This window comes from Ipomoea nil, unplaced genomic scaffold (genome assembly GCF_001879475.1).
Source record: "Ipomoea nil cultivar Tokyo-kokei standard unplaced genomic scaffold, Asagao_1.1 scaffold2705, whole genome shotgun sequence".
NCBI lineage: Eukaryota > Viridiplantae > Streptophyta > Magnoliopsida > Solanales > Convolvulaceae > Ipomoea > Ipomoea nil.
The window spans coordinates 1,162,784-1,234,872 of NW_017619133.1; the positions used below are offsets into that span (position 1 = coordinate 1,162,784).

General features: G+C 37.6%; 7 protein-coding genes across 10 annotated transcripts in view; 3 read left to right on the plus strand and 4 right to left on the minus strand.

Annotated features, from left to right (window-relative positions):
* Positions 1–24,452: 24,452 nt before the first annotated feature.
* On the plus strand, positions 24,453–27,662 carry LOC109156434 (protein kinase APK1A, chloroplastic-like). 4 transcript variants are annotated; one of them, XM_019304303.1, is made up of 7 exons: positions 24,453–24,790; positions 25,051–25,135; positions 25,391–25,683; positions 25,761–25,896; positions 25,995–26,137; positions 26,242–26,365; positions 26,906–27,662. In XM_019304303.1, the coding sequence occupies exons 2-7, from the start codon at positions 25,084–25,086 to the stop codon at positions 27,367–27,369; spliced, it is 1,212 nt and encodes a 403-aa protein (XP_019159848.1). In that variant the 5' UTR covers positions 24,453–24,790; positions 25,051–25,083; the 3' UTR covers positions 27,370–27,662. The 4 variants fall into 4 exon arrangements, with proteins under 4 accessions (XP_019159848.1, XP_019159849.1, XP_019159847.1 ...); XM_019304304.1 differs by having other exon boundaries at positions 25,055–25,135; XM_019304302.1 differs by having other exon boundaries at positions 24,457–24,790; positions 25,055–25,135; positions 25,364–25,683.
* Positions 27,663–31,616: 3,954 nt separating this feature from the next.
* On the minus strand, positions 31,617–32,225 carry LOC109156271 (uncharacterized mitochondrial protein AtMg00310-like). The gene has a single exon (XM_019304125.1). It carries the CDS (start codon positions 32,223–32,225, stop codon positions 31,617–31,619), a length of 609 nt encoding a protein of 202 aa, XP_019159670.1.
* A 1,423-nt stretch (positions 32,226–33,648) lies between these two features.
* On the minus strand, positions 33,649–37,519 carry LOC109156272. Its single transcript, XM_019304126.1, has 6 exons — positions 36,483–37,519; positions 35,943–36,415; positions 35,515–35,743; positions 35,204–35,450; positions 34,837–35,094; positions 33,649–34,722 (listed from the first exon to the last, which is right to left on the minus strand). The coding sequence occupies exons 1-6, from the start codon at positions 37,517–37,519 to the stop codon at positions 33,649–33,651; spliced, it is 3,318 nt and encodes a 1,105-aa protein (XP_019159671.1).
* Positions 37,520–40,692: 3,173 nt separating this feature from the next.
* LOC109156273 lies at positions 40,693–41,903 on the minus strand. The gene is made up of 2 exons (XM_019304127.1): positions 41,250–41,903; positions 40,693–41,154 (listed from the first exon to the last, which is right to left on the minus strand). The coding sequence occupies exons 1-2, from the start codon at positions 41,901–41,903 to the stop codon at positions 40,693–40,695; spliced, it is 1,116 nt and encodes a 371-aa protein (XP_019159672.1).
* A 13,029-nt stretch (positions 41,904–54,932) lies between these two features.
* Positions 54,933–56,084, minus strand: LOC109156274. The gene has a single exon (XM_019304128.1). It carries the CDS (start codon positions 56,082–56,084, stop codon positions 54,933–54,935), a length of 1,152 nt encoding a protein of 383 aa, XP_019159673.1.
* A 473-nt stretch (positions 56,085–56,557) lies between these two features.
* On the plus strand, positions 56,558–57,240 carry LOC109156223 (copper transporter 6-like). Its single transcript, XM_019304082.1, has one exon. It carries the CDS (start codon positions 56,561–56,563, stop codon positions 57,173–57,175), a length of 615 nt encoding a protein of 204 aa, XP_019159627.1. The 5' UTR covers positions 56,558–56,560; the 3' UTR covers positions 57,176–57,240.
* Positions 57,241–71,473: 14,233 nt separating this feature from the next.
* LOC109156275 overlaps positions 71,474–72,089 on the plus strand; it is a 1,539-nt gene continuing 923 nt past the window's right edge. The window contains exon 1 of the mRNA XM_019304129.1: positions 71,474–71,706. Within this exon, the coding sequence (XP_019159674.1) occupies positions 71,474–71,706 (233 nt within the window). The remainder of the gene's footprint in view (positions 71,707–72,089) is intronic.

Sequence of the window (72,089 nt, forward strand, 5' to 3'; positions counted from 1 at the left end):
GACATGGAGAACTCTGACATTGTGGCAGCGGTGATAACCGAGGCAAATACAGTTGAAGATCCAGACGAGTGGGTTGTGGACACAGGTGCCTCCCGTCACTTCTGCAACAACAAGTATCTGTTCAAAGATTTTGAGCCAATCACTGGAGAAGAACAAGTGTTCATGGGAAACTCCAGCGTATCCCAGGTAAGTGGTAGGGGAAAAGTACAAATAATGTTTGGGTCTGGGAAATAGATAATTTTACAAAATGTGCTCTTTGTTTCCTCCCTTCGTAGAAACCTGATTTCTGCAAGCCTGCTTAATAACACCGGAATTAAAATGGTTCTTGAGTCTAACCGAATGGTCATGACTCGACGTGGGATGTTTTTGGGAAAGGGATATCTGCATGGAGGGCATTTTGTGTTAGATGTCAAAGTAGTTAAAAAGCATTCTGATGTAGTTCGTACTGAAAACCACACCCCAACTTGGCATGTTCAAACCAATAATAACAATGCTTCTTCTTCTGCTTACATTACTGTTTCTTTAGATATCTGGCATGGTAGATTAGGACATATTGGCATAAAATGTTTAAATAGATTGAAAAGCATGAATTTGTTGCCAAATCTGTCTAATGATGCATGCACACAATATGAAATCTGCGCTGAAGCAAAATTTGCTAGAAAATCCTTTTCAATTGTGAATGCTCATACTATATCTGTATTAGAACTGATTCACACCGATTTAGCTGATTTTAAAACTACTGAAAGTAGAGGTGGAAAACACTACTATATTACATTCATTGACGATTTCTCCCGGTTTTCTAAAGTATACTTACTAAGAGAGTCCCGCACAAAGGGTTTGAAAAATAGAGTCCACATCTTAAGGGGGGGGGGGGAGCTGTTTTGTCAGCAAACCACATCTTAAATAGAGTCCCGCACAAAGGGTTTGAAAAAACCCCCTATGAGCTATGGAAAGGGCATGCTCCAAATCTCAAGTACCTAAAGGATGGGGCTGCCTGGCTAAGGTGGGACTACCATCTTTCAAAAGGCTCAATTTGGGACCTAAAACCTTAGATGTCGTATTTGTTGGGTATGCCGAAAACAGCGCAGCATACAGATTTATGTGTTTGGAAAACCGTGCAATGTGTTAATCTAGAGATGTTATATTCTTTGAACACATTTTTTCATTAAAGAATGCTTGTGATACACCTGTTGATAAACTTCAACAAAATTCACATGATGTTTTTTCCAGTTTTTCAATCAACTCTGAAGAGCCCCGAAGGAGCAAAATGCCTAGAGTTGAAAAGAATTTTGGTTCTGATTTTTTAACATATGTAACTGAGTTGAAAGATTTAAATGAACTTTGTGATCAGCTCATATGTCAACTAGTCCTATAAGAGGAACAAAAAAGCTTCGAAGAAGCCATGCACTCGGTAGATTCCATTTTGTGGAAAGAAGCAGTCAAAAGTGAGTTAGACTCAATATAGTCTAACCACACTTGGAATTGGTCAACAGACCGAAAGGTTGCAAACCAATCGGCTGTAAATGGATCTTCAAAAGGAAATTGAGGCCAGATGAGTCAATTGAAAGATTCAAGGCCAGACTAGTAGCTAAATGCTACACACAAAAAATTCGGTGAGGACTATTTTTATACCTATTCACCGGTAACAAAAATTGCAACCATTTGTGTTTTGTTTACACTGGCTTCTTCACACAGGTTTATAGTTCACCAATGGATGTAAAGACAACAGTTTTAAATGGTGAACTAGAAGAAGAAATCTACATGGAGCAACCTCCCGGATGCGTTGATCCAGGGCAGGAAGGGAAAGTATGCAGACTCAAGAGGTCTCTATATGGCCTGAAACAAACCCCTAAACAATGGTATGAAAAATTTCATAAAACTTTGTTAGATCTGGGTTATTCTACTAATTGATCAGATGCATGCTTGTACACAAAAGAGATAGAGTCTAGCATTGTGATCATATGTCTCTATGTAGATGACATGTTGATTTTTAGCTCAAACCTTGAGGCTATAAATAAGATTAAAAAGACTCTATGTGATAAGTTTGAAATGAATGACCTAGGGGAAGCCGATTTAATACTGGGAATAAAAGTGACAAAGACTGGTTGTGGCTATCTGTTGTCACAAAGCCACTATACAGAGAAACTTCTAAAGAAGTTTGACAGTTATGAGGTGGCTCCGGCTAAAACCCCCTTTGATCCAAGTATCAAATTGTCAAAAAACGTAGAAGCTAGTGTGTCTCAAGAAGAGTATGCAAAGATAATTGGAAGTCTAATGTGTTTGATGAATTACACTAGACCTGATATTGCGTTTGCAGTGAATAAGCTCAGTCGCTATACTCACAACCCTAGCTCCCTGCATTGCGATGCGTGAAGAAGAGTATTGCGATACCTTAGAGGCACCGTGGACTAGGGCCTTAATTACAAAGGACACCCAGCAGTGCTAGAAGGGTTTTGTGATACGAACTGGGTAAATGACAGTCAAGATGTAAGCTCGACTAGTGGATGCGTGTTCACTATGTGTGGAGCAGCTATCTCGTGGAAGTTAACAAAACAATCATGTATTGCTAGATCAACTATAGAAGCCGAGTTCATAGCGCTTGATCTGGCAAGTCAGGAAGCCGAGTGGCTGAGAAACCTACTGGCAGACGTGCCATTTTGGGGTGCCCAGCCCCGGCTGTTCCTATAAATTGTGATTCACAAACTGCCATCTGTGTAGCGCAAAATAGTGTCTATAATGGAAAAAAAGACACATAAGAGTCAGACATGAGTCTGTAAGGCAGCTAATATTAAATGGGGTGATCACAATGGAGTTTGTGAGGTCTGAAAGGAATATTGCAGATCATTTCACGAAAGGCCTAAACCGGAAGGCCGTCCTTGATACGTCAAGGGAGATGGGTCTGAAACCCAATGAGTTTAGAAATTCGTGATGGATACCACTTCGGGGGTTAAATGAAATCACGGAAAGACTTAGACTAAGGAAAGCTGTAATAACAGTACTTTCTCTGTAACCCGTCATGGGTGGTCTGTATTGAGATAAACTTGACAGAGTTGATGTCTAGACTGAGCTAGACTATACAGGGATTCTTAAAGAGTTAATAAAGGGCGTTCAAGTTCAAAACTCAATAAACCGATGAGTTCAAGATTCAATTCACTCTCGAGGAACAAGTTAGTTGATGCCTTCATGACAGTTCAAGTTCTGTACACTAACATGGAAGTTAGCTCTTATGCTGGCTCAGGTAATATTGGGTATAGCCTTTGTCCTTTTAAATGTGTGGGGGATTGTTGGGAAACATTTACAAGGCAAAGGCTTTTGGGTGACTTTTGTCCTTATCTATGTGTCCCACATTGGCAAGCTAACCCACCTTTTATTCACCAACTCCTTTGAGAAATTTTGAAGTGTTATGGAGGGAAATAGGGGGAAACCACGTGTGCGCCGTCGCCCGGCTGGCTCGGCTCGTGTGGGGTCAACGTTTTGCGCTCCACTACACATTTCTACCCCTATTTTTGTGGGTTTTAGATCACCTTGTCCACACTTCATTATGATCAAAGGAATGTGCGCGCACTTAGCGTTGGTCTTTCCCACTCCCCATCTTTGTCGCTATTTCTTCATGGCTGAGATAGGACGGGCGGTTTTAGCTCTCAGTATATAAATCGCTCGTCCCAAACCCTGCAAAACACTCTTTGAAATCACGGTGAATAGACGTTGCCTGAGTTCTATTTTCCGTGCTAACCTGTCGAAAGCTTGCGAAACCCCTGTTCGTAAAATGCTTTTAAGGTAGTGTTTAGACACGACACAGAAACCTTTCTACTCTCAAATCACACAGCCAAAACAGAATACATCCAGCACGACATTGTTGTTCTACTGCGAATTCTCCAACAGTTGGTTCAGAAGAAGTCTACCGTATAGGGGAACATGTCCAAAAATAAGAATAAGAATGCGGGGGCTTCAAAAGGGAAGACGGTGAATCGTCTTTCCAACAACTTCGCGGTGCTGCAGGAGGATACCCAGGAGGTCATGGTTGATAATGGACTATAGATGCTAGCAAGAAAAAGATCGCAGAGCATAGTGCAAATTTCAAAGTGAGTTCTTTACGCATCTGGATATTTCTACTACTGACTTAAATTTTCCCATAGAGGCTTCTAATGGTGACCAGAGTTATCCCATTCGGCTGGATGCTATCGGAAAAAAAAAAAAAAAAAAAAAAAAAAAAAAAAAAAACAAGGGTGCAAAATGGGGGAAAACAAAGGGCCAATCATGATCTTATGCTCTTTGAAGAGGCTTCTAAACAACAATTACGGGTCATTCTTGACGTGGTTGATGAGTTTTCCAAGCGCTCAGGTTTGTCCATTAATTTTAATAAATCTTTGATTTACTGTTCCCCTAACACTTGTGACATGATGAAAAGGAGAATTAGGGAAATGGTTGGTATCCCCGTCATTGACAAGGTGGGAAGATATTTGGGGATCCCTATCCTCCAAAAAGGGCTACCAAACAATCCTTTGGCTACATTCTAGGGGAAAAAAAGGGAAAAAGAACCATTTTGGGTGGAAGATGGAGTCTCTAAGTCTTGCGGGCCCAAGGGTCTTAACCAATCGACTTTAGCAACTGTTCTAGTCTATTCTATGCAAGCATTGGCACTTCCAAAAGGGATCTTGGAGGAGATTGACAAGATTTTTAGGAATTTACTTTAGGGGGACTCACTTGATAAGGATCCCCATCGTTTGAGCCATAATCTTTCCCTTTGCTATCTTCTTCTCTAATGGTTAGGTGGCTTGTACATAAATTTTTATAAGTTGTTGGTTGTGGATGCGCCTTTCCTGCTTCTTTCCCTTGCAAGTCATGCCCTTTCTCAGTTTCTACAATCTCCATCATACCCAAGAGGGTTTCCAGCACACATTCCACTAAGGAAAGCCCTCTTTCCATACTAGTCTTGGCTTTCTTGGTGTTCCGTGTAAGTATTTTCCCTAAATACAATATATTATAATATATTGTATTATTGGGTGGTTGTGGTGCAAGTGGAAGATTAAGTCAGTTAGTGACTTAATCTGTTAGGCAATTCAGGATATTCAGTTAAGCTTTAACTGAATATCTGCCTACGTTGATGACATGTAGGCTTCTAAGCAAAACAATCCTCACACAGCTTCCGTGTTCAGAATACACGCACCATCAAGTATTCGGGAGAGAAGTGGTAGACAAAATTATTTTGCAGGTTTACCGTCCCATGGCAACAACAACAACTATGGCAAGGGATATTAGAATGATCCTGAAGCTTCCGCTACTACGAGACAGGTTACTCGTTACTACAGTTTATGTTAGTTAATTTATTATTGTCTAACATTTGGTATCAGAGCCCTGATAATTTCTGCCTAGTTTGTTGTATTGCTTTGGATACAAAATTATTTCGAAAATTAATATTAAGTTTGTGATATTGAATTTTCTGTACATGATTTATTTTCGAAATTTTTCATGGTAATACCTACTGCCTGGAATTTGTCGTCGGTGATTTTGACTCCGGTCGTCGTTGACGAGGGCGGCAACTACGATCATACATGGACAACGACGAAGGGAGCACCAATCTAGCGATACGAAGAACGCGGTGTGACGCTATTGAGGATGCGACTTGGAGTCGCGGATGGTGGACAACGGCGGCGTCCGTTTTCGCTGTTCCTCAAGCTTTGGGCTGTGATCATGAGAGTCCACGGAGGTTGGCTAATTCCCGTCTCCCACTGCTGCTCCATTTGCGGCGGCGGCCCGGCTCTTGTCTCGCAAGTTGAGGAAGGCGTCGCGAGTATTGCAGGCGGCGGTTGTCGACGAGTTGCGGCGAGGAGGGATGGCGGAGGCGGGCTCGATTTTCGGCGACGTCGTTGTCCCTCTCCTCTTTCAGGCAATGCTGGATGACACGACTTGGGATCGCGGGCGGCGACGGCTGGCGGTGTCTCTTTTCTCCCATCGGTGCCGCATCAGAGGGACGATGGATTCTCTCCAGTCGCCGGTTGCCATGCGCAACGACAGTGAGCTTTACATGGGCGACGTCGTGGTGTCGAAGGTGGCCTATTGTTTCACTTCACGCGATAAAGATGACGGCGGCCTGGTTCTCTGTCGGTAGTGGCGCTGGTTTTCCAGCTACATTGGTACGCTAGATGGTGCGCTGTTGGAAGAAGAAGGACGACTCGTCGCTTCTCCTCAAATTTCGGCGGAGTCTTCTTCTGTAGATGGTTGCGATCGTTCCTGGTACGTCCCCTATTTAGTGCAATTATCTATTATTTTCCATATATTAATATTTGCCTCATTTAAGAATTACATATTAATTTTGATAAATGGTAATTATATTAGGATTTAATATTACCATAGTAATATTATCTTAATTAATATTGTAAATTAGTTTGGCAAATGGTAAATATTAGTAATTGCTTAATTTTGAAAATAATAACGCCCTTTAGTTATTCTTTAAATTTTGACATTAAAATTTTCAAATTGAGATTAATTATGACATTATTTGTAATTGCATTATTTTCATTATTAGCACCATTACAATAATTCTTGTTACAATTAAATTATTATTCATTTTTGAGCAAATATTAAGTTTTAATTTGCAATTTAAATTTTAATTTAATATTAAGAGTGATATTAATGCCCTTTAATTTTTTTTCTTAATTTTGACATTAAATTCATAATTAAGGTGCATATTAAATTGCCTGAATTATTGCAATTTATTTAGGATTTATGAGTTAATATTATATTAATGTGTAAAATCCAAACATTCTTTGTATTTATTTCATTATAATTGTACATTTAGAAAAGCATATATTAAGATTGGATATAGCATATTATTAACTCATAGCCTTCATATTTAATATCGTTCAATTTTGGATCCTTAGGCTAATTTTGGATAATATAGCTTATTAAGTCAGCTTGTTGGTTTCTCACTTAATTTTGAGCATACTTTTAAACCTATTTTGAACAAGCTATTTAGGACCTATATGGGTCATTAAAGTATTCCACCTTCTTTGATTGATATTTTAATAATAATTGTAGCACTTTTTTTATTTTGATTATAACATGTTTATTAAGTTTCAATTGTTACTAACAACCGTATTTTGTTAACGGTATTTATCGTTGGTGGTAATATAATGTTTGGATCTATTTCCATATTAGAACATTTATCATTCATGTTATAATTAACTTGGGACATTAAGGTTTATGGGTCTGACTTAAGTAATTTTGTGCTATAATTATTATCAATGCGTGATTTTGAGTCATTAAGGGTTTAAGGATTACAATTACCATTTGAAGTCATTAAGAATTATAATTATTGCTTTGGCCATTAAGAATTATAACTATTATTTAAGTTGGTTATGTTTTAATCTATTAATAGTTTTCAGGGTCTTAACGATAATCTTAAGTATTTTTCATGGCAAGCAATGTAAATAGTTGATATATTGCCTTTCGAATGGTAATTTGGTTATACCTTAATTTTAGTTTCCTTATGACTCATTATAGTCATGGTTAACTATTATGTGATAAATTGAGATTAGTATTAGACATCCTTTAATTACAGTTTTACATTTATTGTAATTATTACTAGTATGATACCCATGCGATGCATGGGATGAATATTGTTCATCTTATTGTGTAATTGTGTGAAAAATTTAAGAGAAGATGTAATATATAAAAAGTTGGAACGGAAATATAAAAGGGAAAATAGAAACAATAAAGAAATTACTTTAACATACAATATAGAAAAATAAGAGTGACAAAATTACAAATTATTGAAAATTTTGTGGTATATACCATGTTGGTTGTTGATGTATAGATCTATTATGATTTTCTGTAATTTTTGTTCGATAAATGAATTAAGTTTAACGAACTAAATTTGAAAATATTGCAAGCTATTGTACCTAATAATTATTATATATTTTGTTTAATTTTGCAATGAAATTAGAGATATATATAGACTAAAAGATAATCTATATATATCTATACTTAAAGTGACGAATATACCTTAGAAACATGAAACACAAACTCCAAAGTATGAGAATTGTAGGTGTTATTGTTGAATGTTGACTCATACATTCGGATTAGGCGAACTTGTATCGCACAATTCGTGAAGGTAGCAGTGATTTGGTTATGTAGATTGAAGGTGGGAGCCATATTGAAAAGTTGAAAAGTTTAGCGTATGAAAATTGAAAAGTATAGGAAGAGGATTGAAAATGAATGAGAAGCATGACCAATGAGGTATTTATAACTATGAATTTGTGCAAATAAATTATAAATGAATAATTTGCGTTCCAAATTATGTAATCAAGGGTGCAAATTAAGGATGATTTAATTTAATTATGAAATACTAAATACTGATACTAATAGCTATTGCATGATTTTCGTGCATAGTAACAAATGAATAATAATTCCTGCATACTAAATACCATGAATTACACGTGCACACTAATTATAGTAATAATAATTCGTTAAGGCTAATAGGATGCATGATTTCGCGTTTCTGTATGTGAATAATTCGTTTTGTAAGGCTAATTCGTTATAGTAGTATTATATTATTATTATTATTATTATTATTATATAAATAAATAAATATTATGCCCTTTAATAAACTATTTTTATATATGGTAATTAATTTCATAATTACAAATACAAATTACTAAATGTAGGGAGACTTTTGCGATATTTCAATCTGCCAAATAACTTTAAAATAATTTATTATATCATTTCAAACCTTTTAATAAGTTATTTTTAAATTAATACATATAATTAAATTATTCTACCCAATTATATATATCATTCATAAATCTGATCCAGATAACTATATATGATGTACGATATATATATATATATATATATATATATATATATATATATATATATACACATTATTTTTCGTATGAATAAAACAAAAATATATATTTTTTATTTTTAAACAAATATATACAGTTTATATATAGTTGTACACTTATTTCTTGAATCTAAATGAAATCAATAATAATTTTTTTAAAGCAAAACATATTAACCGTATAATTCGTAAATACTTTTTTTTAAGTATAAAAATGTTTTTAAGTAATCAATTGAGTCATTTTATATGCCAAAACATGCAATCAAATAATTATCAACCAACATATCCATCAGTTTGGAAAATACTTTGGGTAAAGTAAAAAGAAAACAACCACTTACCGTGAAATCTTATTTTCCCAAATTTCTCTAAGTCTTAATTGTTCAAATCCTCCTCTTCTATCAACCATCATCATCATCAACAATAAAACAACACAAGATACACATAAGCACCCGTAAAATGTTAAGGTCCCTACTTGTATTCTACCCCTACAAAATCCTTATCCTTATCCTTAACTATAATAAAGCAGAACCAGTTTTCCCGCTCAATGAAAGAAAATTCTAGATACACAATATATTTATAAATCAGTCTTTTTATATCCTCTTTAAAATAATTAGGGAAAATGACACTTTTTCCCCCTATGTTATATATTTATAGCACTTTTTCCCCCTCAATTATTTATGTAAGCACATTAGCCCCCTCAATTATTTTAAAAGTGGTGGTTTTCTCCCCTAATATATTAAATTGACATTTCTACCCTTAAAGTAAACATTTTATTTATTTTACTTCTCCAACAAATTATTGCGTATATGTAGCGATTACCACGGTTCGGTTCGAACTGAACCAGACATTATAGCAATCGAATTAAAAGTTTTCAGTTATGATTCAGATCTAGAACCCAATATTTGGATTTCAATTTATTAAATTTAAGAATAAAAAAAAAAAAACTGGATCATGAACCGACGGTTTCGGATCCCGTTCGCGATTTTGAACCGTCTTTATTTTAAAATTTTATTTTTTATTTTAAAATAGTTTAAATTCAACAATAAATGTATTTTATTTTTTCAGTTTGGAACATGAACTGCCCATTCTAGTTCGTGATTTTAATAAACTCTAAATATCGCGTTTTGATTATAAATTGTAATTGGAATATTTTGGTTTGGTTACTATAGTATCTGGTTTGAACCAAATTATAGTAATAATTTATTGGAGAATAAAAATAAATGAAATATTTATTTTAAGGGTAAATATGTCCATTTAACATTTCAGGGGGAAAAAGAGCCACTTAAATAATTGAGGGGGAAAAAGTACTATAAGTATATAACATAGGGGGAAAAAGTGCCATTTTCCCAAATAATTATTACTGATAAGGAGTAATGATTCAAGGTGTCTTTTGAGTTCATGTGTCTGTTGAGTTCAGGTGTCTGTTGAGGACTAGAAAACACTGTTTGTATGCATTAAACTAGATAGCCATATATGTATATAGGAGTATATATATATATATAATTGGTTCTCATATTGCAGAGTACTTAGAGGTGATGCCCTGAGGCCGAAAGTGATGGTGGCGATGATGGGATTACCGCCGAGGTCAAGGAAGAAGGCGGCACAAGGAAACAAGGCAACGCCGATTCTAGCTTTGTGCGCGAAAGATGATGGATAAAACCTCGAGTTTTTTTAGAGATCTAGAAGAAGCGATGCTTTTGAGACCGTAGAACGAAGCATCGGAACTGAGTTTAGGGTTCCGTTTGGGGTTGTAGCAGCTGGTTAGAGTGGAGGAGAGATTGTGAACGCTTATCAAGGATGAAATGTAGGGACAAAGTTCCTGGAGTTTTGCTCGAATTACATCCCGCGGTGGCTTTTCCTCCATGAATTTTTCAATTATGGTAAGTTTTTTTCTGCCTCTTGCCAATTTTTGCCATTCCTATCATCGGATTCCCCTGCCGCAATCGCTGTTGATTAGAAGCATTTGTTGTTGCTTGGTTTTGATTTCGTTGCTCTCGATCAATTTGCGTTGTATCCTGTAAATGTTGTCTTCGATTCTGCATTTCACTTACAACTGGTTGTCATGTCCCATTCGAGAATGATTTCCAGAGTTTATGTTTGTAGGCTCTGATTTTACTTCTGGATTTTGATTTCTTGCCAATATTGCCGATTGACCAAATATTTCCGGAGATTATACATACTTGATCAGGTTTGTTATTTTACAATTTTGAACTCATCTTCTTTTTCTATTAAGTTTTTTTTTTTTTTTTCATTTTTTGACTTAACTGCCCAAGATTGTTAAGGAATGTGTTGAGAAGATTTTTCGTACATCAGAATTTTGTTCATTTCCTTACATTTGAGCGGGAGAGAGATAGCAGAGTGGATCAACAAAGGGAGAATTGGAGCAAAGAACTCTGGTTCTAGGGAGAATTAGAACAAAGAATTTTGCTCATTTCCTTACATTTGATTTACTTATTTCTACTGTATAGGTTTTGCTTACTCTTCATTTTTTTAAACATTACTATAGTTGTTTGTTGAGAACCACTTTAATTTTCTGCAGGGTTGTACGTTCCAAACACAAGTCAAGCTTAAAAAGTGCATTGCTTCTCATGCAGTCTTTCTTTGCATCAGAATTCAAAAGAATATGTTTGCTGAGTTGGTAGAATTGGATATAGCATTTTTTACAGTTTGTAATTGAAAAGATGTGGATTTTTAATTTCAATTTAGTAAATGTCGTGAGATTAATTTTTTAAGCTATGGATTTTTAAAAACTTGATTTTAGATTTTTAAGCTATGGGTTTTTTGTAATTGAAGCATTTTTTTACAGTTTGTAATTGAAAACTTGATTTTTAAGCTATGGATTTTTCAAGTTAGATGCTTGATTTTGGCTTTTTGATGACTGAACTGGATTTTCATTGTGAGTTTCTTTTGGAGTCTGCTTCCTATTCAAGATACCTATATTAATCTTAATAATTTTTTTTTTTTATAATTCAGAATGCTGTTGTGGAGCTCAAAATAAGCTGATTGTTCAAGATGAGTTGATAACTCTGCATGCAGATGAGATATATGTGTAAATTAATAGTGGAGATTTAAACAAACAAAAAAAAGTTTAATTAATGAAAGAAAGATTCTTTCTAAGTGTACTTGGACTAAAAAAATGTATGATCCAACGTTCAAGTTAGAGTTTTGGTTGCTGTGAAAGGTCATTGATTTAGCGAAGTGGAGAGAGGTATCATTGGTCTTATAACCAAACTGTCACAACATATCATTGAAGGAAAAATACTTTTTGATAGCAATGTAAGAATTATCGTATGAGTTCCTCATGAAAATGATGCCTTCTAATCGAAGACTACTATTCAAATTTTAAAGGAAGCAATTGTGACTTATGTTGTTATATGTAATGATTATTAATAAAAGTTAGAGACAAACTCTATTACATGTTGGGCTATTAATGAAGAAACTGGTGTATGGTCAGTGTTCGTGGCTGCATTTCGGATTAGCAATTGCAAAGGATTAAAAATATTGGTATGTAGTGGATTTATATAATGTTAGTACTTCAACTATTAATGGTTCTTATCATGAAATTTTTAATAATTTGTAATTTTTATTCTTCTTTTTTAATAAGTATCTTAAATCTTAAATATCTTAATATCTTAAGCTTAATCTTAATATCTTAATTTCATATTTTTTCTTTTATTTACAAATTTTATTTCAATATGTTAGATATATAATTGCATTCGTTATTCAAATTCAAATAATAATAATAATTTTAATGTAGCGGCTTAGTCGACATACTTTTTTATTCTTTTTTATTTTTACAGTTATTTTTCATTATTTTGTATTACCAATGCAAGTAAGTCGGCTAAGTAATGTCCTACTCATTTCTCAAGCAAAATACATTGATAGCAATAATATGAATAGCCACGTCAGCAGATATCAAGTTAAACGGTACGATGGTTTACCATAAAATGTTTAATTTTGTCATGTACATAATATACAATATAATATCAATTTATTATTCTCAAAAATTAAATTGTACGTAATTCATGTTTTCTTTGTTAGTACTTCAAATACCATTATTATAGTTGGCAATTAATAAATAAAAATATTTTTTTATCTATTATTATAACATTAAAAACAAATCTTTAATATTTAGCCGTGCATCGCACGGGACAATACTAGTAAAATAAAATAAAGGAATAACACTTACAAAGCACTTGTTGAAAGGAGAGTTCCAACCTTGAAGAAGAAGAAGAAAATATATAATTTTATATTGTATAAAAGTTCATGGCAATGGAGGAAAGAGGAGGAAGACAAATTTTTTTAATTCTCATCTACATAATTATATAGGTAGTAAACTAATCTTTATGAAATAATTTAATAGTCATTAATAGGGCATAGGAAGAGATTGGTAACTTCCAATCATAATAAATTTTGATTCCAAAATAATAAAGGAATATATATTATTCTTCCCACGTTACACACATTTATTTATATTATATATATACACATGCTAATTATTATTATTATTATTATTATTATTATTATTATTATTATTATTATTATTATTATTATTATTATTATTATTATTATGAGTTTGGTTTTACAGAAATGCCACTAAGTTTTTGGGGGAAAATTTTTGTGTCAATCATTTTACTTTAATATATATAGAGATTAATTTACATTATTAATTAATGTTATTAAGTTTAGGGGCTAATCTCATTTATTATCTTTCATAATAATTATTCATTCATGGTAATCTACTATATTTGGTACATTGGTAAGATTACCCATGTCACTTCATATTTCCATTATTATTAATAATGGTAATGACTTAATCTGTTAGGCAACTCAGGATATTCAGTTAAGCTTTAACAGAATATCTGCCTACGTTGATGGCATGTAGGCTTCTAAGCAAAATAGTCCTCCCACAGCTCCCGTGTTCAGAATACACGCACCATCAGATATTCGGGAGAGAAGGGGTAGACAAAACTATTTTGCAGGTTTACCGTCCTATGGCAACAACAACAACTATGGCAAGGGATTTTAGGATGATCCTAAAGCTTCTGCTACTACGAGACAGGTTACTCGTTACTACAGTTTATGTTAGTCAATTTATTATTGTCTGACGTTCCGTTCTAACAAATCTTGATGCTCCGAAGACTGTGGACCGGAGGGAGATGCTTGGGGTGTAGAGTTCAGGCGATGTTGCATGCTTCCTTTGAGATATTTGTCTTTTTTTTTTTTTATTATTAAAATTATTTTGAAAATTGGCCTTGTTTAGTTATTACAAATCATGCTCAGCTCTATCCCTACTAAACCCTTATAATGTTCTAATCCATGATGTCTTATTCTTACAAATTTCTTGTAATACACTAGCTCTAATTCATCTAATACTACTACTGTTATACTCAATTATCTTTTTTACCCTTATATATGTATATTTTATGTGAGCTAAGTTGAACCATTTAGAGTTCAAGTCAATTAGTTCTATCAATTAATTACTAAATTACTCCGTAATTATTTAATCAACTTTATTAACATGTCATCAATAATATAATTATATTATTGCTTTGTCATCGCCGTTCTCTCGAGCCTTCTCATGATGAACGAAATTGAAATGATCTTGTGGTCTAGTGGCACTAAGTTGCTCTCCCATATGAATGTTGTGAGTTCGAATCTCAGTGGAGGCGATATTAACTCTTTGTATTTCAGTAAGTTAAAAAAATAGTTATAAACAGATACTGCTTTGTAATAGGGTCAATAGTAAAAAAAAATAATAAATAATAAATAAAGCCGTGATGGGCAACAAAGAGTGACGCACCAGATAGTTTTAAGCCGAGCTGTAGTAGTGTTGCGGTTACACTTGGCAAGCCTGCCTCCTCCCTAGGACACTTTTGGATTTTTATTTTTTTATTTATTTAAAGAATATTTTTGAAGCTTGAAAAGATTGAAGATTCTTCTCCATTAGAGTCAACAGGGCCGTTCCAATAAAAATGGAGGTCCTGTACAATATCGTAATTTGGACCCCTTGTCAAATATTTCATATATATAAGTAATAGTTGTTCAATTGTATAAATACGTTGCACTACTCTAAAGGAATCCCTTGTTTTGCCACAACTATTTGCAATATCATGCACACAAAGTCAAGTTAAAACTGTGACTACCACTACAAGTATAAAATGCTCTACAATTTACATCCAAGAGTCTTTTTTTTTTTTTTTTTTTTTTTTTTTTTTTTTTTTTTTTTTTTTTTTACATCTTGAACCACTCCTCCAGACGCTGATTAAACTACTTAATGAAAAACTTCAGTCTTCGAAGTTCAGAACTTGTATACAGTATACTACCACCGACGACCTCCACTCAGACCACTTCTAGAAAATCAAAGAATCTAAGTCCCCACCACCGGGGTTCAAACCTATGAACATCCATTTGAAATGGTAACCGGGTTGACAATCCTCATATAATATATGTATATAAGTATATAATTTTATTATTATTTTTTTACAATTATGCCCCCAAATTTGGGGCCCAATTGCAAAAAAAATTATGGCCCTCTTTGGTAAATGGATGTTAGTTGATAGCTGATTGGGTTAGAAGGTATGACTAATTGATAACATATGATTGTAGAAAAATATTTGATAAATTAGTTGTTAGCTGTTTGGTATAATTTATTTTCTCAAAAAGCTAATTGAAAAAAATTGTTTTGAGCATCTTTTTAAATTTTAGCTTTTGGAGTTACAAAAAACTGATTAACCAAACACTTATATTAATTTTTTAACTATGTCAAATAGTTAAAAATAATCAAATAAGTCAAAATTAATAGATAAGCTAACTATCTTACCAAACATGACCAATGTATATAACTCATATAATATATTATATATGTATATAATTTTTTTTTAACAATTGGCCCACAAATTTGGGGGCCAATTGTTTAAAAAAGAAAATAAAATTAATATATACACATACTATACAGCAGGCAATGCGCTGCCCGTTGTATAGTATATGCATATACATGTTCTCTAATTGGGGCCTCCAAAATTTGGGGGCCTTGTGCAACTGCCCTGGACAGTCATGCCCAGGGACGGCCCTGAGAGTCAACAATAATAAACTTTATAAAATTTTCTATTGTGAATTATTTTTAGTTAAAAACTTTCAATTATTCAAATTAAGAAGTTACAATTGATCAAATAATTTGAAATAGATTCATTAACAGTTTCTTTTTATTTTCAAAGGAAAATTTGGTGATCTCTTTTTTTTTTTTTTTTTTTTTTTAATTTTTATTTTATTTTTTATATCCAAAGGAAAAGGAATACAGCTTTCAATTTCATTAAGCAAGAGTAGAGTTTTGATCTTAAACCTTTCAATTGCACGTAGAACGATCATTATCTCTTCATCTACAAGACTACAAGCAGGTCAAAATGAGTTTTTTTTTTTTTTTTTTTTTAATACTGTTATAATATGTTTACTCATAAATATCTATAAGACTTTAATTGTATTTAATCCTTTCTCCTGTATGTATAAGAAATAAATGGATAGCAAATAAACAGACATTAGTAAAAAATCGTAAATGTGAAAATCACATGCTTTTTTTTTGGAAGTCTCACGTCAAATTCACTATATTTCATAATTAAGATAGTTTTGTTACATTTGTAAAGCGTCTGAACTAGTTAGGAATCATTTTGGGAGAGTGGAGATATTTTTAGGTAGAGTTTGATCGATGATGAAGATGTCTTGTCTCGTCTTTTAACCATGGTTATTTATAGTGAAAATAGAGGTGATATTGTTAGAATATGGTTCAAATTATGTGGCTCTAATTAATGCATGAAGACTTTTTCCTCAACCTTCCGCATCGCACTGCATCGCATGCTGTCCACCTCTCTTGCACGTTATCCGCCTTCTGCTCTCCTTACTATTGCCGCATAGCTCTCACTTTTGTTGTATAAATAGTGTCATAGCTTTGTAATTAATGCATCATCAATATTGAATTCTTTCTTTCTTTCTCACGTATGCATTAATATATATATTCCTTTAATTCTCATTTGAGAGTGTATATATATATATATATATATATATATATATATATTATATTTTCCCTATTATTTAACTTCTATAATTCTCATTTTTTGATTCTTTGCTTCCGCTATATTCCTAACAAGTGGTATCAAAGCCAAGTTTAATTGAAAGTTATTTTCAAAGATGTCGACTGTCACTAAGTTCGATATCGAGAAGTTCGACGGGAAAATTAGCATCTCTATCTGGAAGGTTCAGATGGAAGCCATTCTAACCCAGAACGGTTTGAAGAAAGCGCTAGCTAGGAAGAAGAAGAAACCGGCTGCAATGACAGATGAAGATTGTGAAGATTTGGATGACAAGGCACGTTCAACCATTCAATTGTGCTTGTCTAAAGAGGTTCTACGTGAGGCGGTGAGTGAGAAGACTACGTCAGATTTATAGTCTGAGCTGGAGTCGCTTTATATGGCCAAATCTCTGGCGAACAAGTTGCGCCTGAAGGAGCGCCTATACACAATCCGTATGACGGAAGGTACTTTGATTAAATCTCACTTGGATGAATTTAATTCTATTTTATTGGACTTGGAGAATATTGATGTTGTAATTGAAGATGAGGATCGTGCTGTTTTATTGCTTGTCTCTCTCCCTAAATCGTACAAGTATTTCAAAGAAATTATGTTGTATGGTAATAGTAGTGATACCCTTACTTTTGACAATGTTAAGTCAAACCTATTGTCCAAAGAAAAGTTTGACTTTGAAATTAAGTCTGAGGACAAAGGTGAAGGCTTGACTGTAAGGGGTCGTTCACTTGAAACAGAGAGTAGCAATAAAAAATCTAGATCCAAGTCCAAAGGACGTAAGTCCAACAAATCCTGTAAGTACTACAAGAAGCAGGGTCACGATGTGACTGAATGCTTCAAGTTGAAAAACAAGCAAGAGAGAGAAAAGAAGTCTGCTGAAGCTAGTGTTGTTGAAAGTGATTCAGAAGGCGATGTTATGTTATCTGTTAGCTCCGGTGACAAACGGAGCAAGACTGAGTGGATTTTGGACTCTGATTGTACATTCCACATGTGTCCTCACAAAGGCTGGTTTGTCTCTCTAGAACCAGTTGATGGTGGAGTTGTCTTGATGGGTAATGATACCCAATGCAAGGTTAGTGGAATTGGAAGTGTTCAGATTAAAACTCATGATAATGTTGTCAGGACTCTTACCAATGTTCGGTATATTCCTGATTTGAAACGCAATCTGATATCCTTGGGCACCTTGGAATCTATGGGGTGCAAGTACATAGCTGAAGGTGGAGTTCTGAAAGTCATAAAAGGCTATCTTGTTCTCATGAAAGCTTCTCGATCTGGAAGCTTGTATGTGTTGCATGGCAGTACTGTGACAGGTTTAGTAGCGGTATCCTCATCGATGTCTGATGCAGATCTCACTCAACTATGGCATATGTGTCTGGGGCATATGAGTGAGAAAGGCATGCATCTCCTGAGCAAGAAAGGCCTCCTTGGTGATTCAGGTACGGGTAAATTACAATTTTGTGAGCATTGTGTTTTTGAGAAACAAAAGAGGGTTAGTTTCTCTACTGCTACACACCGTACCAAAGATGTATTGGAATATATACATTCCGATTTATGGGGACCGACTAAATTCCAGTCTATGGGAGGCTGTAGATATTTCATGTCTATTATTGATGACTTTTCTCGTAAGGTCTGGGTTTATTTCTTGAAACACAAAAATCAGGCTTTTCCTATTTTCAAAAAGTGGAAAATACTTGTTGAGACTCAGACAGGGAAAAAGGTCAAGAAGCTCAGGATAGACAATGGCTTGGAATTCTGTGAGTCAGATTCCAATGACTTCTGTGCGGCAAATGGAATTTTCAGGCACAAGACCTTGCCTGGTAAACCCCAGAAAAATGGTGTTGCCGAACGTCTAAACAGGACATTATTGGAAAGAGCTCGTTGTATGCTCTCTAATGCTGGGTTATGGAAACGACGTGATTTTTGGGCCGAGGCTATTTCTACTGCTTGCTATTTGGTGAATAGATCTCCACATTCATCCCTTTACTTCAAAATTCCAGAGGAAGTTTGGTTAGGTAATCTTGTTGACTGTTTTATCTTAAGAGTTTTTGGATGTCCTGCTTATGCTCATTCCAGTACGGGTAAATTAAAACCGAGAGCTGTCAAATGCATTTTCCTTGGTTATGCCTCTGAGTCAAAAGGTTATCGTCTATGGTCTCCTGATTCTCATAAAATTATTCTGAGTCGAGATATCACTTTTGACGAAAATGCACTACTTTCTTCTGGAAAAGATTCCAGTACAGGTGAGACGCAGAGTACTGGTGATAAGGTGGAGTTTGAGTTCAGGCCTAATGATAGTATTACTACCATTAATGGTAATACTAAAGATGATGCATCTACAAGTACCGCACCTCTCGTCGAGCCACAGCGAGAGTACTCTATTGCCCAAGATCGGCCTAGGAGGACAATTAAAAAACCTGCTAGGTACGCTAGTGACGATGAAACCCACTTGGTTGCTTATGATCTTTCTGTTGCACAGGAGGTTGATGGTGATCCATCCTGCTATTCTGAAGCTATTTCCTGTGCCAACTCGTCCAAGTGGTTGGTTGCTATGCAAGAAGAGATGGAAAGTCTCCATAAGAATGAGACTTGGGAGCTGGTAGAATTGCCGAAAGGTAAACTCCTATTGAGCTGTAAATGGATTTACAAAAAGAATGAAGGTATTCCTGGGGTTGAGAAAGCACGGTGGAAGGCACGGTTAGTTGTTCGAGGTTTTGATCAACGTGAAGGTATTGACTTTAACGAGATCTTTTCTCCAATTATTCGTCATACTTCTATACATGTTCTACTTGCTTTTGTTGCTCTTTTTGATTTGGAGTTGGAGCAACTTGATGTAAAGACTGCTTTCCTACATGGAGAGCTTGATGAAGAACTTTACATGTACCAACCTGAGGGATTTTGCGTTCCTGGGAAGGAACATTGTGTATGCCGTCTACAAAAGTCTCTTTATGGGCTAAAGCAAGCTCCAAGGCAATGGTATAAACAGTTTGATGTGTTTATGTTGGGGCAAGGATTCTCAAGAAGCCAGCATGATAGCTGTGTCTATTTTAAAGAATTTTCTAATGGGTCTTTTGTCTATTTGCTTCTTTATGTTGATGATATGCTCATTGCTTCCCCTGATATGTCTCTGGTTGATGACTTGAAGTCTCAACTAAGCAATGAGTTTGAGATGAAAGATCTTGGTGCAGCAAAGAAAATTCTTGGCATGGAGATACACAAGGATCGTCAAGCGGGTAAACTTTATCTATCCCAGAAAAAAGTATGTTGAGAAGGTGCTTGATCGATTCAATATGTCTAATTGTAAACCTGTTTCTACTCCACTTGGTGCACATTTTAAGGTATCCTCTGGTTCATGCCCTAAGTCTGATGTTGATGTGGCTTATATGTCAAAAGTTCCTTACTCTAGTGTTGTTGGAAGTCTTATGTATGCTATGGTATGCACTAGACCTGATTTGGCTAATGCTGTAAGTGTTGTGAGTTGTTACATGCATAACCCTGGTAAGGAACATTGAAACGCCGTTAAATGGATTCTACAGTACCTTAAGGGTACCTCATCTTTGGGCTTGGTCTTTGATCGAAATTCTTCTGCATCTATTGACATTGTGGGCTTTGTGGATTCTGATTATGGTGGTGATCTTGACAGACATCGATAGCTTTCCAGTTATATTTTCACTCTTTGTAATTGTGCTATCAGTTGGAAAGCTACACTTCAGTCTATTGCTACGTTATCTACGACTGAGACGGAATATATTGCAGCCACAGAGGGTGTCAAAGAAGCTACTTGGCTACGAGGTTTGGTTATGGAACTTGGTGTTTCACAAGGTCAGACCGTTGTGTTCTCAGATAGTCAAAGTGCTATCCATCTCACCAAGAATGATACATATCATGCTAAAACCAAACACATTGATGTCAGATACCATTTTATCCGAGATGTTGTAGCTACAGGAGATATAATCGTTCAGAAGATTCACACATTAGAGAATCCAGCAGATATGCTCTCCAAGCCTCTACCTATTACTAAGTTCAAACAGTGTTTGAGTTTAGTCGGATGTTTCAGTTGTTAATTTTCACCGTGAATTTGATCCAAGGTGGAGATTGTTAGAATATGGTTCAAATTATGTGGCTCTAATTAATGCATGAAGACTTTTTCCTCAACCTTCCGCATCGCATGTTCGCGACTGTGTGAGCAGAATCATTAAACGCAGCTGGTTCTTTGACAGAACCATCAATGAAGCCGAGAAGATTGAAGCCAATCAACGTGGATTGGACCTGGCGCCTCTAGACAGAAAAGTTCGAAGGGGTGAGTTTGATAGGGAAATGTGATGGGGCTGTGAGTTGGATAACCTCAGCGGTGGTCGCAGGTGGACTGGCCATTTGATAAGGAGATAGCAATAGGGAAGGAAAAAAAAAAAGCTCTTACAAGATTATGGCTCTAGATACCATGTAAGATTGTGAATAAAGTGTATTGATCAACATAAATGAGCAGAGTTTAAATAGAGTACATGAGAGGATAAATAGAGAGAAGTTAGAGCTACTGGCCTAGTCTACAAGAGCCTATTTAGAACAATTAAATAAATATAAAATATCAACCACTCATATGCTTAACAGCATATTGTCCACCTCTCTTGCATGTTATCTGCTTTCTGCTCTCCTCCTTACTATTGCCGCATAGCTCTCACTTTTGTTGTATAAATAGTGGCATAGCTTTGTAATTAATGCATCATCAATGTTGAATTCTTTCTTCCTTTCTCACCTATGCATTAATATATATATATATATATATATATATATATATATATTATATTTTCCCACTTTATTAATTCTTTTGTCATTTATATATTTTTCCTATTATTTAACTTCTATAATTCTCATTTTTCGATTATTTGCTTACGCTATATTCCTAACATATATGCATGGTAATTGAGTGATAATAGATGGATATCCTTGCCAAACATCTTGTGTTCAGATGACATGTAGTGACCTCTTTAATGTGGAAGGTCATGAGATCGAGCCTCCAGTGGAGGCGTTGTTGACTCAGTATGTAGATGGATATATCCTTGAATTTATATTACATGTATGTTATAAAATGCCAATTGACATACAGTTAGATTTACCAAATAATTTTCTAGAAATAGTAGAGCTAACAATTGATTGTTCGTGAATCGCTAATTTTCAAACAATTACTAAATATTATACAATCTAACATGAGTCTTATCATAGAATACAACATGATATATGCTGGAGTTAGCCAGTTATTATTAGGTAATTCCTTACAAGCCTACTTATTTTTAACAATAATAATAATCTCATATGTTTAAGGATTGAGATTAATATATTAACTAGGAATTGGATTAGTGTGTGTTTGTGGGGGAGTTAAATCAATCAATCATAAAGAGCAAGAGAAATACTTTACTCTGTATTTGATTCAATTAACAAAATTTGATTGAAATTATTTACAATATTTTTTGTAATATTTAATTCAGTATATAGTTACAAATTACATCAAAAGTACTACTAAATATAATAAAAAAAAATTGAATACAAAAGTATAAGAAAATGCTAAAGAAAATAAACGAAAAAGAGTTCTGTTGACTAATGAATACTAAATATGACGAGTAAAATGAAATATAGGGAGTAGGTTTTATGACACAGCTTCAACCAAGAAGATGTTAATAAAAATTAGACTCATGATCTTCAGATACAAAAATCATAATACACTCACTCGACTACCCATTTTAGAATAATTATGCATTTTTTTTACAATTTCATTAGGTATCATAATTTACGCCAAACTAATTCTAAGCCCTAGAGCAGGAGAGTCCATACCCAAGAGGTGCCAGAGGAGGTAATTCGCAAGTCGTCTCGTCATTCCCCAAATTCTCGCCCCTGTTTGTACACTTTGTGCACAAGAGTTTTCATCTCCTTGGTCAAGTGACCTCCCAAATTTTCAAATTCAAACCTCTCCATTACCACTTGGACGAGATTTTAAGATGATTGGTGAAATCAACTGAGCTAGCCTACAAGATAACTTTATATTTCTTAAGAGCATCCTCAATAGGCATAAATTTTGAGGAATTTTTGTAGGTGTGACTAGGAAAAGGAAGATATGAGGGAAGAGGAAAAAGAAAATAGAAAAGGGAAAATAAAATATGAAAAGCAAAATTAAAAAAAAAAAAAAGAATAATAATAAAAAAAGAATGAAATATGCAATTTAACCGCACGGGTCCGACGGGGCGCTTCAGTGTTGCTCACGCGATTGAGCAACACTGGTTCTTTGTTTTGGTTGGGCCCACTTTTGAAAACAAACTAAAGGGTCGTCTACTAACTGGAAATTTCTGAAAACTGGAAAATAGAAAACAGAAAACATGTTTACTAGTACAATTTTCTATTTTGAAAATTGAAAATAATTTCTGGAAAACTAGAACGCTCTTAAAAAGTGTTTTCTAAATGGAAAACAGAATCATCTATTATCTATTTAGTTACATGTTACTATAACCACATTACTATGATTGCATTCATTATCATCTCATTTTACTTATCACTATCTTCTATCTTTTATACTTATTTAAACATAAATTATTTGCTTACACTTAGACATTATTTACATTATCAAAATTAAGAATTAAACTCTATATAATGTTTTAGATTTTGATTGAACTCAATAGATTATTAGTTCGAATATTTTTATTTATGTTACATCGTAATACAATTTCAGTCCAGATATTGGATATTGAAATCTCACATATATTAGAATTCAAAGTAAAAGTTATATATTCATATACATGTCATTCAAATGAATATATCCAAAAAATATTTGAAATATTATCTCAAAAAATATTAATATTATCTAAACTAAAATTTAGGTGAACTTAGTAGGTTATTGGTTCGGATATATATTTTTTTAGTTATTATGTTATATATAGATATAAATTTTGTTCAATTATCAAATATAAAAATCTTACATATATTAGACTTAAAAGGAAAAAAAATATTATTCCATTTAAACCAAATATATATAAAAATATTTTCAATATAAGATCTAAAAATTACTCCAAATTAAACTTGTGTTAATTTTATAAACGCTAATTTACAAAAAATTAAATAAATTTAAAAAAATAAGTGTTAGTAAACAAGTTTTCTAAACAAAAAAAAAACACAAAAAATAAAAACTAAAAAATTATAAAACAAAAAAAACAGAGAACATTTTTATATTAGTAAACGGACCATAAACCTTTCTGCAATAGCCTTAAACATTTTCTCTCCTTTCTCTTCCATTTAAAGCAAAAATCTCCTCAAAAACTCCATCGAAATTTTTATTGTAAATGCCGAAATAGGAGTCAAGGATAATGGAGCCAACAATATAATATAAATATGGGGTTACAAAAATCATATAAAAATCTGAGTGATGAACAGTGGGAAGATGGGAACTGGGAAACAAAGTGAATCACAGAATACGAGAAAGAAAATACTAAATAAATATCATAATCTTGAAAAAGTTGTGGTTCAGCCAGCTAGCTGAGCTGACCAGCAGCGAGCCTATAAAGCCATCATATGATTGTTCCAGTCATCAAGCGGCTACAAACGGGAACCTATTCAACCCGTGCACTCTTTCTTCTCCAATCCCCTCTACCGTATAAAACGTTAAAGGATGATGATGATGAAGCAGCCCGCCATAAATGCTTACCTTCCCTCTCCCCTCCTCCCATCCATCTCTCTTCCTCAATCACCGCCGCTAAAACTCAAGAACCCATTTCTTCTCGCTTATCTTCTGCCAATGAGCTAATCACCCATTGCTTCTTCAATTCTACCTAGCTATTACCCCTTTTCAAGATCAATCCGAAACTGGGTTTTCCTTAGAATTCAGGGAAACTTGGTGGGTGTTCCTTTTCTCCAGAACCCACACTCTTTTTGTTTAGTTCTGTTTGTCATTCAAGAATTTTTCTTTTTCTGAAAAAAAAAAATTAACTTTTTCCCTCTTATTGTTTGTCCCGTTTTGGAAAACAGTTAATTTTTTTCCTCTTATTGTTTGTCTCGTTTTGGAAAAAAAAAATAAATGAGAACATTTTGGCAACTTCTATATATATATCTGCTAAGCTGTACTAAAATGGTTTGTTTGGTGTGTTGATAATGAAGACAGGAACTGAAGGGTGGTCTTGGTCTATTCTCATGGGGATTTGCTTGAGTGCTAGAATCAAAGCTGAAAGCCCTTCTTGTACAGGTGATCCAAGAACCCATTTTTCTTCTCATTTTAGCTTTTAAAGTTTCCTTGTTTGTTTTACTGAGTTTGGGATGAAGAATTTAGATTAATCCTATCTCTAATGGGGTGTGAATTGGATAAGGTATTTTGGAAAGTTTTTATGCTAGTGAAGGGGGGTTTGTACTTTGTAGCAATATTGAACAATTAATTTCTAATATCAGCAGAAATATATGTGATTGGTTTGATCAGGGCTAAGTTCAAGATTTGTTAGCACAGATAATGGGGCTAATCTGAAGAAATCTGGCAGCAAGAATGCTGTGCCACCGGCTCCACGGAGCGAGGGTGAGATCTTGAAGTCTACCACTTTGAAAAGCTTTAATTTTGCTGATCTCAAAGTGGCTACCAGGAATTTTCGTCCTGATAGCGTGCTGGGAGAAGGCGGGTTTGGCTCCGTCTTCAAAGGCTGGATTGATGAGAATTCATTCTCAGCAACCAAGCCCGGGACTGGCCTAGTGATTGCTGTCAAGAAGCTAAACCAGGAAGGTTTTCAGGGCCACAGGGAATGGCTGGTAGGGTTAGTTTATGGTGCTTTTTCGTTGATTTTTCCCCATATATTCTTGTTTATATTATATTCTGTTGTGTATAGGCAGAAGTGAACTATTTGGGCCAGTTTTCACACCCTCATCTTGTTAAACTGATTGGCTATTGCTTGGAGGATGAACATCGTCTTTTAGTGTATGAATTCATGCCACGGGGCAGCCTGGAAAACCATTTATTTAGGAGTGAGTTTTCTTTTCTTTAATTTACTCCATATATAAAACCAACTTCCATTCCTCTCTAGCTTTAAGGCAAATCATTTATAACCACCTTTAACTTGCAGGGGGCTCGTACTTCCAACCTCTGTCCTGGACTTTGCGTTTGAAGGTTGCTCTTGGAGCTGCCAAGGGGCTCGCTTTTCTTCACTGTGCTGAAACCAAAGTCATATATCGTGATTTCAAAACATCTAACATTTTACTCGATTCAGTACGAGATTTGTGAATTCTATTCTTCTTTATTTTATTTTAATGCAATATGTGTGTGCCATGATGTTTGCCTTATACACTAGGCTTTCTCTTATGACATTGCAGAACTACAATGCCAAGCTCTCTGACTTTGGCTTAGCAAAGGATGGACCAACCGGAGATAAAAGCCATGTCTCAACGAGGGTAATGGGCACTTATGGATATGCAGCTCCCGAATACTTAGCCACTGGTATGGATTAATATACTTTTCCTTTAATTTCAGACCTCGTTTTGTAATTCTCTGCATCTCACCTAGTATTAGTATTGTGTTTAGTGAACCAGTTTTAATGATCACAGACAACAAAGTACCAATGAGAGGTTTGGACGAACCCAAACCAAGAATACATTGGCCATGTTTGGTAAATGGCTGTTAGCTATTAGCTGTTAGCCGATTGTGTTAATTAGAAGGTATAATTAGTTGATAACATTAGCTGTTGTAGAAAAGTGTTTGGTAAATTAGCTGTTTGGTATAATTTGTTTTCTGAAAAAGCTAATTGAAAAAGTTGCTTGGAGTAGCTTTTTGAATTTTAGCATTTTGGAGTTGCAAAAAGCTAATTAACCAAACATTTATATTGATATTTTAACTAAATCAAACAATTAATAGTGATCAAATAAGCCAAAATTGACCTATAGGCCAATTGTTACCAAACAGGGCCATTATTTATGTTGCTTGTGCACCAAAAGTTTGTGTGCTAATATGAGTAAGTCGCTTTGGGTCTTTCCAATGTAGGTCATTTGACTACCAGGAGCGATGTGTATAGTTTTGGAGTTGTTCTTCTTGAAATGCTATCAGGTCGAAGAGCAATCGACAAGAATAGACCATCGGGAGAACACAACCTGGTAGAATGGGCTAAACCGTACTTGGCTATCAAACGTAAAGTCCACCGAGTTGTGGATAACCGTCTTGAAGGGCAGTATTCACTGGATGTCGCCCAGAAAGTAGCTTTTATTGCCTTGCGGTGCCTATCCACCGATGCTAGGATTAGGCCTACCATGGACGACGTGGTTAGAGAACTGGAGAAGCTTAACGAGACTCGGGATATGGAAAACACCACCGGCAAGCCCACTGGCAATGGTTCTAGACTTCGCAGACGAAGTACTGGTGATGCTGCCCGTTTAAACTCGCAAGTTTCATTTCCAAAACAATCTGCTTCTTCCCTCTTGCCAAACATGTCGCTGAAAACATCTGCTTGAGATCGATTTTCTGACTATACGATATGCACAATGTTGAAGATGAACCCTCCATTGATGAAAGAACTAACAGGTTAAGAATTACTTCTATCAGATTTAAGTCCTGTAAATAGAATAATAGACTTTACAGATCAGTTAGAGTGTAATGTATCTATCAGATATGGGATCTCTCTCTTTTTGCCTCAATTTCACACACTTGAAAAGAGCATTTGTGCACGGGTGGATGTTGAATGGGCAAGTTGAAAGACTTTTAGATGATTCATGAGACAAATCATGTGTGTGCTAGATTTGAAAAATGAAAAGGAATCATAACAATATCAGTATATGAGTATATCACATCAACAACTTGTATGGGATACTTCTTTTGAACCAAAAACATGTGTGGATACTTAAAGTTGTTCTTTTAATGTTTTCCCGTCAAATGCTTGGCATCTTTTCACCCAAAACCAACTCTGCATCACATCTTTCTTGTTTAATTTATTTGCATGAGTAATAATCAAATGGAACCACTTCTTTCCGTGAGATCTTTTGCAAATGCACACAAGTTACTATGCAAATGAAAATGGACTAGATTGTATGCAATTTGTCTAACATAAATGCACACAGTCTATCTTGTGTGTATTTACGAAGGGTCTCACAGGACTCACGGGAACAGGTAGATGCACTTGAACATTAGCCTTAGTGGTATAAAGCATCTTTTGTCTTGTAAGTGGGGGAAATGTTTTTTTTTTTTTTCTTTTTTTTTTTTGAAGAGAAATGATTAATGCATTAAATCACGAATAAGATGTGTTACAAGAAAAGGAGGTGGGACATCAAACTACTCTCCACAACCTGCAGTAGAACTTGCCTTTCTAGCTAACGTGTGAGCGGCACAGTTCGCAGATCGTTTAACAAAACAGAATCTAACATCATCTATCATTGATGCCAATTTTTTAACATCATCAACTAGCAGTCCGAAAGTAGAATCAAAAGAAGTTGCTTGAAGAGAAAAATAAACAATATGTGAGTCCATCTCCACATCCACACTACCCATACCTGTGTCTTTCAGCCAACTCAGTGCCTCTCTCAAGCATATTGTCTCAGCCTCATTGACCGTAAAAGTTCCTTCCAGGTTCACACTCTTCGCAGCTAAAAAAGAGCCTGTATGATCTCGTAACACCCACCCCAACCCCATAGAATTGGAGTCCGGTAGTACGGAAGCATCCGTGTTCAGCTTGAGGCGCCCTGCTTCGGGCCGTTTCCACCCTTCACTCCCTGCCGAAGGGTGGCCTGTTTGGTCATGTGTATTTACTTTCATCCAACTAGTCCAGAAACTGAGTGCACGGTGCACCACCATCTCCACATTAAAAGCAACACTTGTAAGTTGTAACACCCCTAAATTTCAAGATATTTAAAACTTATAAAATAAAGGCGAAATCATTTATTGAATCCCAAATAGAGTATAAAACTATCCATAAGAGTCGGGGTGCTATGCCACACTTAGGTTTGAGAACCTAGGTGCACAGGCTAAACTAACCAAGCATAAGAAGTCCTCAAATCAATATTCAATACAATCCCAAGGTACGCAGACCAATTACTGAGCTAAGACTAACTAAGCTAAGTCCAAGGCTCTGACTAGCGCGCTCCGAAGCTAAACCTCATCACCTGAAAAACATTCGGTATAACAACCGTCAGCGAATAATGTTGGTAACCCACTCCAACGCGTTAAGTACAATATAAGTAGATATAAGAAACTCATTTTGAAACTGGAATACATATGTACTTATGAGACTCTAGTTTAAATCCAAGATCAAGACTCAATGCATAATAACAGACTCAATATCATAGAATAATCATGAGAACTGATAGGCATCCTACACATGCAATGCAAGTCATAACAGACAGATAAGCATGCAAATAACTAAGGCATTCAATACAACTAATTAGCACATAGTCAACAAAGCACACAATTTATCCTCCAACCTTATACCAAGTTCCAACCTTGTAGCTCCCCTCCGTCCTTATATCAGTTCCAACCTATACCTCCAGGCCACCCTTATATCCCCACCTCTTATGCCTCCGGGCAACTACATGCCCCCACCGACGAACCCACCTTTCAACCACCAACATATCAAGATGGTGCCGCAGTGCCATTCAATGATCCGCACCTCTAGTGCCAATATCAAGGGGTTAGCGCATATAGCTCTAACATGACACCGCAACACTTATAACCTGACCCATGCCTAAAGCAAGCAAGTCGAAGGTGGGTGTGTGCCTTTAGCACAGTCACCGCTATGGCCTGTACCTTTAGTACAATGACCGGGCACAAGTGGTGCCAACCGCCAACAGTTTATTTTCCACCAATCACAATCTCATCAACATCATCATCATCATCAGTCACACTGGTCATTGCGCAGTGACCACAATACTCATCATCATCCAATCAATCAACACATAATCATAGAATAAGCAAGACACAACAACAATGACACGTATCACACATAAAATCATAGAACGATGCCTAAAACACCAAACGAGACTCATACACGACAAACGGGGTACAACGGGACACGGGGAAGCATCAAATGGGGAAAACACCACAAACCACGCCGGGATTCCAGCGGGTAGGTGGCAGGTGGAGGATCACCCGCCAGCCATCCGCCGGCGGCCGGTTACTATTCCAGCGGGTGGACCGCCCGCCGGCTGCCCGCTGGAACAGTATTCCAGGAAGCGGGTAGGTGGCGGGTGGTCAGTCCCCCCACCAACCCCCCACTGATACACAGGTAACTTTATGGTCCCTGGATCCCTCGTGGAACCCGAAACCATGTCTAAACACATTTAAACGCATAACGACAACACCACGTATTCAATTAACGGAATTAAACCAAGAATTACACCAAATACACCCTAACACGATTCCTAAACATGCCAAGACTCAACACAAATCACATAACGATCCAGGGACATCTGGAATCACAAGAACATCAAGAAATCTATATGCAAAGTCCTAAACACAAGTCCTAGGCTAGACTCAACACCCGATCATGCAAAATCCCACCCAAACATACCAAGAATAACATAATACGAAATCCACGTTATAACCCTAGGGCTCTAGACATAATCAAAATACAAGATCGTTCATATAATTAATCATAGTATCAAGAACATCAAGATTATCACATAAGCATCAAGATCAACACATAAACATCAAGATTATCACATAAACACAATACAAACCCTAGGCAAAACTCTATCAAGACTCAAGCACAGAATCATATATCAAAGGAGCCAATGAATAAGATATAACGAGGAAAATAGGTTTGGTTGAGACATGGGTTACCTCTTATCCTTAATCAATACCCTTGGCTACTAAGGTTCTTTCTCTAAGATCTTCTTTCCGTGGATTCTCCTACGTTTGATGGCAGGGCGATTCCTTTGTAGGTTTCTCTCTGGGAATATCTTGTGTGGTAGACTTAACTGTGGTAGGGTTTCTAAATACTTCCTAAGTCCCTATATATAGATTTAGGAGTCCCATCTAGGGTCTAAATAGTAAGGGTCCACTTATCCTATTTCTTATAGGATTAAGGATTTGGTTTAAGGATAGGGTCCATGATCCACGGTGGGCCACATCAATTAATTAAAGGGAATCCTAACCAAATTAAATCCTTTCAAATTATTATTAATGGAATCAATTAAATAATTAATTCGGGGTTAGAGGCCGTAACACGGGGTGTTACCACATTGTTCCAAACACTTTCATTACGGCTTTGCCACAAACCCCAACAGACCATAACAAACTTTGGTACTAGATTACCATGCAAATGAGACAATAAAGCAAAGAACCAATCAACAACATTACCATGTGGTACCCCCACGGTCGGCACACCCGCGTGAGTCCAGGCACAAGCTGCTACACCGCATTCCACAAACAAATGATAAGCACTCTCGAGCACCCTCCTGCACATATGACACATCAAAGCGCAGTGAATATTCTTTGCTTGTAGAGCATCATTAGTAGGCAAAAAAGAAGAAGCCAACTGCCAGCAAAAGTGCTTCACCTTTGGCGGTACTTGTAAATTCCATATCCGAGACCACGGCCGCACATCTAGCAACTCGCTCTTCAACCGTTTATAACTTGACTTAACAGTATACTCACCCCTCGCTTCTCAATACCAGTACCACGAATCTCTTGTCCTTCGTAAAGAGATTGGAATGTTCAGAATCAAGCTGGCATCTCGGGCATTAAAAATAGTCCGAACCCGCTCCACATCCTATCCTGTATTTTGAGCATCAAACAAAGAATGCACCGGTGAGTTAAAAATCCCTTCATCTACTGGTGATGTGATGAAAGGCTCATCCTCACATGCCAACCATGCATGCTTACCAATCACTGTGTCGTGGCCATTTCCAATACTCCGCCTACACCCGTCCCGGATCACTCGTTGAACCTCAAGCAAACCCCTCCAAATAAAGGATGAATTGCTCCCTGCAACCGCTTCATCATAGGTGCAATTAGGATAATACCGCGCTTTGTAAACCCGCGCCACCATTGAGTTCGGCCTCGTTACCAGCCTCCATGCCTGTTTCCCCAGTAGTGCCAAATTAGTTTCATGCAGGGAATGGAAACCCATTCCCCCAACTGTTTTTGGGGCTGTTAAACCTTGCCAAGATCTCCACCGTATACCCTTGCCACTTCCCACAGTTCCTGTCCACCAATACTCTTTCATCAAAGTCTCAATATCCCTACAGGTTCCTTGCGGCAACAGGAAAACCATCATCGCATAGCTCGGCAATGCCTGAATGACATTCTTAAGAAGCACCTCCCTCCCAGCCCTTGACAAGAACCTTGCATTCCAAGTTCTTACCTTGGCTAGAATCATGTCCTTTAGAAAACCCAGAATCTGTTTTTTCCTCCGACCCACTATTGATGGCAAACCAAGGTACTTCCCCACTGTATCCCAGTGGGGGGAAATGTTTTATTAGGCTAAAATAAGTTTAATTTCAACCTATTCAAACTTTTTAATAGAGTTAATGGCATTTGGGTCCTCTGATTATAGTGATTTTGTCACTTTTAGTCATAAACTTTCAAGTTAACTATCCATGTTCCTTCAACTTTCAAGTTAACCACCCTTGATTATTCAACCTTCAAATCTTAACCATCCATGATCTTTCAACTTTCAAATTTTGACTAGTCGTGGTCCTTTTGAAAGGACAACTTTGCCCTTACTTTACTTCTGAAAGGACCATAACTAGTTAAAATTTGAAAGTTGAAGAACCATAGGAGGTTTACTTGAAAGTTTTGGACTAAACGTAGCAAAATCACTCTACTCAGACGACCTAGATGACATTAACTCGTTTTTAATATTATATTTGTTTGGGTCTGGTCAATTTTTATAAAAAAAAAAATTGTATATAAACCTTAACAATGCGTCATGGTTGAAAAAATCGCTAAGCGCTTGGGGAGCGCCTAGGCGGCGATTAATCAGCGCCTAGGCGCCCATGTACTTTTTATTTTATTTTTTATTTTTAAAAAATTTGTTTAAATTTTTTAAGACTTGATTATTATAAACTATTTAATATTTTAATAGTTAATACTAAAGTATTAAATATTAACCTAAAAACATCTAGGTTTAAACAATTTAGGTTTATTATGCTCAAAACGATGTCGTTTTGAGTGAAATAACTCATTTAAAAGATAAGGCAACAATAGCTAATCGACCAACTAGGCGACCTAGTCAATGTCTAGGCAGCCTCGTCGGTGCCTGGGAAGCCTAGTTGGCTCCTAGGAGGTCTAGGAGGTCAGCGCCTAGGCTGCCTAGACAACGCTTAGGTGGCCTAGTCAATCGCCTAAAATACCGATTATGGTGATACGCTAAGCAACAGGCTAGCGCTTAGCGCCTAGGTGCCGATTAATATGTGGCCTAAGCAAAATTTTTGTAACACTGCATCGCATACATCACTGGGCAAGTAAGAAATGGATGAGTAAACATGCAAGTTAGTTAAATTTCTTGTAGCTTAGTTTTTAAATCTTTTATATTAGTTACGGAAGTGAAAAATACAATTTTAATTTCCCAATTATTACCGTTTTTTTTTTGAAACAAAAAATATCATATATTAATTTGAAGTCGATTCATTACAAAAGGACGCACTCATAAAATGAGGAATAGAATGAATAAACACATGTCTTTCAAGATCTGTATAACTAAGAGCTTTCTTTGCTAGCTGATGGGCCATCTCATTCTTTGTTCGTCTCACATATCGAAACTCCACCATCGGCATTTGATTAAGAAGCGTCCGAATATCCTACATGATGGAACCAAACGGTGATAAATTCACATCCCCCGAAACAGCATTCGTCACCACTTGGGAATCCGTCTCCAGAATAACTCTATTCCACCCCATTTCTTTAATCCAACTTAAAGCCTCCCGTGCTCCCATTGCTTCAGCTTCTTTAACCAAAAACAGCCCCTTCTGGACAAACATTACTACTCCCAGCAGCCTCCCTTCCCCATCCTGAGCACTCCAACCAAAACCCATTCGACAATTGTTCATGTCCATAGCCACATCAATATTCACCCGCACCCCTTCATGTGGTACCCACCTAGGAAGCTCCCCCGGAGACCCCTGCAAAGATCTTCTCATTATCAAATCGTCCTTCTCCCTTGCTTCCTTCCAGTTCCTAGCATAAATCAGAGCGGCCTGCACAATTGCCCTTGAATTAGAATTTTTCTGTTGCCAAACCAACGCATTACGCGCTTCCCATATTGCCCAAGTCACCATAACAACCTGCTCAAGCATTTTAACCGGTAAAACAGTCCACATTTCTTCAATCCAAATAGCAACAGAATCAGCATAACACATTATCCATTCAGCATTTAAATGATTCCAACAAGCATGAGCAAAATCACAGTTTGCAAATAAATGAATACTGCTCTCATTAGCCCTTCCACACATCACACAAATGGGATCACACTGAACTCGTTTGATCACTAAGGCATCTTTAGTCGGGAGACACATAGTACACAGGTTCCAAAAGAAACATTTTACTTTTGGTGGGATCTTCAACCTCCAAAGCCCCTTCCAAATCACCCCCTCTCCTTCCCCCATGTTCCCCACCGCAATCCTATAAGCACTACGGACCGAGTAAACCCCATTTTGCTCTCCCTGCCAGTAAAGTGAATCGCAAGCCCACTCATTTGCAAGAGGAATACTTTGAATAAGGTTCACATCCCGCTCACAAAAAATATCATCTAACACTTCCCGATCCCACTCCCTAGAATTTACACATATTAGCGAGTTCACCGTAGGGTTCCCTAAATACTCGATAGGCAAGGATTCAACATAAGGTTTTGTATCACTTGGTAGCCATGGATCACCCTATATTTTAATAGTCTCACCATTTCCCACCCTCCATCGGACACCCCCTCCCACCACAGCTTGCGCTTCCTGGATACTAGACCAAACAAAAGAGGGATTGGACCCTCTTTTTACCTCCAAAAAAGAACAATTTGGAAAGTATCTTGCCTTAAAGATTTTTGTCACCAAAGCCTCAGGTTTATTTAGAAAATTCCATCCCTGCTTATCTAGCATTGCAAGATTCATCTCTCGTACTCTACGAAACCCCATTCCCCCAAACTGTTTTGGCACACACAAATCTTTCCATTGGCTCCACCTTATTCCCCCTCGTTTCCTCCTCTCGCACCCCCACCAAAAGGAGTTCATAATCCTTTCTATTTCTTCACTCAGCCCCTTTGGAAGTAGGAAAACATTCATAGCATAGTTAGGGATACTCTGGAGGACAGTTTTCAGAAGAACTTCCCTCCCCCCTTGATAAAAAACGGTTTCCCCAATGCATAACCCGCGCCCTCAATCTCTCTCGCACAAACCCCAGAATTTCCCTCTTCTTCCTTCCTACATAACCCGGCAAGCCCAGGTATTTCCCATGCCCTAGCTGTTCCCGAATCCCCAAGGACTCGCAAACAGCCTCCTTATCCTCCTGGTGTACATTTCGGCCAAAGACAATCGATGTCTTCCCCACATTTACCTCCTGTCCACTTGCCCTTCCATAATCAGTTAAAACATCATGAAGGACCTCCGCCTCAAACCTATTTGCTTTAAACAAAAACAAGCAATCGTCTACAAAAAATAAATGAGATACACCCGGAGCACCCCTTGCTACCCTCAGCCCATGCAACATCCCCTCCTCCTCCCGAGCTCTCAACATGGCACTCAAACATTCCGCTACCAAAATGAAAAGGTACGGTGATAACGGGTCCCCCTGCCTCAAACCCCTCCCCGGTGTCACAGGCCCCCACTCCTTTCCCTCCACCAGAATAGAATAACGCACTGTAGTCACACACTCCCTTATCAAATCCCGAAAGCCCATTTTCAGAAGAACCTGACACAAGAAATCCCACTCAACCCTGTCATAGGCCTTACTCATATCAACTTTTAGTGCACCATTACCCCCCCCCCCCGCTCCCCAGGTTTGCGTTTCAAACAGTGGGCTGACTCAAAAGCAATCAAGACATTATCAACAATACACCTTCCCGGAATAAAAGCACTCTGTGCTGGGGATACAATAGAATCTAACAAACCTCGCAGCCTAGTGGCCAGAACTTTGGCAAGGATTCTATACACAACGTTACACAAGGCAATAGGGCGAAAATCAGACATTTGATCAGGGGATTTGCATTTAAGAATTAGAACAATGTGAGTATCATTTATATAATCAGGCAGCGAACCCGTGATCATAAAAAGATGGCACAAAGAAACTACCTCAGGGCCGATGGTAGACCAGTGAGTCTGGAAGAAACCCGAGGAGAGACCATCAGGGCCTGGATGCATTGCAAAGAGGGCACCCTTCACTTCCTCCGCAGTAACAGTTCTTAAAAGCATGTCATTCTGATTGTCATCAAACCGCCTAGTCAAGCAAGTTAGAACCGGTCCCATATCCCCTTGGGCAGATGTAAACAGATTCGAGAAGTAATTCACCATGATCCCCCCCATTTTGTGTGGTTCGTCGAAAAACACCCCTGCCTCGTTTCGAAGCCCTCGAATTCTATTCCGCCTCCTCATCCCATTTACAGAATTGTGAAAAAATCTTGTATTGTTATCCCCCCCCCCCCCCCCTATACCAAAGCTCTTTCGCCCTCTGTTGCAGACTATCACTCTGATCCCGAAGAATATCAAAATAGCGTTTTTGACATTCCCCAAATTTTCTCACGCTCGCTTCATCACGCCTATCCCTCAACCTCCCCATTTCCCCTTGACAATACCGAATGGCCTCCCTCTCCCCGGCTTTCTGTTTCTTTCCCCAATTCCACACTTCTCTGCTGCACTCCCTCAATCTCTCCCCCATAGGCAGCCCTTGAGAGCGTAGCCACTCCCTCTCTACTACCCCGCTACAATCAGGATTCCTTTCCCAACAGTTTTCGTACCTAGGCTTTCTTGTATAAGAAAACTGATTTCCAACATCTACCGTTAAGAATATCGGTAAATGGTCACTCGTACTTCCGTCCAGAGACCTGGCACTCACTCGTAGGAACATATCTCGCCACCCATCAGAAACCAAGACACGGTCGAGCTTTTCCCTCACCCATCTGTCCGTCCCCCTTCCCCTCTCCCAAGTAAATTGACATCCCCCAAAACCAAAGTCGAATAAACCACTTTCGTTCACTGCCTCCCCAAAACCCCTTAGAAGCCATCTTGGATGAGGAACCCTACCTTCCTTCTCCCAATCCCCAATTATGTCATTGAAATCCCCAAAGAGAGCCCACGGGAGATTATTGATCGAAGATAAATACCTGAGGAGATTCCACGACTCCCTTCGGCGACTCCATTCCGGATTTCCATAGTATCCCGTGAGTCTCCATCGTGTAAACCCCTCCTTGCCCGTAACTATCGAGTCGATGTAATGATTAGAGTATCCCCGAACTTCGACATCAATACCCGAGTTCCACAAAAGGGCCAGGCCCCCACGTCCTTCATCAGCATCTACTACGAAACAATTGTCAAACCTTAATTTAACCCTCACTTGCTCCAAACGCCTTGCATCAGCCTTAGTTTCACAAAGAAAAATAACATTGGGCCGTCTTTGATAGACCAAGCCCATTAGAAACTGAATTGCCAATGGGTTTCCAAGCCCACGGCAGTTCCAACTTAAGAGATTCATTGGGCCGGGTGGGCCTGGTGTCCAGGACCCACCTCACAAGAAAAGGAGTCTTGCTGCTCAATAGTCATCGGGCTTGACCAAGAAACATTTGTATCGTCCGTTTCAATATCAGTTCTTCTTCTCTTTGACTCCAAAATAATCACCCCCTCATTTTCCTCACCACCATTTATTACCCCCATTACTCCAGCACTCCCCTTATCACCCCCACTCCCCTCATTTCCCGCCTTCCCCACCTCCCTTCTTAAACTATGTAACGGATGCCCCATTAAGTTCCCCTCATTATTTCCATCAACCTCTTGAGCCGTTTCATGACCCCCCTTCTGACCTTCCTAGGAAGGAAACAAGCACAAATATCAAAAGGCACTCACAAGGAGAAAGGGAAAACACTCAGAAACGAGAGAGAAAAAAACTGTATAAGTCCAATTATTACCGTTTAGCTAGTGATGTTAATTAACCCTTGGCAATTGCCGACAATAAACTTAGTGGCAAATTACGTTGTGAACCTGGTCCACCTTGCAAGGTGGACCTGGATTTAAAATTACATAATTTATATATTAAATTTTCACAATTTACATATACTGAATGATCATAATTTTTATATACTAAATATTCAATATTTACACATTGAGTATTTACATTTTTATATATTAAATGTTCACAATTTACATATTGAATGTTTATAATTTTATATACTAAATGTTCATAATTTACATATTTTATGTTCATAATTCAAATTGTGAATATACAATATGAAAATTGTGACCATTTAATATATAAATTGTGAATTTTGACCTAAGTCTACTTTGTAAGGTGGACCCAAGTCTATGGCATTAGTATTGAAAGTTTGAAACAATGTAGCCGAATATGTGCAACTTTAGTGCATTTGCTAACTTTTTCCGTGACCCGCTATTAGTTGTGGGCCTATGGCTTGATTTCTAAGTTGGCATGTGACTCCTTGTGCTTAAGGGTGGAAATCGCAAACGATGCTGTGGACTCGTGTCCACAATGCATTGTGAACACGAGTCCAAAACAACGTCGTTTTCATGGAAAACGCGGCATTTCAGTTAAAAAAAAAATTGATTTTGTCTAGGCATTAACGGCGTTATTCGTTTGTGGTATTATGAATGTACAGTTATGAAATTATGAATGTACAGTTATGGAATTATGAATGTAAGTTATAGAATTATGAACACAGAGTTATGACATTATGAACTTACAATTATGAACATATAGTGATAAAATTATGAACATAGAGCTTCAAAAATTATGAATGTACAGTTATGGAATTATGAATGTACAATTAGGGAATTATGAATGTACAGTTATAGAATTATGAATGTGCAGTTATGGAATTATGAATGCACAGTTATGGAATTATGAACACAGAGCTCTGACATTATGAACTTACAATATGAACATATAGTGATAAAATTATGAACATAGAGCTCTAAAATTGTGAACATAGAGTTTCAAAAATTATGAATTTACAGTTATTGAATTATAAATGTACAGTTACGGAATTATGAATGTACAGTTATGGAAGTATGAATGTACAATTATGGAATTATGAACATAGAGTTCTGACATTATGAACATATAGTGATAAAATTATGAACATATACTCCTATAACGAAGCGGTCTGAAATTAAATAAATAAATAAAATAAAATAAAAAAAGTGAAAGATAACGGTGCCACTAACGGCACCGTTACCGTGTCCAGCATGCATGCTGGACACGAGTCCATAACATAACGATTGGGTGAAAATAGGCTAGGCCGAGTCGGGTTTTAGAAAATTAGGCTTGGGTCTGTTAGAAAAATCTAAAGCCTTTGGCCTGGGCATGTATGTAGGCTTTTTTTTAGCCTCAAGTCTGAGTTTGCAGTTGACATAGCCTGATCTGAAGCCTTTTTAAAAGCATTTTTTTTTTTTTGAAAGGAGCCTGTATAGCATTTATTGGAAATAAGCTGAAATAGAGTCTGGCGGACCAGAGTCCGAATACATAGTAGCAAACTGATTAAAAGCGGTAGATGCTAAAGTATGAGCTAAGTAATTATCTGATCTAGGAATAAAACGGAGCAAACAGTAATCAAAGGAAATCATACGGTTTCTGCAAGTATCAATAGCATAGCCAAGATACGAGCGAGGCGAACCCCTGGTAAGTGATAAATATTGTTGAAGTATTAAACAGTCCGTTAAGAGGTCTACCGATCGTTCTCCTCGATCCCATAGCCAGGACAAAACTTCTTTGCATGCAAACGCTTCTGCCATAAGAGGGGAGAAACAGTCTATCATGGGTGCCTGTAGAGCTGAGATATACATTCCTTGTCCGTCGAGGAGGATTGCCCCTACGGCTGCTTTGTTCGTCTGATGGCAATAGGCCGCATCAAAATAACATTGAATCCGCATGCCACCATGGCCTTCGGGCAGTGATGAGGTCATATGGTTCAATCTCAGCATGGCAGAAGGCGCACGGCTTAGAGGCACCGCTATAGTGGTTTCTGCATTGTCGGCAGTAGCCAATTGGGCGTGGGTGGCATCCATCGTGGCAGTCCCGGACTGGTGCATTCGGTTGGGGTGTGCAAGCTGCCACGCCTGGACCGCCGTGGTTACAATAGCAATTATCTTCTGAGGTCTGGGTAAGTATGCATCCCATACAGCTCCATTTCTTGCTCGCCATATATAAAATAGTAGTGCCACTGCATAAATAATTTCATTATCATCTAGAACATTCAATATTTCATTAAACCAATCATGAAAAATATTTGTGACACTATTGGGGATTGGAAGGTGAGATTGAGCCCAAATGTTCATTGTATAATCACATCTCACCAACGATTGCATAGTATCCTCATGCATGATCCCACACATAGCACAAGTTGGATCAATTTCCACTCTCTTTATAATCAGGTTCTTCGTAGTGGGTAATATATCATTCAAGGCTCTCCATAGAAATGTCTTCCATTTTGGGGGTACTTTGAGTTTCCATAACTTGGGCCATTTATCAAAAACCCTGTTGACTGAACATAATTTCCAACTATTCGTCTGTAACCACTTTTGACCGAGTATTCACCCCTTGGGTCTCCATACCAATACCACATATCCTCATAATCCGGTGACACATGTATCTTTAATATTTGTGTCACATCAGTTGGAATAAAAATATTTGTTAGGATATCATGGTCCCATGTTCTCGTCCTGATCCATTAAACCCATAACTGTTGCTTGTGCCAACTGTGGTGGTTTTCCAGTAATTATTTTTGCATTGTGCTCATCGTGAAGCCATAGGTGATCCCATATCAGGGTTGACTTTCCATCCCCAATTCTGCACCTAACCCCTCCACAAATTAATTCCTGTGCAGCCATGATACTACGCCAACAGAAACTTGGGTTATTCCCTAAATGTGCACCAAAAAAAGATCCTTTAGGATAATACCTGGCTTTATATACTCTTGACACCAATGATTCAGGCTTCGTAAGAAACCGCCAGGCCTGCTTCCCCAACATAGCTAGATTAAAGGCACGTAACTCTTTAAAGCCCAATCCCCCATACTTTTTAGGAATACACAATTTATCCCACACTTTCCAGTGGATGCCCTGGTCATCTTTAGATCTCCACCAATAACGGTTCATGGTTCTCTCAATAGTTGTGCAAACATTCATAGGAAATAAAAAGACACTCATTGAAAAGGTGGGCATAGATTGTGCCACACTTTTCAACAAAACCTCCTTACCTGCCTGCGATAGTAACTTCTTGTTCCATGACCCATTCTTTGCCTAAACTTATCCTCAATATATGAGAATGCTGCTTTCCGATTCCTGCCCACAAATGATGGAAGCCCTAGATACTTCCCAAAATTTGGAGCCTGCACCACCCCCAAAATATTGGCTACCTCTTCCCTGTCATCATCTCGTGTATTCTTACTATAGCATATACTTGATTTATGGTAATTCACCGCCTGCCCAGACATTTCTTCATACACTGATAAACAATGCTTTATCACCTCAGCCTCCTGGACATTTGCTTTAAATAAGAGTAAACTATCATCTGCAAAGAATAGATGGGAAATAGAGGGGGCCCCTCTAGCTACTCTACAGCCATGTATTTCTCCCCTCAACTGCGCCTGCTGTAAAAATAATGAAAGCCCCTCAGCACAAATAATAAAGAGATAGGGAGACAGTGGGTCACCTTGCCTCAAACCTCGAGTTGGATTGATTTGCTCACTTCGTGCACCATTTACAAATACACTATACGACACTGAGGTTACACATAACATTATCAACTCCACCCATCTACCATCAAATCCCAGAGCTAGCAGCATATTACGCAAAAAGGGCCACTCCATCCAGTCATAGGCTTTTGCCATATCCAGTTTCAAAGCCCCCATCCTGCGATTCCACACTGTTTCCTGTTCAAAAAGTGACCTACTTCGGCAGCAATCAAAATATTATCCGTTATTAGTCTGTCAGATATAAAATCGCTCTTGGTGTCAGATATAATATCCCCCATTAACGGCTTCATTCTGGCTGTTATGACTTTAGTCATAATTCTGTAGATCACATTACTTAAAGCTATTGGTCTAAAGTTTGATACCAATTCTGGGTTCTTCTTCTTGGGGATCAAAATTATGTTCGTATCATTCAAACTAGTGGGAAAAGAACGAGCATTAGGACAATTCACAATATAAGTTGACACATCACCCCCCACTACATCCCAGAAGTGCTGATAGAAAACCCGGATTCATTCCATCCGGCCCTGGCGCTTTATCAGGAAACATAAAAGACAGTGCAGTTTTTACCTCAGTAAGATCAAAGGGGTGTAAGAGTGCCTCATTCTGTACCCGTGTTACACGTGGGCGTATACTTTCAAAGAAACCCTCATTAACATCAGGAGAACTAGAAGTAAATATATAACGGTAGTAGTTCAAGATCACATTCCTCATGGTTTCTCCCTCAACCCAATCCCCACTCCCACTCATAATTTTAACAATAGTATTCTTTTTCTTGCGATGAGAGGCATACCTGTGGTAAAATTTCATGTTTGCATCCGCGTCCTTGAGCCAATGCTGCTTGGCCCTCTGCCTCCAGTACACATCTTCCTGAGTTTCAATACGAGTCAGGCACTCCTCTAACAGTTGAAATTCAGCCAATGAAGCCGGGTCAGTACACCCCCTCAAACGTAACTGTTCCTTCCGTAGGTTCTTTATTCGCTCACCAAATTTATGGAACCGATCTCCACCCTAGCGCGCTAATCGATTCCCACAAAAAAGAAATACATTCCTGCAAGCCTCTATCTCTTCCTTCATCCCATGACTTTTCCGCCACACCTCTGCACCCCTCATCATGCAGCCATGCCATCTCAAAACGAAACCCTCTTCTCAGACCACCCCTCCTTTCCCGAGGATTCAGAATCCCAAGGAAAACAGCAGAATGATCCGACTTTCGGGTCAGTATATTCTGCACACTGGCATCAGGTACTTTCTCCCGCCAACTCTGGGTAACCAAAAGCTTGTCTAATCTTTCCTCAATCCAGTTCGGTGTGCCTTTCCCCTTTTCCCAAGTAAACGAATATCAAGTCATTGGCATCTGCGCTAAACCACAATCCTCAATAGTCTCCCCAAAGCCATGAAGTAGACTGTCCAGATGGGGATTTCCTCCTCGCTTTTCATATTGAAACAATAGATCATTAAAGTCTCCAATCATTACCCACGGTAGATCTGACTTGTTAGCTAACGAACGAATAAGGTCCCAAGAGTCTCTCCGTTGGCCTTGCTGCGAGAAGCCATAGAAACCCGTCATCCTCCACTTATCAAATCCCGGCATACTTACTTCAACATCTACATGATTTTTGGAGTAACTTATCAAGCTTGCTTTATTATTTGCTCTCCACAACAGAGCTAAACCTCCACTCAATCCAGAACTATCAATACAAAAGAGACCATCGAACCCAAGTTTAATCCGAAGTCGTTCTGCGTGATCTCGGTTAACCTTGGTTTCTATATTTAATAAATAGGCTTTTAAAAAGGCTTCAAAGTAAGGTAATTTATATCATGCACCACGGCGCGCGTTGCATTGTGCGCCCAGATGCAAAATGACGTCATTTCTTTTTTTTTTTTTTTCTTTTTGAAATTTCGTTACCCAGTGTTTGGCAGTTAATTTTCCTTTTAAAAAAAATCTCATGTTCAAAAATGTACATAATGTTATACTAGAATACACATAATTGTATACATGAATGTACATAATTATATAACAAAATACACATTCTTTTTTAAAAGATAATACACATAATCTAACATAATACATAATAAACATAAACTTTTAACATAATACACATCAACTCTTAACATAATATACAAAAATTTCCTGATTCGGAGGTACATGACTGTATAAAAAAATGTACATAATTATATAAAAAAATGTACATAATAAAAAATATACATAATTGTATAAACAAATATACATAATCATGTCAACTTCCTATCGCGTCTCCCAAAACGACGTCATTTTGGGAGGCGCGAGGCGCACAGTGCACTGTGCGCCGTGGTACAGGGTATAACGATTGTCAAAATAGGTCCTAAATAGGCTTTTAGCCTATGTAAGGTCTACATTTTAAAGCCTTTTAATATATACATGTTAAAAATAATCATATTATTAAATTACAATCAACCCGGTTAGGTAATTATATATACTTGGGGTTATATTGTAAATATAAAAATATATTAGGTATAAAATAGAAATATATATATATATATATATATATATATATATATATATATATATATATATATATATAAGGTCTGCAGGCCTGAAGGCCGAGCCTAGTATATATAGGCCTGGCCTGTTTAGTTTAATAGGCTTTGAAATTAACCTAAGTCTGGTCTTTTTGCTAAACAGGATAGGCCCGCAAATTATGCTGTGGACTCGTGTCCACCATGCATTGTCGACACGAGTCCAAAACGACGTCATTTTAAGGGAAAACGCGGCCTTCCAGTTAAAAAAAAAATAACAATTTGATTTTGTCCCGTTAACGACGCTATTCGTTTGTGGCATTATGAATGTACAGTTATGCAATTATGAATGTACAGTTATGGAATTATGAATGTAAGTTATGGAATTATGAACGCAAAACTCTGACAATATGAACTTACAGTTATGAACATATAGTGATGAAATTATGAATATTGATAAACATTATTTTTGTTGTTATTTTTAATAAGTTTTTATAGTTAAGTTGTAAATAATTGATTAATTCTTATCTATTTTTATTTATTATTTCTACAATTAGTTTTTAATAATATTATTTAATTTTATGTTGTTTTAATTATTAAATTGGTTATATTATTTGAATTATGTCAGTTTAATAATTCTTTGATCTTAATTTAATAATAATATTATTAATTTTAGTAGTACATGTTGAGTAGGAGATTAGTTATATTATTATTATTATTATTATTATTATTATTATTATTATTATTATGATGATGATGTTAGTTTAGTGGTAAAATAAGTTAGTCAATCCCCAAATAATAGCCGTCAACAGCACTTGGCGACAGATGCGGAGAGAAAAGAAGGACGGAAGAGAACGATCGCAATGCAATGCAATTCCGACTTCTCGTTAAATTCAAGTTTATTCCCTTCTAATTATTTCCAAATTTATTAAATTGCATCGTACAATTTCCTGTGGGTTCGACCCTTGCTCTGCACGCTATTACTACAGTGACTCGTGCACTTGCGAGGACATTATAATCAAAATTGTCCATCAAATATAGAGCTCTAAAATTGTGAACATAGAGTTTCGAAAATTATGAATTTACAGTTATTGAATTATGAATGTACAGTTACGGAATTATGAATGTACAGTTATGGAATTATGAATGTACAGTTATCCAATTATGAACACAGAGCTCTGACATTATGAACTTACAATTATGAACATATAGTGATAAAATTATGAACATATACTCCTATAACAAAGTGGTCTGAAATTTAAAAAAAAAAAAAAAAAAAAAAAAAAAAAAAAAAAAAAGTGAAAGAGAACGGTGCCACTAACGGCACCGTTACCGTATCCAGCATGCATGCTGGACACGGGTCCATAGCATAACGATTGAGATAGGTCTAATTAGGCCTTAATTAGGCCAGGACATAGGCCCCTATAAGGGACCTGGCCTATTCCCACCCCTACTTGTGCTCATAAATTGGACCATGTTAGAAGTGGCTATCAGACTTCCAATAGGAGAATAAGTCCAAGTGGTCACACATCAGTTGTTATACCATGAGCCAAGGTTCATTTTGCAAGATAGACTTTAGTCTTAAATTATGTATTTTTAGTATTGAAATTGTGAACTTCTAAAAAATACAAATTGTGTTTCTAAGTTTTGAAAATTTGTGAATACAATACAAAATTATAACAAATTATGAAATTTTAAAAGGTAAATTGTGAACATTTAATATGTAAATTGTGTATCTTTGAATAGCATGTCCACCAAATAATTTGCCGTCACCCATATTGCCTATTGGGGATATATACTATGCTTACATCATCTTGGGTTCTTAAAGATGCTTTTTATGTTTTCTAGTTTCAGTTCCAACCTCATATATATTTTGTTAACAAACTTATCAAATCTGCAAATTACTGACTCACTTTTACTCTGAATGTTGGGTTATACAGAGAACCAGTTGCTGCTTATTATTGATTTGGTTGAGAGCAAGTTAGAGGACTTTAATTACCTCCTTAACCAAACAAACCCTGGGTCGGTAAAAATTTACAAGTTACCATTATAATATTTTTAAAAGAGTTAATTTTCAAAATATCCTCCGAATATGGTCTTTTTTCAAATTGATCATTTGACTCTTAATTTCTCCAAAATAGTTTTCCGACTTTTGAATTTTAAGTTAAAATGGTCTTCCGTTAGTTTTGGTGTTAAGTTGGTGTTAAAATGAAGGGTAAAACTGTAAATTTAGATTTTGCATTCCAATTTAAAGCAATCTGTGATTCTTTTCAGTAGTCTGTGTGCATATTTTTTTCAAATTAGGTTTTTGCTCTCCTAAATCTGCAATCAAAATGTGTATAATCAACTAGAAGGCCAGAAATCTTTACCTTGAAAAGTTTATGGATGAAATTGAAGATAAACTTTTTTAGCCTTCTAGTTGATTATCCATAAACATGCGCTTGGGAGCCATCACTCAAAAACTTGGAGTGCAAAACTCAAAAAGGTATGTCATGAATGGGCATCTTGACAGTTGATCAGATCCAAATGGTAATCGTTTGCTCACTACGCACTTGAGAGGTTGTGTTGGTGAGACTTGTATTTTTAGTCTCTTATGACAAATTTTACGTATGTAACTAATTGAACTGTCCATGCAAGTTAAGAGTGCCGTCCATGCGAGCTAATTGCACCATTAGAAGGGTTGGGGATAAGGATAAGTAAAAGAGTGTTCAAGCCATTCTCAAACAATCCTAAAATTACTATTTTCAAAAGGGATAGATATTTTGAGAAGACTTTGATAGCTAGACTCAGTTGGATGGATTTGGTTTGCGCGTGGGAGCTATCACTCTGTCTCATATGTGTTCAATTCTCACACGTACAAAAGCGACAATTCGGCAGGTCGTATTCTTGGTCCCCACCCAATTCCTCGTTTCCTGTCAATTCTTCGTTAATCTATATAATCTTCAATATTAAAGTTTTTTTTTTAAATATATATATATATATATATATATATATATATATATATATATATATATATATAGGGAAGAGATCAGATGCATTTGTGGCTTCCCGTGTGGATGTGCGGTGGATTAATGTGCGTGAGGTTTATACTTAATGTGCGTCAGCTTTGTACTCAATGTGCATGAGATTTGTACTTAATGTGCGTCATGTTAATATGTGTGAGTTTTGTACTTAATGTGCCTGAGTATTGTGTTTAATGTGCGTGAGTATTTCAGAATTACGAGCTCAGAAGGAAGCAGAACAGAAACTCACGCACATTAATGCCCAAGCTTCTTGTTACTTCTTCCTTCAATTTGGCCATGGATTCTGGATTATCAGCTACCTTCAATGCAGTTGAATGTTTATATAAATGACGCACGCACAGTAAAATTTGCACAGCAGCTAAGTGTTGATTTCTGTTGTATTATTTCCGTAATTCTTAACCACCATAGCTCACCTCCGCATCATCATCATCAGGGAGGGGCAAATGACTACTGGGGATGGGGAAGAAACTGACATCAATATTTTCTACTGCATTTTACACATTCACGCACATTAAGTACAAAACTCAGGCACATTAAGCACAACACTCATGCACATTGAGTACAAATCTCACGCACATTAATCCACCGCACATCCGCACGGAAAGCATTCAACCGCACGGGAACCTTTCACTATATATATATATATATATATATATATATATATATATGTATGTATGTATGTATAATTTCAACTCCACAATAACAATTAATCAAGTTTTTAAGATGTTAACCTTAAAATACAAAATATATATATATATATATATATATATATATATATATATATATATATATCTACTTTCACCAAACTATATATATTATATTTGTGCACGTGCGATTTTTTAATATAAATATCAAGAATGGGGAGGGGTTCTCCTAATTCCTAACAATAATTGAATAAAGTTCACATTTTTTATTTTTGAATTTTATCTATCTTTTTATCAAGTTTGAGTAAAATTACATTCCTTGCTTACACACTGAATCTATGACATTATTTGACAATTAACGTTTAATGAATAACGAATTCTACGTATTAGTGAATTTTATTATCATAGTGTTATGGTTAGTGGTTAATATGTAAAAAGACTTATAAGGACACACACACAGATATATATATATATATATAAAGATTCCCATGCGGTTGGCTACCTGAGGTGCGGTTGTGGGGTGAGATGAGAGCCATTGATCTTGTAAAGATTAGCGTCCAGGATTAACAAGAATTAAAAAAAAAATGCAGTGACAATTTGGTCTTTTTGCATCTAGGTCAAATTTAAGGTGCGTGATTTTTCTTCTTAAGGTGCATGGTTTTCGTTCTTAAAGTACGTAGTTTTTGTGTTGTGTGCTCAAGGTGCACGCGTCAGTTGTTGAAACTTAAGTGTGTCGGTCTAAAGCTTTAGGTGCGTGGTTTTCCTTCTTAAGGTGCGTGGTTTGTGTGCTTAAGGTGTGTCAATTGTTGAAACTTCTGGTGCGTCACGCTAAAGCTTTAGGTGCGTTGTTTTCCTTCTTAAGGTGCATCGGTCTAAAGATTTAGGTGCGTGGTTTTTCCTTCTTAAGGTGCTTTGTTTTCTTTCTTTAGGTGCGTTATTTTCTTTCTTAATGGGCGCCATTTTTTATAGTTTGCTTCTTTAATTGAGGACGCACCTCTTTTTTTTTTTTTTTTTTTGCAGTTCCAAAACACAACCAGTATTCTTTATAAGATTTTCTCTACCAAAGCAATTTTTATATTAATCCAGCTAAAGGTGCGTAGATTCGAAGCTTAATATGCATCACCTTAGAATATTTTTTAAAGAGCATTGATCACCGCACTTCTGCATGGAAAGTATCTCCGCACCCGATCTCATCCCTATATATATATATATATATAGAGAGTTGCACTCGGGTGCGAACGGCTCGCCCAGGCGCGAAAGAGGAGTGGATTCTGTTCGTCCACGTGTCCAGATCTAATGGATGAGAAACACTGATTTTTTAAAAAAAAATGCGGTGACATTTTCGTAAATAATTGAACATCGAAGTGCAAGTAAAATGTATTACAAGTGCATGTAAAATGTATTATAGGTGCAAGTAAAAATTTACACTGAGCATCAATACTTAGTTGCACTTATAGTTCTAAGTAGTTGCACCTATAGTTCTAAGTAGTTGCACACATAGGTATAAGTAATTGCATCTAGGTGTATGAATGTTTGCGAGTGGTTTTCAGGAGTATTACTACCCGCTGAACTCAGATCAATGAATGTTAACAAGACAAAATTACATGCACTTATAGGTGAAAGTAGGTGCACATATAGTTATAAGTAGTTGCACCTATAGTTATAAATAGTTGCACAGATAGTTATAAGCACACCCAGGTGCATGAATGGTTGCGGAAAGTGAATGCTAACAAGGCAAAATTACATGCACTTATAGGTGAAAATAGGTGCACTTATAAGAGATTTTACTTGCATTTCGATGTTCAATTATTTACGAAAATGCCACCGCGTTTTTTTTAAGTTATTAGATCTGGACACATGTCACGCGCTGATTCGTTCGCATTTCCTTCCTGGGCACTTATTCGCACCTGAGTGCGTCCCTATATATATATATATATATATATATATATATATATATATATATATATATATATATATATATATATATATATATATATATATAGACTTGCACTCGGGTGCGAACGGCTCGCCCAGACGCGAAATAGGAATGGATTCTGTTCGTCCACGTGTCCAGATCTAATGGATGAGAAACACTGATTTTAAAAAAAAACGCGGTGGCATTTTGGTAAATAATTGAACATCGAAGTGCAAGTAAAATGTATTACAAGTGCATGTAAAATGTATTATAGGTGCAAGTAAAAATTTACACTGAGCATCAATACTTAGTTGCACTTATAGTTCTAAGTAGTTGCACCTATAGTTCTAAGTAGTTGCACACATAGGTATAAGTAATTGCATCTAGGTGTATGAATGTTTGCGAGTGGTTTTCAGGAGTATTAGTACCCGCTGAACTCAGATCAATGAATGTTAACAAGGCAAGATTACATGCACTTATAGGTGAAAGTAGGTGCATCTATAGTTATAAGTAGTTGCACCTATAGTTATAAATAGTTGCATATATAGTTATAAGCACACCGAGGTGCATGAATGGTTGCGGAAAGTGAATGCTAACAAGGCAAAATTACATGCACTTATAGGTGAAAATAGGTGCACTTATAAGAGATTTTACTTGCACTTCGATGTTCAATTATTTACGAAAATGCCACCGCGTTTTTTTAAGTTATTAGATCTGGACACGTGTCACGCGCTGATTCGTTCGCATTTCCTTCCTGGGCACTTATTCGCACCTGAGTGCGTCCCTATATATATATATATATATATATATATATATATATATATATATATATATATATATATAACCAAATAAAATTTAAGTAGTAGTTTATTACCAAATAAAATCTATATTATTTTATGATTTTAAATTATTTGTTTTATCTTTAATCATATAAAAATGGAAAGAAGATAGTTTGCAGACAATTAAATTTCCGCAACAAGAAAGTAAGTTTATTAATTAAAAAATACGTGATAAAGTGAAATTTTCTATATATAAAAAAAAAGATTATAAATAAAATAAAATTAAAAATTACTATATACAAAATTAAAACAAAGAGGAGAAAATTAATAAATCATTATCTTTTTTTTTTTAATTACTAGAATTTCAGAATTTTGTACTACAAAAATTAGAAATTCGAAATTGTACTGTCATGCCTATTTAATGATAATAACAGGCACATAATTCTTCTGCCATATGGGGAGAAAGAATTTAACATTAAAAAAAAAAAAACCATAGGGGCATTCTTGGAATAAAAATACATATTTACAAAGAATAATCTAAATCTAAAAACATAATAAGTGTGAATGAAAGTTTATACCCCTGATTTATTTTCGTTTTTTTCGTTAAGTTTTTTTGTACATTATGCTATAAAGGTTGTACATTAAAATATTTTGGACAAACATACCCCTACCATTATAACTTCCGTTATCTTTTCCACTATTGTTACCATGCACATGCATCCACCATATGTTTTCTTATCTTCTTCATTAATAATAATATATACACATTAAATATTTGAGTTATATGTTAATTATTTTTTTTTTTTTTTTTTTATTTCAATAGGAAGGGGGGAACCCAGAAAACAAAAGAGATTACAGTTGTGAAGTATTTACAAGAAACGCTAAGAAGGAATTCCTTCTTTGTCATCCTCAAGGTATCCTAGTAGTTCTTCCGGTGGGGAGTCCAAAACATGCATACCTGGGGGAAAGTTTCTGGAGTAATACGCTAATCGATCCGCAGTAAAATTCTGTTCTCTGGTAATTGTCTCTACATGCCAGCTTTCGAACCTACAGAGCTCTCGTCTGCAGGCGGCCAAGATGTTATGTGCCGCAATGCGAGGGGGCCTCTTTATTCCTTGTCACCATATCCCAGTTGATCAAGTGACACCTTCTCTCTCCTTCTCTACTTCCCCATAGAAAGTTCCTTATAAGTTTCTCCATGGAGTCAATTAAACCAGCTGGTAGGAGGGTTGTCTGCATCACGTAATATGGAATAGTTGAAAGGACGAATTGTGCAAGGATTTGCTGTCCCGCAAGCAGAAGAGTTTTTGATCTCCACCCCGACAGTCTCGTTTGCATTCTTTCTAATAATCCTGCAAAGGATTCCTTGTTAACCCTTCCATGAAGCGATGGCAATCCAAGGTATCTGCCAAGGTCTGCGACCTTAGCCATACTAACAGCTTCTTCTATGCTATGTTGTACGTCCAAAGCTGTATTCTTTGAGAAATAAATGGAAGACTTTTGGCAGCTTACTTTCTGTCCAGAAAGAGAGCAAAACCAGTCTAGGCAACCTTTCATCTCAAATGCTTATACAACATATGCTTCACCAAAAAGCACTAGATCATCTGCAAAAAAGAGATGAGACATTAGGGGTGCATTTCTAGCAATTCTGATTCCCTTCCATCTACTTGCCATTTTAGAATCTTCGATAATGTGACTTAATCTTTCAATACACAAGACAAATAAAAGAGGGGATAAAGGGTCTCCCAGTGTAATTCCCCTTCCAGGTTTGAACCACTGCGTCTGCTGGCCGTTCCAAAGAATTGACAGTCTTGAGGAAGATATGCATTCATATATGTTCCTCCTCCACACATGGTTGAAGCTAATATCATTCAAAGTGTCATCAATGAAGCTCCATGAAAGCCTGTCATATGCTTTCTCTAAATCTATCTTCATGATTAGCCAGCCAAGATTACCTTTCCTGATTCTCATAGAATGTAGAACTTCCTGGTAAGCTAATATGTTTTCTGTGATCGACTTTCCCGGGACAAAACTTGTTTGGTGTTGGCCAATCAATTTTGAGGAGATATTCTTCAGCCTGGACGCCATTGATTTCGTGATTAGTTTGTAGTGAACATTGCAGAGACCAATGGGTCTGAATTGTTTCACCGTGTCCGGACTCTCCACCTTCGGGATTAGTGAGATTAAGGTATCATTAGTTCCTTCCAGTAAGATATCGTCTTCGAAGAAATTTCTTACCAATCCGAGCAGACTACCCCCAAAAATACTCCAAGCTTTCTGATAGAAGCCTGCTATAAAACCGTTAGGACCCGGGGCCTTGCAGGGAGACATATCAAAAAGCGCCTGCTTAACTTCATCCAATTCAAATTGACCATTGATAGCCTGCCATGCGCTTTCCGATATTCTGGGGAAGCACCCATGTAAGGGGGTATGTGGAGATCTGTTGTGGTCTTCAGAAAATAGACTAATAAAATAATTTCTCACATGAGCAGCGACCTCACTTTCCTGTGAGATCTAGTTGCCGTTCTCGTCTTTCAAAGATGATGCTTTCCTTTTTTTTACTACCAGCCATGGTTGCAGCGTGGTAGAAGTGCGTGTTACGGTCTCCAGACGTGATCCACTCCTCTCTAGAACGTTGAAACCAAACCAGTTCCTTCTGCTGTAGAGCTTCCTCTAATTCTGCCCTCAACTTCTTGTCCAATCTCAACAGATCGGAACAGGTATTGGAAGCTAAGCTTCGCTGGACTCCTCCCAGTCTTGCAAGAAGGTGCTTCTTCCTTTGGAATATGTTCCCAAAAGTATTCTGGTTCCATGATATCAACGCCTCGGTCATGGCCCGATTGTTGCATACTAAGTCACGGTTCTCCTTCCAGACACCATGGACTAAAGGTAGAAAGGTGGAATGTGTTGCCCAAGCAAAGTTGAATCTGAACAGCTTGTTTGGAACTTCCATTTGGCTCACCGATGTCCGAATGAGAAGGGGAGAATGGTCGGAACTTACCATTGGGAGGTGCTCCACCGAAGAGTTCAGAAATCTTAGCTTCCATTCTAAATTGCCAAAGGCCCGATCGAGGCGAGCGCCTTTAAAAGTGGATGTGCCGAGGCCCCTCATCCAAGTAAACTTAGCTCCTTCGTAGCCTAGATCCATCAAGCTTTCTCTAAAGATCCATTCGTTGAAATCTACACATCTGGACCGAGAGAAATGATCCGCGTTACTAACTTCCTGCTGGCACGTGACATAGTTGAAATCTCCGGTAACGAGCCAAGGAATCTGGCTACCATTATGAGAAATACCTGAGAATAGTTGTCTGCGAAGATAATGAACTAGGCTGCCATAAACTAGTGATAACATCCATGGCTCCGATTGATTATCACTGACCTGCAAGGAAATAAACTGTGGATTAGTGCAGGTTATATTTATAGATAAGAAATCTTTCCAGAAGACCCATATGCCACCCGAGAAGCCCACTGCTTCCACTCTAAGCCATTCATCAAAACCAAATTTATGGCAGATGGAATTGGCCTGAGTGCTAGAAACTTTTGTTTCCAGAAGGCAAACGGTAAGCGGTTTATAAAGATTGCAATACTGATTAAGAGTGCGCCAAAATGATTTGGAGGCTGCACCCTGGCAGTTCCAAACTAAACAGATCATTTAAAAAAAAAAGGAGTAAAGGGAAAATGCGTTAAAGACGCATATTGCTAGACACCAACTCCCCACGAGGGGCAACGAAATGCTCATCATATGCTAAGGCCTCATTCGGCATTACAGTTCTGCCATCCGTGGTATATACAAGATCCGGAGGATTTTCCTTAAATCCATTCGTGGAGTCCGCTATGTTCGGTACTATATCTGGTGGATTTTCTTTGTAGCCATTCATAGCCTCTGCCAAATTAAATATAGTATCAGGTGGGTTCTCCTTAAAACCATCCATGGTGTCTGCTATTATTGGTGGTACAGGGTGAGAGAAAGCATGATGAACTGTGGAGACTATGAAGCCCCTTCCACGATTAGAGCCTCGGATGACAGTATGTTCTTCCTCAGCTGCTGTGCGATTCGGAATACCTCCCCGTCCTCCTCGACCTCTTGCTCTTGTTCTAAAGCCTCCGCAAGGCAGTGCCACATTGTGGTTTTGAGGGATGTCGTGCTCCGTAGCCATCAGTTCAGGCTCTCTTGAGTTATGCTCTGGCTGTCTTTGGGGGTTATGGTAATTAGTTCTGATTCTAGGTAGGGCCGTGGCTGGATGTTGAGTTTCCAATCCCGTGTCCTGTTCATTCACTTCTTGCATATTTTCATCCAAACCATCAAGGGTGGAAAATCGCGACTGATCCTAGATTCCTTCGAATGTCGGGACATTGATGGTTGCTGTTTGATCTCCTGCTCCGGTTGCAAAAGTTCCTGGTTGAACATTGGTTCTGGCTCGACGTCTTCTTTCTTTCCGAGTGACGAGCATCCAAGCTCCAAATCTTTCCGGTGGCTTTTGCTTCTCCACCGGTGGAGTTGCCATATCTGCGGTTACAGCGTTCTGCCCAGAGTTGACTCCTCCTTCGTCACCTTCCTTGCCGCAGTTCTCTTGGTGATGGTCGTAGACACCACATTTGAAGCAGATCAGATTAATCCCTTCGTACTTAATAGGCCAATCCATGAAATGTAGGACAAATTTGGATAATAACGATTTTGTGATATCGATTTCCACACATACTCTCGCGAATTTTCCTATGGATGCCAAACTAGTTGTAGTATCAATCTTTACAGGCCGACCTATAGTTTTCCCTATCTTCTTCAAGAACTCCTCGTCGAAGTACTCTATTGGAAGCTCTGGGAACCGAACCCAAACCAGCAGCTTCTTGGTCTTGTTCTTGGATGGGATGAAATTGGGCTCCCATTCTTGAACCACCAGATAGTGTCCCAAGATTATCCAGGGTCCCCCGAATTTAGCCGCGTCGTAATCTGCTAGTAATTGGAACTTCGCTATATAGTAATCTTGAGCAAGGGCGATTAAATCGAAGGTGGACTCCGGCTTCCACATGTGCTGGAGTCTCTGCAGAAGATAAGAATAGCCGACTGTCCTTCCCAAAACCTTGATAATTAGGGATCGACGCCATGGACGTCTCAACCTTTCTTTTTCCTCTTTAGTGACTTGTATTACCGGAAACCACGAGTTTGTACTTGCTTCATCCATTGCATCATCATCGGAGACCAAATCTTTGTCCGGGAGGCGTCCCTCTTCTCTGCGTGTCCAGGCTTGGTTCGGAGTCGCGTCTGGAGTTCTCCATTGTTGAGAATCTGGGGTGGAGGCCCCTGCTACAATAGGCGTTTCTTGAGAGTAATCCGCTGCATGCAACGGAAGAGGTGATTCGATCGCTTCGCGACCTCGCTTCGCTTTCTTGGTGCTTCTTTCCAACAAGTCCTGTTCCTCCGGAGACCGATGGGTCGCCGCCGGTGAGGCCACGGCTGAGAGCGATTCAGCTTTCGTCTCCATTTTTACACTCAGTTTGCCCTAGTTGAGTTATATGTTAATTATTTCATAAATATAAATATCAAATTTATAAAAATGATTTACATTATAATTATTATTATTTAGAATAATTTAAATATCTAAAATCTAAATAAATTTAAAATTTTAATATAATATATTAATATTGGGCACCTATTTTTTGCGCATCGCGCATAAAAAATACTAATAATACAATACATGCATATCCTTTTTTCTTAATTAAAATAACAAATGTACGATGGTAAAGTCAAATTTGCCAAAGAAAAAGATTTTAAAAAAATTAAAACAAAGAAGGGGGGAAATTAATAAATCATTATTATTATTATTTTTTTTGAAAGCTATAACAAGATAAATCACGATCTTTTAAGTTTTAAATTACCAGAAAAATACGAAAATTTCAGTATTTGTACTACAATATACAGTAGTACAGTACAGAATTGTACTCTGGTTATACCTATTTAATGATAACAACAACCTTTGGAATTCTCAATCTCTTACGCCATACCGGCCACTCTTTAATCCACGCGCCCTCACCAAAACCCTCGTTTTCTTCCTCAAAAATTCAGGCGAATTCCATTGATACGGGAGGGATGGACCACATGCACGGTATGGGGATGCCGGCGTCATCGCCCGCCGCCGCCGCCGCCGCCGCCGCGAACGGCACTTTTCACCGCCGCCACATGATGATGCACATGACGTTCTTCTGGGGGAAGAACACGGAGGTCCTCTTCTCCGGCTGGCCGGGACACGACCACCTCGGCATGTATATTGTCTCGCTGGTTGTCGTTTTCGCTCTCGCGGTTCTGGTGGAGTGGTTGTCGAATTGCAACTACATCAAGGACGGCGCGAACCGTGCGGCGGCGGGGCTCCTCCAGACCGCCATGTACGGCGTGAGAATCGGGCTCGCGTATATGCTGATGCTGGCCGTGATGTCATTCAACGGCGGCGTATTTCTGGTGGCCGTCGCCGGACACACGCTCGGGTTTTTGGTCTTCGGGAGTCGGGTCTTCAACAAGCCGCCGTCGACGGCGAACGGGAAGACCACAGATCTCCCACCTATGAGCTGCAATTGCTGATAGCTAGGAAAATTTAGGAAAAGAAAATTTTTCTTACTTTTAATTTTAGGCCTTTTTTTTTTTTTTTTTTTTTTTTTTTTTTTTTTTTTTAAATAAACGTTATTAAGTGTATGACTGTATGGTACCAATATTTTTGCTGCATAACAAATTAACAATTATAATATTTATATCAAGGAATGGTTCACCTTCAAAGTGATGCATGCATTCAATATATTAGTTTTAGGATGTGTTTGGTTGGTGGTTTTTGCCCATAGGAATGAGTATGAAAGTGATTGTTGTTGTTTGGTTAATAGGTTTCTAGAACACTACTATGAGTTTCGAATACCCCATCAATTGAAAAACCCATACCCAAATACAATAAGGGTTTCATTCCCTTATTCATTCTTAACCACTACTATTAGTAACCATTCCCTTATTCATTCTTAACCACTACTATTAGTAACCATTCTTATTCCACCCTACTACCAAACATGTTAAATACTTTCACCAAAACCCATTACCATTACCAAGTATTTGATACCCATTCCGATTCTGATTCCTATGTGCGAACCAAACACACCCTTAATCACCATTATTGATACAATGATACCATATACTCATGATTTTTACTCTATGCTCCCAAATTCTACTCTTTACTCAATGATGTAACAATTAAGAACGGTTCGAAGAAATCATATTTTGAAGATTGTATATCCAATCAAGCATTTGGAATTGCGTTCGATAGGATTTGAACCTATATATACCGTAGGTTAAGACATCTACCCTATCCATATGCCATATCCCAACGGTAACGATATCTTTTTTTTCAGTGCAACTTTTCTTCTTCATTTTCACATTTCGCTCAAGCTTTGTTCAACACTCATAAATTATGAATGTGTAGGCATATATTTATGAATGTGCAGTTATGAAATTATGAATATTTTTTTATGAGATTATGAATTTTCTGTTATGAGATTATGAATTTTCTGTTATGACATAACTACATACTGTAAATTCATAATCTTAAATGTAAAAATCTGAACATAAAATGCAAAACGCCATTAACAGCACAATAACTATTTTTTTTTTCATTAAAAACAATGCCGTTTGGGCCCGTGTTCACCATTCATGGTGAACACATTTTCAGGGCATAATTTGCGATCCACTAGGCGGACTTGGGTCCACACTGCAAGATGGATATGGGTCCAAAATACATAATTTACATAATGAAAGTTCAAAATTTGATGTGAACATTTTGTATGTAAATTAATTTGAATTGTGAATATTTTAATTTGAATCGTGAACATTTAGTATGAAAATTGTAAATAGGTAAATTGTGAAAATTTAATATGTAAATTGTGTATTTTTGAATTCAAGTCTACAAAATAATTTGCCCTTAAAATTTGAAAGTAAAAAATGAGAGTCTATATAGTATTTTTCTATACTCATACCGTCATACGTACAGTAACAATATTTATTTTTAGAAAGGCCTAAAATAGTAAATAATAAATAAACTAAAAGTAAAAAAATTTCTTTTTCCGAATATTCGTATTAGCTAGGAGCCACAGTGCATAGGCGGAAGATCTGTGGTCGTCCCCGCTGCCGCACGGTTCCACTCTTCTCTACCACATCCTGTATGGTCTGGGGAAGGCGATTATACCTTTCTGTCACATGGAATTACAGTGCGTTAAAAGTTAAAAAATAAAAATAAAAAATACATAAATTAATTGATTAAGTTAAAAGCCTTTTGAAAAATTAGTAGTTAAAAAGTTTATGTGTTAAAAGAGAGAAAATGACATGATTCATGAAATATTTGAATTGATGATATTCAAGAAGGTAAGAAGTATTTTTCTTATATTAATAACTAGTAATTAAAAGTAGGATTTTAAGTGTCCAACTCTGAACTTTGTAACTGTATTTTGTTGCATGCGTAACAATTATAATATTTTTCAAGAGTAAATATCACTTTTGGTCCCTTGACTATTATCACTGAAGCACTTTTGGTCTTTGACTATTGTTTTTTTTTTCAAATTAGGTGTATGACTTTCTAACTAGTATCACTTTTGGTACTCCGGTCTAATTTTTCGGCCACATATTACCGGAATTCCAACTGAAAATATAATATGTTATAATTAGAAGGGTATTTTGATCTTTTCTGATGTAAGAATATTAGAATAGACAAAGAGAGGAGAGGGAAGGTTCAGGCTTCTCATTCATCATACCGAATTCTTATACAAAGGTATCATCATATACAAGGTAATAATGAATACATATATATAAAAGGTAGTAACCATATCAATTACAACTGCTACCATATATATAATAATGTCCATAATAATCATATTTATAACACCCCCCTTGGACATTATTTGACATGATCCTGTCTTGTAAGAACTTGCTAGAAAAACCCTGTGAGAAAAACCTAGACAAAAGAAGTATATATATATATATATATATATATATATATATATATATATATATATATATATATATATATATATATATATTCATGCCTCGTTAAAAACTTCACTAGGAAAACCTCTTAGGAAAAACCTAGTTGAAGAAAAGAGTATATGATATTTGTAAGAACATATATTGTACTGATTACCTCATTAAAAACCTTAACTTAAGAAAACCCTGTGGGAAAAACATAGTTAAGAGAAAAAGAGTACAATCATAAGCCTTCGAGGCATAATCGGCGTAATCTTCAGGATTTTGGGATTTGTCTACTTAAGCAATTATTTTGCAACATTTTCCCATTTATGTTACTATATCATACTCATGCCTCGTTAAAAATCTCACTAGAAAATTCAGTGGGAAAAATTAGTTGAGGAAAAGAGTGCATGATGTATGTTTATCCTTGTTTTAGATTAGCTGCCTCATTAAAAACCTTAGATTTAAGGAAAAATCCCGTAGGGAAAAACTTAACTAAGGAAAAGAGTACAACTATTAGTCTTCAAGACCCAATCTTCAGGATTGATTCATGCAAAATGATACTCCCCTCAAGATAACAATCTTTAAGTTTCATACATTAAATTTCAAAAAAAAAAAATGTATAGGGAAATTTTGTAAATACACATGTACAACTGACAATGGAATAAATATACTCTATAATAATCTCGTGACTCTTTTGAAGAGTCACGTGGTATAATATTGATATCATATTATCTAGTCAAAAGGATTTCATTATATATCCTTTTATGATTTGTGCAACACAATCTTTATTGACCCTTTATGGGACAATCTGGGTAAATATAGTACATCCAGTTTTGGGACTTGGCATTAAAGGGATACAAAAATAATAGCAAGTACCCAAGTAGCCCATTGTATATTGGTTTGTCTAAGTATCCAATCAAAATCATATATTGGCTAACTGATGTATACAAATTTCTTCAAAGAAAAACTCTATCTTCAAGTCAAGATAATACTTAGCTTTCCCAAGCTTTTGTTTCAAAATCTCCGTCTTTAGATATGGGCTGACATCATCAAACCCTTTATATATTTCATTGATGTTTTCCACCATCAATATTTACTTAGATAATAAATAATAAATAAGTTCATTATCAACCCTTTATCGAGCACACAATGGTACATATTATTCCTTCAATGAGGATATTAACTCCATTCGCAACCCTTTAAAGAGTAAATATAATGACACTTAAATTCTCATTTCGGGAATTATAAATCCATAAGGGATTTCTCAAAATAAATATTAACTATTTTAGGTCCTATAAAGACCTTAATATTTTAATGTGCGATTTTCACTTTTTCTCATTTTGAGAACTTAAAATCCTTCGGGGACTTTTGAATTTAATATTAGTTGCATATCTAATTTATTATTCTGCCAATGATGTAGCGGAACTTAATGCCATTTATCGTGAAAAAATATGTTTGATTAAAATCAATCAAGGGTATCTGCGTGAACCCATAAGACTACAAACTCGCTTTATATCATATCACCTCATTATTCTTATTTCTCTTTCGTGCACACACTCACTTGTAACCTTCGGGGTTAACTCTCAACGGTGTATTGTTATCAAGAGAATTATTAATAATTAGCGAGTCGAGCTATGCCTTAATTGCTCCTTTATACGTTAAATAGTCATGATGGCACTTCCGGTGCATAACTCTAGATCCAGATTATCATATAATGGAGCAATTTGTACAGGCTATTGTGTTGTCAACAACTATAATACTTTCATAAATCTCTCCCACATTTATAATTGTTTATGGCAATATTTAAGTCAACCAGATTCTAGACATTTCCCAGAACTTATTCAGATCACATCTGGTTGTCCCGCATCCCTAGTATTATGTTTGTTTGGTGCACCTATAAATTGACTAGGGTTTTTCGTCATCTGGACGAACGTCTCCAAGACATAATTATTCAAGGTATATCAAGAGTGACAATGTTTATTTACTAGATCTAGTATAATGATTCTTATATCTTACACCGATAGATCTCCTACACTTCTGGCATCAAGGAGTATCGATAGATATATTTGGTTCAAATTGGGGATGGTATATGGACTAGAGGTGTAAACGAGCCGAGCTCATGCTCGTGCTCGTTAATGATAGCACTGCTCGAGCTCGAGCTCGGCAATTGTCGAGCTGCTCGATTGTTCGAGCTCGAGCTCGAATTCGAGCCTAAACTCGAGCTCAAGTTCAGGCTCGAATCCCAGCTCGAGTTTAGGCTCGAATTTGTGCTCAATTTTGATCTCGAATTTGACCTGTTTGATTTAAAATTTAAACTACTTTGTTTTATAACTTTTATCCATACATAATTATTAAAGTATTTTAATTTCCCTCCCCTAATTATTATTTTTATATACTAAATATAATATAATTATATTATATATTATATATTATATAATATATTATAAGGCTTGCGAGCGGCTCGTCGAGCCACAAGCCTACAATACCTAAGCTCGGCTCGTGCTCGTTTAATCCACGAGCTGCTCGAGCTCGAGCCGAGCTCGATTTTGACCGAGTTCGAGCCGAGCGTTGACCGAATCGCTCACGAGCGGCTCGGCTCATTTACACCCTTAATATGGACCTAGTCACTCTTTTATGATCAGTATGATCAACAGATGTATTTGGCAGATTATTTGCTAATATCGAAAATATATCATCTTCTGAACTTTCAATTCAGTCTAACTAGTACATGGATTAAATAATGAAGATATTTTTATTTTATGGAATTTCTTGACATTCTATAAAATTTGAACTCTTATCTCCCCCTAATGCCGAGAAACAATCTTCATTAAAGTATGCAGTCAACGTACCTAAGGATATGTATATTAGTCTCCTATCATGTGCTCTTGACATTAATTAATCAAGAGACTAAGGCTTCTTTGGTAACCTTTTTAGAGGTACGCTGTGGTAATATATTGAAATAGACTGCGCACTATAAATAATAACGCAGTTAGGGAAATGTTTATATTGAAACCATGTACTAGGTATAACAATCCTTGATGAATTGATTTGTGATATGCAGTGAGTTAGATTTGGATTTCAAACAAAAGTATATCCCTAAAACAGATAATTCAATAATTTCTCCTTCACACATGCTCTATAAAATACTCATGTGGATAAGAAATTGTAATATCTAACTCATTATGTTTGCCCTCAGTGACCCAATTGGCCATGCCATAATTAAAAATTGGGTCTCTAAAATGTAAAGATTATCGCAACACAATAAGTTCTCAAATGTATATGAAATTTACCACAAGTGGCATATAAAATCATATAGGCAAGCATACACATTGAACAAAATGAGTGAAACATTCGACAATCTTAGGGAGATTAAACGCCAAAAGAAGTATAGATGTTGAAAAATTATCAAATATCAACAATTTGTTTGCTTCAGGCAAACCAACATGATGTGACTCACTTTTGGCAGTTAAGCACATAGCATTTTTGCATAGTAGCATAGCATTAAAAATAGAAGTTGCAGACTTCTCACGAGTCATGAGTCATTGGTCACTCAAAGAACTACTACTAGAGTACAATGTGACTATCATAAATGACATGCAAGATAACGAGTGACAGATAAATTAACGTTCTTAGTTTGCCTTCTAGGCAAAACTATATTAAAAAAAATTAGGTACTATCCTTTTGTGTAAATATTCAAATTTGGTATTTATTTCAATGTCAAAGACTCGTGTGAAACAATGCTATAATAAATTAGCGCAACCAATAAACTTGAATTTGGACAAATAACAATTGACTTTTAAATAAGTACCAAGTCAATTTTTACATTTGGGGAATTTGTCCTGGTGCTATCATATAATTGGTGCAATAAATTCGCCTTCTGGGCAGCTATATCCAATATTATTTATGTTAGATATCACAATATTTACACTCATATAATCTAGTCAATATCACAAGATCAAACTAATTTAAGGTTTAGCAACGACAGGTGCAACCTAACAATGAAAACCTATATTGAGAATTCATGCTTTTGTCTCACTTATAAGTGGTGTGATAAATCTCAATAGCTATGACCTATAGCAAATAATTAATTGCGAACAAGAGAAATAACAAATTCTCTTGTATGAGCCTAATCAAGATATTATATGCTCAAATTTTCAAATAAGGAGAAGCATATTCAGTATATATGTGATATATGCATGTAGCACTTATAACTGTATATCCATAAAAACTAAACTCATATGGGTCATGCAAATACAATATCAATATGGAGTAGCATGATATGATATATTCCATTAATCCATGAAATAAGAAGGATTATGAAAAATGTACCGTTCATCGAAGGTAATGAGAACATGATCGCTGCCTATATACCATGTTTCCGCCTTCATTGTTTTCACAGCAGCAACAAATTCCCTACTAGCAATGTGCCTTTGATATGCACAACTAGTACCTCAAATGAACTAGTAATTATCTTATTTGATGCTAAAATCTACTGCATCAACAATTCTTCTGTTCAATAGAATACTCCTTAGCATTAGCCACATTTGTATTTGAAGCTCGTGATGGTCCTGATGCTACAGCCTTTAGGGTAACTTAGTAAAGCACCCTCTCCACCAACATTACATTAGCAAATAGCCCACAGATATAACAAAATCACAAAGGTGCATAAATAGATAATCGCACATTCACACACGTGATTTTGAATTAAAGTAGCAACCTCTACTCTTATGACTGACAATGGCATATGTTATTAGATAATAAACAAATTAAAGTCAACAAATTAGAATATGGTGGCTGACCCTTTTCGTCCACCATGTAAACGGGTGGGTGCTCTCTCAAAAAAAACAATTCAACAACACATTTAATAATATCAAAACAACATGAAATGTTAAAGAGGTGCTGCAAGTTACCAAAAGTTCATCAAAAAAAAATCCAAATTAATCTTAAATAAATAAGATTCAAATTCAAATTTGGATTTTGAGCACAAGATGCCGGCCAACGTGTAGGCAGATGTATGATTCTATATCTGTAGCCTAGTATATATAAGATCAAATATTCATCTTCACAATCAAATTTCACATGCATATAATATATGATTCCCTACAGATATACACAATAGCTTTGAATATATGGAAAATGATCATTCCAATGCATGCAAGAGGCCGGGAAACAAATAAATTCATATTTAAATGCATTGTACCATGCTCTTGACACTACAGATGTCCCATTATTCTAGTGAAAAAACATGGCAATTTCTAGTCCAATAGGCAAAAGGATGCAGAAAACTAGAAACATGAAAAGAGGTATATGTAATTGAGAGTAATGGCAACGCATGCATTTATATTCCATGAAGGTAAGAACACTAGTGCAGCTAATATTTTTCTTACAGTGCCTCTAAAGCCAAACCATCCTACAAGCAAACAAGTTGCAAAATCAAGTTTCACTCAAGAACACAAGAGCCATTGCCATTTGCAGGAGAAGAAACCTATTCACTCTAGTTTAACAGTATGAGAATGTTTAAAAAATTTTCGTGCAAAATTTGATCATTCCTTATACCTCAGAATTCATGTAAATAAATTTTAACACATAGATCAACCACAGATATCATCATCAAAGTAGTTCACACGTAAACATACGCAAATAATAAGTAATAATTTAAAAAAATACCGTTCACACCAACGATATTGTTCCTCAAACTCTTCCCAGAACCACATTCTACGTTGCATTGAGTTACTATCCTCTCCATATTTGTAAACAAGGCACCACCATTTTTCTGCAATATCATTCATCAGATCAATATCCTCCCATCATCATCCATTTGGAGCTCAATGGTACAAGCCAGGGATCCAACTTCAATCGTCGCGGACGTTGGCAGTCCCCTCTTTGTCCGCTCCTCAATCTGGCCACCGTCGATTGAACTAGGGCGGAGAGGTCGAGGGTGAAGCCGACCGGAGATCTACGCTTGAGGCCTGCGTACCACCGCCGTTCACGCCGTCTATATATGGAGAAAGCACCGAAAAAGGGATGCATCGCCGAGGGGATCAGAAGCACAGAGAGAAATGAGAAGACAAAGCGTAGGCAAATCGTCCGTCTCTCGCATCAGCCGATCGCAGAAACCGCTCGGTGGGGCCGACCATTTCTACCTCTGCTGTCACTGTGTCAGGAGGTCGGCGATGGAGGTGAAGATGATCCGCCGATTAAAAAGACACTGGATGAGCGGGAAAAACCCTTACGTTCTACGCCGGCGCGATGAACTCGCGGGTGTGGCAGGGTCTAGTGGCGTCGTGTGGAAACGACTCCGAGATTTCCGTCCTCCGCAGCCACCTGAAAACGCCATACTAGGAGGCGCTCCTCAGGAGTCGAGATCAACACCGCCCGAATCGGCGACGCCATCTACTACGGCTGCGTGGCGGTGATCCTCGCTGACTTCTACGACCTCCCGTTCGCTGATGTATTGAACTGGGAGAGCTTCTCGGATGACGAGCACTTCCACCATACGCCAAAGCAGATCGGGAAACGTTTAGGTTTACCAAGATGTAGAGCAAAGCGCTTATAACATGTTGTAAGAATATTAGAATAGACAAAGAGAGGAGAGGGAAGGTTCAGGCTTTTCATTCATCATACCGAATTCTTATACAAAGGTATCATTATATACAAGGTAATAATGAATACATATAAAAGGTAGTAACCATATCAATTACAACTGCTACCATATATATAATAATGTCCACAATAATCATATTTATAAGATTTTCAAATTTATTTTATTTTCCTTTAAAAAAAAAATTTCCTCCCCTTTCTTCCTCAGCTCTCCGGACCAAAGATGGAAATGAAATAATTTTAAAAAGACCAAAATACCTTCTAATTATAACTTATTATTTTTCCGGTTGGAATTTCGACAAGGTTGCAAAACTCGGCCGCCTAGCCGCCCGCCTAGGCGCTAGGCGGCCCCGAGCCTTGGAGTTTTGGCCAAAACTCGGCCGGCCGCCTAGGCGGCCTGGGCGGCCAAACTCGGCCAACTCGGCCGAGTCGGTCAACTCGGCCGAGTCGACCGATTTTGTCCGATTTTGACTGATTTTGTTCGATTTTGACCGATGTCGTCTTTCATTAATTATTGATTTTAATATTATTATGACATTATGACTTATAAATTATCATTATTTCATTTATTTAGATGTGTTATTTGAGTGAACGTTGAAAACAACCTCATTAAAATTGTCGAACTACAAGTCTGTTACTATTTTTTTTATTTTTTTTGGTGCCCGCCTAGCGCCGCCTAGAATCCGCCTAGGCGCCGCCTAGACCGCTTAGGCGCTAGGCGCTGCCCGGCTGCCCGACTAGCGCCTAGCGCCTACTGCAACCATGAATTTCGATAATGTGGCCTTGGGTTTAATGATGGTTATGTCCTTGAGTTTATGTCCTTGTTTTTATTGCTGTGTTGATTGTACATTATGTTATGAATATTGTACATTATTTGTTTTATGACAGAATTTCCTAAACATATTCTGTTACTGTCAAATGCTACTGCATATTCTGTTAAATATTATTAATTATTTATTATTAAGGTTGGCAATTGCATAAATGAGTAAGACCTAAGTCCGCGTTTCTTAAACTTCTATTTTCATCTACCTTATCGCGAACTAAGACTCAGACAGTCAGATATACGTTTCTTCTTCATCTTCCTTCATTGCTGAGAATCAGGTATTGTACGTTTTCGCTTTCACGGAATGGATAGAAATCTCAGTAGTTTCAAATTATTCAGGTTTCATCTTCCTTATCGTACAATAACAATACGTTTCCGCTTTCTCCGTCTCAATTTGATATCGCAGAGATTGGGATGTGATGGAATAATTACGGAGCGAAGCAATATAGAGCGGATCACACCCGGCACCGAGTGGACTACACACGCGGCCGGACAGACCATGGAGAGGTCTACCTATCACGGGGTCCCCGGTTACTATGCACACGAAGTGACGAACCACCCCGGGGTCGGCCAACATGGGCTCAGCACCCCGGGGTCGGCCAACATGGGCTCGGCATCTCGGGGTCGGCCAACATGGGCTCGGCACCCCGGGGTCGGCCTACGTAGGCCGACCACCACGGGGTCAGCCGGCACACCCGAGGTCGGCCTACGCAGGGTCAACCAACCCCGGGGTCGGCCTGGCGTGAGGTCGGCTCGCCGTCGAGCCGACCTCCACGGGCTCGGCCTAGCCCATGGCCGGCACCTTGGTCGAGCTCCGCGCTCGGCCAAGGACCAGGTCCTCGCGTGGAGCGAGTCCCGCGGCTCCTCCCGCGTGACACGGGCCCGGTCCGGCGGGGGGTATAAAAACACTCCCCCCCTGGTGTCCTATTCAAGTATCTCCTACCTTCAGACAATACTTGTAACGTTATCACACGTCCCCAACCTCTGTAATAGTACCATACGCTCAAATAATACAATATTTATCATTTTATTATTCGTTCGTCATATTCAATCTTATATACGGGTTGTATAATCCGGACCCCCGGGTTCATATAATCCATCATTGGTGCCCTTGTTGAGAGCGGTTTGATAAACATTATTTTTTTTTGTTATTTTTAATAATCTTTTTATAGTTAATTTGTAATATTAATTAATTTTATATTTATTTTTATTTATTATTGTTATTATTAGTAGCTTTGATAGTTATTCAATTTTAGGTTGTTTTAATTATTAAATTTGTCTATTATTTGAATTCTGTCAGTTTAATAATTCATTGATTCTAATTTAATTATAATATTATTAATTTTAGTAGTACATGTTCAGTAGGAGTTTAATAAAGGTAGATTAGTTATATATGATATCTAATAAGATTATTATTATTATTATTATTATTATTATTATTATTATTATTATTATTATTATTATTATTATTATTATTATTTAGGAACAAAGGACTCGCAGACTTTTTCTCTATCAAAGCTACGATCCTATTGAATAGCTGAAGTTTCGGACTAGACCGCATCGGAAGACGCAGCAACGTTCGGTACAGCTCCGATTGGACTGAGGATTATAAATAGAGGGTAGAAGGCATAAAGTCCATGATAATCAATCGTCCCGGACCAATTCCGGTGGAGGTGAACAAAGACTCTTCGATTGGCGGTAGAGATTCCAGGCGGCGACTTGTCCGGCACAAGCAGTTCTTGGCGGTGCGCAGCAATAGCATTTTTTGGTTCAATCAGCTTAGTTTTTCATTAATCTTTTCAATTTGCTTAGTAAATTGCACTGTCGATTTTGATGATTGCTAGTAGAGCTTTTTGGTTTGGCAACAAAGACTCTGAATTTGTTTAGATAATTGTTTGGCAGTAACAATTGCACACGCCATTTCCTCATCCAACAAAGACTCTGAATTTGTTTAGATAATTGTTTGGCAGTAACAATTGCACACGCCATTTCCTCATCCATTCATTCCTTTTATTTACTCTATCAAGATTAAATGTTCTGATTTTTTAGCTCTATTACATTGTAGTATCTGTTCATATACTTTCTCAACCTACTGAAACACAAAGAGCTAATAACGCCTCAACTGAGGCTCGAACTCACAACCTTCCAAATGGAAGTCTAACCCGGGTACCATTAGACCACATAGTCCTGGTAAATGTTCTGATTTAATTGCTGTTAATTTCATGTTTTTAGACCTTTTTAATTTGATTTTTTAGTTAATATTCTGGTTCATGGTAATTTACTTGTTCACCTTCTTAAGTTTTGATTCGATTATTCATTCGTTTAGCTTTCAGAATTTTAATTATTTGATTCCTAATTAATTAGCATTGAACCTTTAAATTGTGTAATTAATTATTTTAATTTCAAGTTATTAAATTGCCGATCTGGTTAATGTTTCTCGAATTTATTCGATGTCTTGCTATTTCATTATGAGGTTATAAAAATATTTTTTCCATTCGTTATTTTCTTCTTGGTAATTTAATTAATCCATTCTGATTATCAATTATGTTTCCTTGACTTCAGATTAATATTAAGTGTTCTCATTCAATTTAATTTCACTGCAATTCAAACTTTATTTTCTCTTTCCACTCTCTTAAGTAATTAAATTGCATTGTAACAATTCTTTGTGGGATCGACCCTTGCTATTTGCACATTATCACTACACCTGATTCGTGCACTTGCGAGGACTATATTAAAATTGTCCATTCGCAACGATGACAGGATCCGGGTCGAACACCCACAACTCGCAGGGTTCACGCAACACACGCGACCTCTCCCTTGCCAACTACCCCAACGGGACCGTGGCAAGTCGGCAGATTATGCCCGTGGTGGCGGGAGGGGACCTCAGAGATCAGATCAACGGGAGTCGGCGGGGGACAGTGGAGGACCTCCGGGGGTTGCTCACCAACAATCGCCCGCTCAATGGGACGGCGCCACCCGTACCATCACCGATCCTGACTCCCCAAGAGGAGGCCGCCGCACTCGAGCAGGCGGCGGGCGTGCTCAACCGTGTTGCGGCAGGGCTGCGACAGGGTGCCCCGACACCTCCACCTCTGACCCCCCAGGGGGGCATGGTGGTCCCAGCACTCATGCGCCCCGAGCACCCGGGACGCTGGCAGAGGGAGAAGTTAACTCGCCACAACCATCTGAGAGGCGAGGCGAAGCGGAGGCCAGCAGGGGCCGGCACGAGCAACGGGAAGAGAGGAGGACTCGGTCAACCCGGGCCACATCTACGCTCGGGCAGTTGGGTCCTCGAGTGCCGGCACGAGACCGCCTAGGGCTGAGGCCGGCCGTGAACGCTAGACAAGCGGAGTTGTCGTGATCGCGGAGGTCCCGGAGCCGTGAACCTCGTGTTCCCCACCAGTGGAGCGCTCGGGGGAGACCAGAGGCCAGCCTCCAAGCTCCTAGCGCGACGAGATGGATCAACTGCGCAGGCAGATGCACGAGTTGCAGCGCAAGATCGAGGCGCGCGACGAGTCACCGGAGCCTCGGGACGCCTTGGTCACACCTTTCGCGCCGAGCCCCTGCCTCGGGACTTCTGATTCCCGGCCATCAAACCCTACACGGGGGCGACGGACCCACGGGATCATCTCAACAGGTACATGGCGGTCATGATGATGATAGCTGTCAATGACGCCATCATGTGTCGCGGCTTCTGCACAACTCTGGATGGCCAGGCCCAAGACTGGTTCGGGTCCTTGCCGGGGGAGTCCATCCCCACTTTCGCCGTCCTAGCTAAGAAGTTTATGTCACACTTCGCTGGCAGCATATAACGAAGGAAGCAGTTCGCCGACCTGTGCTACCTGAAGTAACACAAGTCGGAGACCTTGACGGAGTATCTGAGTAAGTGGAAGAAGGAGGCCATGGGGGTGACCAATTTCGACTAGACCTGGAAATTTGTGTATACGGGTTCGTTAACGGGTCGACACGAGAGGCGGGTCGACATCTGAGAGGCGAGGCGAAGCGGAGGCCAGCAGGGGCCGGCACGAGCAACGGGAAGAGAGGAGGACTCGGTCGACCCGGGCCACATCCGCACTCGGGCGGTTGGGCCCTCGAGTGCCGGCACGAGACCGCCTAGGGCTGAGGCCGGCCGCGAACACTAGACAAGCGGAGTCGTCGTGATCACGGAGGTCCCGGAGCCATGAACCTCGTGTTCCTGGGCCCCAGGAGCTGACCCCACCAGTGGAGCACTCGGGGGAGACCAGAGGCCAGCCTCCAAGCTCCTAGCACGACGAGATGGATCAACTGCGTAGGCAGATGCACGAGTTGCAGCGCAAGATCGAGGCGCGCGACGAGTCACCGGAGCCTCGGGGCGCCTTGGTCACACCTTTCGCGCCGAGCCCCTGCGTTGGGACTTCCAATTCCTGGCCATCAAACCCTACACGGGGGCGACGGACCCACGGGATCATCTCAACAGGTACATGGCGGTCATGATGATGACAGGTGTCAATGACGCCATCATGTGTCGCAGCTTCTGCACAACTCTGGATGGCCAGGCTCAAGATTGGTTCGGGTCCTTACCGGGGGAGTCCATCCCCACTTTCGCCGTCCTAGCTAAGAAGTTTATGTCACACTTCGCTGGCAGCATACAACGAAGGAAGCAGTTCGCCGACCAGTGCTACCTGAAGCAACACAAGTCGGAGACCTTGACGGAGTATCTGAGTAAGTTGAAGAAGGAGGCCATGGGGGTGACCAATTTCGACTAGACCTGGCAATTCGTGTACACGGGTTTATTAACGGGTCGACACGATAATGACACGAACACGATAATGACACAAACACGACACGATAAGGTTAACGGGTTCAAATTTGTAACACGTACACGAACACGATTTGTTAACGGGTTAAACGGGTTGACACGATAGATACATTTTGTTTATAGGTTTCGGGTCGTATCGACACGGTATAACACGAAACACGTTTAAACCCACTAAACCTATTAATATATTAAAAAAACTAAAATTTAAAGTTAAGTTATATATAAAAGAAATAAAACCTACAATTCAATCCATCAAACAAACTTCAAAAATATTCAAT

Excerpts from the sequence above, each read along its gene's own strand:
- LOC109156434 (XM_019304302.1), top strand. The coding sequence starts at position 25,084 with ATGGGGATTTGCTTGAGTGCTAGAATCAAAGCTGAAAGCCCTTCTTGT. Across the intron at positions 25,136-25,363 it reads TGAAAGCCCTTCTTGTACAG|GGCTAAGTTCAAGATTTGTT; the intron begins GTGATCCAAGAA and ends TGGTTTGATCAG. Across the intron at positions 25,684-25,760 it reads AGGGCCACAGGGAATGGCTG|GCAGAAGTGAACTATTTGGG; the intron begins GTAGGGTTAGTT and ends TGTTGTGTATAG.
- LOC109156271 (XM_019304125.1), bottom strand. The coding sequence starts at position 32,225 with ATGATTCTAGCCAAGGTAAGAACTTGGAATGCAAGGTTCTTGTCAAGG.
- LOC109156272 (XM_019304126.1), bottom strand. The coding sequence starts at position 37,519 with ATGAATCTCTTAAGTTGGAACTGCCGTGGGCTTGGAAACCCATTGGCA. Across the intron at positions 36,416-36,482 it reads CAGAGGGCGAAAGAGCTTTG|GCGGAATAGAATTCGAGGGC; the intron begins GTATAGGGGGGG and ends TGGGATGAGGAG. Across the intron at positions 35,095-35,203 it reads GAGAGAGATTGAGGGCGCGG|GGGCTGAGTGAAGAAATAGA; the intron begins GTTATGCATTGG and ends CTACTTCCAAAG.
- LOC109156273 (XM_019304127.1), bottom strand. The coding sequence starts at position 41,903 with ATGGGGGCTTTGAAACTGGATATGGCAAAAGCCTATGACTGGATGGAG. Across the intron at positions 41,155-41,249 it reads GAAGTTACTATCGCAGGCAG|AGAACCATGAACCGTTATTG; the intron begins GTAAGGAGGTTT and ends ACAACTATTGAG.
- LOC109156274 (XM_019304128.1), bottom strand. The coding sequence starts at position 56,084 with ATGGAGACGAAAGCTGAATCGCTCTCAGCCGTGGCCTCACCGGCGGCG.
- LOC109156223 (XM_019304082.1), top strand. The coding sequence starts at position 56,561 with ATGATAACAACAACCTTTGGAATTCTCAATCTCTTACGCCATACCGGC.